Here is a 71,257-nt window from a genome sequence, read left to right as displayed (position 1 = left end):
ATTTATATGATCTATACTTTATTTAAATGCTACTTAGGAACAAAGAACTTTAATAATTATATGGAATCTTCGTTTCCTTTTCATTTGAAAAGTTTGAGAGGCTAAAGCATTGTGTCAGCGTACTAACTTCCCACTAGTTTAAATTTAGCTTTATTCCCTTCTTAGTTTTCCTATTATTATTTGTAATTTCTCAAAGTGGAAAATAAAGTTTTTTTTTTCATAAATCATTGTCCTAGTTATATATTTTTGTCTTTTTCTTTCTCAAAATAATTGCATAACTTATGTTAATGAAACAGTGGTAAGATATTTTATTACATTTCAGGCGGAGGAGATATTTTATTAACAAGTTATTCGATTAAATGGTAACTCAATTATTTGAAGTTTATAATTCAAAATTATAAATAAAAAATATAGTAATTTTTCATTAACTATAAGCAAGATGAAGTGAGCTAATTTCCCATAATCAGCAAAGAAAAATCTGTGAGAAACTTTTCATTTCAATTTTTCTCTGTTCTCTCTACGTTTCAACTTACAATGCACCGAGTCCTTCACCATTTTCATTAGGCAAAACAAAACCCAAAACCACACGCAATTTAAAAATACTAACAATAATGCGGTGTTGCATTCCTACGCTGTTGGCGGTGATCGCCGTGCTGGTGTCGGCGGTGCACGGCGCTTTCCTCCGTCTCGAGCGGAGCATTCCTCTGAGCCACCGCACGGAGGTGGCGGAGCTGAGGGCTCGTGACAGAGCCCGCCACGCCCGAATGTTGAGCGGCATAGTCGACTTAGCAGTCCAAGGAACATCCGATCCAAACACCGTTGGGTACGGGTAATCCATTGAAGTTTCTTTTTTTAAAATGTGGAAAACAAAGATATATTTATATACTTTAGTGCTAAGTTTTGTTTATTTATTTATTTAATTGACCTATTGAGAGTGATATTATAGAATATGGTGGTGATTTTTGTTTGTTTTTGTTCAGGTTGTATTATACCAAAGTGAAGATGGGAACACCTCCTAAAGAATTTAACGTTCAGATTGATACGGGGAGTGATATATTATGGGTGAATTGCAATACTTGCAGTAATTGTCCCCAGTCTAGTGAACTAGGGGTGAGGATTTTGAATTTAATTTTGATTTTGGTGCTTTATGTGTTGAGCTTCTTGTTATCTTGCATACTTACTTTATGGTGCTTTGATGGGAACTAAGATTTTTTATTTGGAGATTAATGTGTTGAAGATTTTGTTGGTTGTGTTTTGTGGTGAGCAGATTGAACTTAATTTCTTTGACACGGTTGGGTCGTCCACCGCTGCGTTGGTTTCCTGCACGGACCCGATATGCACTACTGGGGTTCAAGGTGCTTCTGCTGAGTGCTCCACGAGGGCTAATCAATGCAGCTACTCCTTTAAGTATGGAGATGGAAGTGGGACTGCAGGTTATTATGTTTCGGATGCATTGTATTTTAACTTGATCGTGGGACAGACTCCACTTCCACCGGTTAACTCTTCGGCTACCATTGTTTTTGGGTGAGTCATTATGCTTGTCTATTATTGTGAATAAAGGTGTGTGCACTTGATATGAGATTGGGAATGTATGAAGAGTAGAACTGTATATGGGATATGCTTTGTAAGAATGAAATACAGAGGAGATGGGAAGGTGGAAGTTAAATTGGCATTGTAATATTTGTCAATAGGTTGTTTTATTTAATAAACTGGGAGAAAAGGTTAATGAAAGGCCTTGCTTATGTTGATGTTGTTCATTCTTTTTCCCGTGGCTTCTCTTCTGGTTTATTTTGCATATAGCTCCCTGTTTATGCTAATATTTGATATGGATTTCCCATTTTTGTTTTAAAGGAGACTGTTTTGGTTGATTTTATTGGAAACAGGTGTAGCATCTATCAGTCTGGAGATCTTACTAAGACAGATAAAGCAGTTGATGGAATTTTTGGGTTTGGTCCTGGTGCTCTATCTGTTGTATCACAGTTGTCATCACGCGGAATAACACCCAAAGTCTTCTCTCATTGCTTGAAAGGAGATGGTGATGGAGGAGGCATTCTAGTTCTGGGCGAGATAAAGGAGTCAAGTATTGTTTATAGTCCACTTGTTCCATCACAGTATGTTCTCTTCATTTCTTTTCTCATTTTCTTTACCTGGTTAGTTGATAACTTACCCCAATATGAAAATTTTTGGTGGGTTGAGATTTTGTCATTTTTAACCTAAACTGTTAATTTCTGATGCGTTAATTTGATTTTAATGTATTTATCCTAATCTTGATTTAGGGTAGTATTCTTATTATATAATATTAGTGATCCTGGAAGATCGTAACACTTTTGGGTTCATGCCTTTCACGGGGAAGAAATATCCTTTCCGTTTCTGAAGATAATATTGTCTTGAAGAGACCTATGGATCTACACATGCTCTCGTATGAAAATCCCTTTAGTTTCTCATCCATTTTCACTTACACAAGCACAAAGTCGTCACATGCCACACTCTTGGGGAAAATGTTTGAATCAACCTGGTGATGCTAAACCATTTTAAAATATTTTTTCAGAACCCAAATATATATAAATGAATATAATTGAAAAGATAAGATTCATTGTTTTAATTTAATGAAGCTAGTTTTATTTGTAATTTAGCAGAAAAAAAAAATATTCAAACTGACAGGAAAAAACAGGGAAGAAAAAAATATTCAAATGGGTAGAAAATAATAGGCGAGAAAATGGTTGAGATGAATCTTCAATTGCAATATAAATAGATAATAATCAGATATTTTGTTATATTTTTCAAATCTTTTTATTTCATAAGATGTAAATAATATATTTATACTTTTATGTTATTGATACATGTAACTATACTAAAATATAAAACATATATATTTTTATGATGATAATAATATTGTATGATCTGAAAGTTAAGTAGTTTGGGCAGGGAAATTAAGGAGAGACTGTGGGTTGAGGAAAATCCTAAATTATAATAGATGTAAGTTATTTTTGAGTTTAGGTAATATTGCTCTCAAAAATGTCATTAAAAATACTTGTTATGCTGGTTTTATTTCTATCAAATAATTTCTTGTCTCTGTCAAATAATCTGTGGTTCTCTATGAGATATATTGCAGTGTATTTGACTGGTTGATCAAATCTCAGGCCTCATTACAACTTGAATCTTCAGAGTATTGCTGTCAATGGGCAACCCCTTCCAATTAATCCAGCTGTATTTGCAACGTCTAATGACCGAGGAACTATAGTTGACTGTGGTACGACGTTGGCATATCTTGTTCAAGAAGCTTATGATCCTCTAGTCACTGCTGTAAGTTTCTTGTACCTTAGGCAAAATCTTCAAGTATTTTACTGTGTTGGGCACAATATTGTCCTTTTTCTTGTCCATCATGAGAAATTGTAAATAGTGAGAATAGTTTCTTAAATTGTTGTTTGCATATCTTTTGTTTTATATCTTTTCTAAATATTCTGATTAACATATTTTCCCACTGAGTTCATTTGGATTCTTATACTTTTTATTTTTCTTTCTGGTATTAAGTTTTGATGTTTCAGTAATAGATTTAGGATACCCCCACCAATTAAACAGCTTATTAAGGTTCACACCCTTTTCTATATTTAATTAGTATTATTAAGAGGGGGTTTTCAGGGAGGCAAATAAATTTTTCCTTTTATTTACTTACCCTACATTATAAGGAATTTTTTTTACCTTATCTATAACATATATTGATCTTGACATTCTAAACGAATGTGTAGATAACTACGGCCGTATCACAATCTGCTCAGCAAACTAATTCCAAAGGAAGCCAGTGTTATCTGGTCACAACCAGGTCATTATGAATACTATAATTGTTGAGACTTTTAAATGACTTTTTTCTCAAAACTTTCCTATTAGGATTTCCCATAACTCATTAGAGTTTATGTTTTACAGTATAGGTGACATTTTCCCTTTAGTCAGTTTAAATTTTGAGGGTGGAGCTTCAATGATTTTAAAACCAGAGCAGTACCTTATGCATAATGGTTACCGTGTAAGTATGTCTGTTAAATAACTCATACATTTGAATAAGGAAGTTATTATTTGAAATTATATGTTGCTTATATGCTGAGGTGCCTTCTGCTTAAACAGGAGGGTGCTGAAATGTGGTGCATCGGTTTCCAGAATGTACAGGAGGGTGTTTCAATTTTAGGAGGTTAGATGCTGGACATTTTGTTGACAGATAAAGTCCGCAGAACGCAATGAAAATAAAAGAAATCACAAATCATGATTATGAAATGGGGCTCTAAAACAAAGAATAAGAAAAATGTCTTAATTATGTTTTCTGTACCAGTGGTAAACAACTAGTGTCATCATATACCACCGAGAACTTATGGCTTGTTGCTTCTGCACAATTTCGCATAACCCATTGTTGTTACAAAAATTCTTCAAAAGAAATAGTAGATAGATGATGAAATAAAATATGATCCAGAAAAGGTAGATTGTCTCATTTTCATCATTCAAGTACTACATAAATCAGTGTTGTGGTAAAAGAAATTATTCTACTTCTGTACTTGAAAGCGTCAAAAATTATGCTAATTGTAAATTGGCCAGGCCATGTTTTCTTTTCTGTAAATAATGCATCAATTGTATCAGATATACAAGTGATCTACCATGATGATTCAAAACTAATCAAAATTGTTTCAACTGATTTGACAGATCTTGTCCTAAAAGATAAGATAGTTGTGTACGACTTGGCACATCAACGAATTGGATGGGCTAACTATGACTGTAAGTTCACCAGAGAAATTCTACTCCTGCAAAGATTATATATATAATTCTTTACTGTGTCTTGAATTTTCATTTGATGCTAGGTTCTTTGTCTGTAAATGTTTCTGTGACTACGAGCAAGGATGAATACATCAATGGGGGACAGCTAAGTGTCAGCAGCTCCGCAATACGTGTTCTTTCTAATTTACTATCCGTAAGCATTGTGGCTCTGTCTTTGTACATAATGTTAGTATGAAAAAATTTATGTGAAATGTTGGGAATCAAGTCATCACTCGAGATAATGTAAAATTAAGTTTTCAACACTAATCATGGGAAGGTGATCAAGTGAGAAGTCAAAGATTTATGAATGAAGCAGCTCTGAAGAAATGGGAATTTGAATAGAAGCTTGAAAAGTGGAGATTTTAATGAGTTTCAGAAGGGAAAATTTTGGCAGGAGTTTGATTAGTGAAATTTGGATGGAAGTTCCAAGAATGATTGGTTAAAACATCGGTGACTATACTTACCCAATTTTGACAAGGTAAACATAATGGTGATTAAAAAGGTTTATTAAAAAAGACTAATTATTTTTAAACATTTCTCAAGTTTGAATATTATGAACCTTTATTTCTGTTTGATAACATAAATTGAAATTGAACCTCAAGTGTATTTCTTTAGACTTGGTTGAGTATTTCTATGGTTTTATCATAAATATGTTGACTAAAACATAAAAAAAATAAAAAAATAAAAATAAAAAATCTTAGGCTTTTCTTTTCTATTTACTTGTCTCTTTCCTTGTTCTTTGCCATGCAAGATGACTTCTTGTTGGCCTCACTAAAAGAAAAATAAATAAATAAATAAATAAATATATATATATATATATATATAGATAGATAGATAGAGAGAGAGAGAGAGAGAGAGAGGATTTTCTTCTTACCCATCTGCTGATAAAGGAAAAACAGGGTGATTAACCAGTCTATAATATTTAAAAGGAAGAGGATAGAGATCCTTAGAAAAGGCCATTGAGTAGAATAATAGTAGTGTGTTGGGATGTGAACCTTATAGAGCGTAATTTAGTTTTATAAAAGAATTTGAATTGTCTTATAATTAAATATTTGAAAGGAAATTAAAATTTAGAAATTTAGGAAAGAAAAGTAATTGTTCAAAGTTATAGGATTTTAAATTCTGTCTAAAAATAAAATGAGTTTTTCAGCAAAACTTATTAAGCAGTTAGTTAAAAAATAATACTGACCATCAATATTAAAAATTAACTTCTACTAATAACATTGAAAAAATAATAATCTTTATCCATTTTAGCTAAAATAATTATGGTTAGCTTTAGTCAATGTTAATTAAGGAAAGCTTTTGTTTATATCAACTAAAAAAATTCTTCAGAATTTTATTGTATATTTGATCAAAGTGAAAAGAAAAACAACTCTGATTGATATTTTGAGTATTAATTATTTTTAAATATTAAATAAAATTTATGATTTGGTAATAATTGAAATATTTTATTCAAACAAATTATTGTAAAAAAATGAAATAATTTGATATTAAAATATATCTTTATGAAAAGTGAAGCACCTATACATTTCTCCATGAAGAAAAATCCTTTGGAAGGAACAACAGTCAACCTTTTCTTCTTTGATATTTTTCAACAACTAGTTCCAGTTATTACACTTCTTTCTTCTTATTGTTAGTCTTTAACAACAATGTCTTGAGACTTAGGAATTTTAGTTTAATAATTAGACTAAATTGGTCTATCATCACAAAATATGTCAATATTTATAACTCGTTCTACCAATGGGCGGACAAATGGACTAACCGATATATTTTTTAATTTTTTAATATTTTACTATCAAATTATATATATATATATATATATATATATATATATATATATATATATATATATATTAAAAATGACTTAATGGTATAATTAAAGCTTTTAATTAATTAATTAATATTTTAATTTGATAAATTAAAAAAATTATTCTGATTAATAATTAAAACTTAATTTATAAATATTAATTATTTAAGATATATTATTATATATTTATATTCTTAAAAAATATAATATTAAAAATTTAATATTTCAAACTATATATTATTTTAATTTTTAATTTAAAAATAAAAATAGTGTCTATGGTCTAGTCTATTTTGGTGCGTCTTTGACTAATCAATTTGACTGGCTAAACAAACCAAAATGAACTAGTGGGTTGAAATTTTTAATTTCATTCATCCTATTTTGGTAACTCACTTGTTATAGCCCACTTTGTTATCCCTATTTAAAACATGCACAATAGTCTTTCTAACCTTTTTTTAAGAATTTTCGAAAACTTCTTTTGTTATTTGAACACTTAAGCATGTTTAAAGAAAGATCTCTTCTAACTTAGGCTTAGGTCATGAGAAGAAAGGTCCAAACCTTTTAAGGAATATAGTGATTAAACATTTTTCTTTTGTACTTTTTCACTTCACGTTTCTTGTTCATCAATGAATTTAAGGTTTATAATTTAGGGATTCAAAGATCTTTTAATTCTGAAGAGGAGGTGACAAGTTCTTTAGAAGAAGGACATCCTCTTCAAAAACCTTCATGTTGTTCCATGATTGTTATCTAGAAAAAACATAACATCATCATAATAATATTATACACATTGAAAGAGTGTAAAAAAGTTGTGATATCTCCGCTACTAATGAGGGTCAACCTAAGTTCTAGCTTGAGACGATAGAGGATTTTTTTTTTTCTCGTACCATCATCCTACGTTCAATCCTGAGAAACACCCTTGTTTCGGTTATGGGATCGAAGTTAACTTTTGAGAATCCAAATGTTTGTTATTGTCACCTTTTTTACCGTTCATCCTATAATCTCGTTTAGTCAAATTGAGAGATTATATGTGATGATACTTAATCAGTAGAAACTCAACAATTCTAACAATTAATGAGTATTTACTATCATCGCCTACTTTTACATCAAACATATATTTATAAACTTCATAATAATGGATTTCAGATTACTAACAGTCTAATCATGATCTAATTGGTACTAATCATGTTTTTTCATAAATTAATCAGTATTAGGTTACAAAGGGTGACCATTCAATCTGTAAGTTGCATTCTTTCTGTCAAGAGATGATTATTGTGGTCACGTTTAAGGCATGGCTGACCTTTTGTACTGTGCAATCTAAGATTAACCAAATGGTCATACAATATAATCTTAAAAGGTTTTACTGATAAAAAAACTTCATTACAAAAAAAGTAAAGAAACAATGGTTAATTATCCCTTAATATATTCTACTAAAATTGAGAACTCAAGTATTTTTTTTTAGTTGTCACACTTAACTTACAAGAACATATTAAAAAAAAGTAACAAGAATGACTCTCAAAGAACAAAATTAACAGTGATATAGATCATCAAAATTCTCCTTTAAGTATTAAATACAGTTGTGTACTCATGATTCAAATTTGAAATCACTAGTGACACTGAGACAACTCTAAATCTGCAGACTGCCTAATTTCTTTATCAACGTTTCAGACCAAAGGTTTCTAGCCATTAATATATATTTCTCGAGAACTACAGCAATAAATTTTGACTGTAGAATATGATTGACATGCTTTGTTCAATTTAAGGCCAATTAGTAATTAAACAGTCAAATAACCTAATAAAAAAAAAAATTATACTCCTCAAAATGCTTACATGTTCAAAACAATTTATATAGCTAAGGCAGTAGCTCAAAATGTGAATGACTTATACCACACCATCTGAACCGGCTGTATCTGTCACTTGTATCTATAAAACATTATCTTACAGTACATATATAGACATATATAGAAACTGCAGGAATATATAAGGGACCCTTTAAGTTCTTGTGTTTTAAGGGAACTCATTTCTGTATAATTCATAATAGAAGGCCAGAGAGCCAGAGTTTTTCCGTAAACCAACTGCATCTTTCTCCTTCATCCTTATAGCTTTGATAGTTGAGTTTAATCTTATAGTATTGAACAGTGCCAACATAGGGGTCACTTCATTTAGTTTCCTATGCAACATACAAATCAAAAACTGATCCCAACACTTTTCTATCAGTGTTACCAAATTAGTAGCATACCAGTAAAGAATTTGGTGCATATCAGGGGAGTTTAGGACTGAATTAGTATTAAATCTAGTGAAGGAGACTAGAACTGAGTCAGAATTAGGATGCATAGAGCTAAATTTGAGATTCCAAAATGCCTATAAAAAGTTGTATTACACAAAAGGTTGATTTAGTTAACATGATATTCAGTAACTTGTATATAGGGATATTGGACAGAATGAGAAATATATTTATGAGGATTTGGTGCATACCATAGTGACATGAGTATTAGATGAGATAATTCTCGCTTCTTCTGTTTAAAACAACTACACAAATATATACCAGTAAACTTAACTACTAGATGCCAAGAGATGTATTGAACTCAATGTTAGACATAGTCCGCCATCAGCAAATAATGTGCTCGGCCAGATAATGTAATCTTGGTAAAGCTGCCCTAACAAGATTAAGAAATATACAGATAAAAATAGGCATCATAACAACATAAATGTTTACCACAATACCATCAAAACAAATTCAACAGCAGGAATGAGCCCCTCTCAACCAATGTACTTAATTCTCAAATTGCTCATTGTGAAGAAATCAAACTGCAGAAAAGTGCCTGCAAAGGTATTTTCTAAACACAAAAAACTTCTACAATCTAAGTACAGCAGTTTAACTGAAAGGCTATCAACTACAGTGCTTAAACTTAAGCTATCTATCATCAAGAGCTATTGAAAAGTAAAAAAATAAAACATGAAATTTTTCACTATTTAATTATAATAAGGGGGAGTACACTATATAATCTAAAAGATGTCAGCAATAATGGCCTTGTAAGTGTCATCATTTAGCTTCCAGGAATTAAAATAATATTTTAATATCTTGATGTCATCCATAAAATCCTTTAACCATTTAGATTTCAAGGTATTTTTTTGGTGGTTGGTTCTGCCATCGGATAACTTCCCATCAGATTTAATGTTCCACATAGCCGATACTAGAACTGTATTTCCTGTGACAATATTGGAGGATCATAGCCTTCTTCCCTCATTTTTGCATTTAATTTTCTTAGCATTTCATAAATCTGATCAGATTCACCATGCAATCTGTCACCAGCAACGAAACTGTAAACTTTATTCTTTATCTCAACCATGCTTTGACCAACAGTCTTCTTCAGCCTATTTTCCTTTATCAATGTCCTGACTTTTGCAGCATCAAGCCAATTATTGTCCACACAATATATATTTGATAACAGTATATAATACCCTGCATGATTAGGGTCTAACACGAAAAGATTCTGAGCTGCAAACTCCCCCATCTTTATATTTTCATGTATACGACATGCACCAAGTAAGGCTCCCCATACATGCGGGCCAGCTTGCATGGGCATGCCATTAATCAAGTCCAAGGCCCCATCCAACTCTCCCATTCGACCAAGAAGATCAACCATAATACCGTAATGCTCTGAATTGGGCATCAATTGATACTCATTCACCATGACGTGAAACATCTTTATCCCATCTTCAATCAAACCTGCATGACTACAGGCAGATAGAATTGAGACAAAGGTTACTTTGTTAGGCTGAACATCTGAATGATTAGTCATCTCATAAAATAATTTCAAAGCCTCTTCTCCTTGCCCATGGAATCCATATGCAGAAATCATTGAGCTCCAGGTAACAACATCTTTATGAGCCAATCCTCTAAAAAACTTGTTAGCATTATCTATGCTACTACATTTTGCATACAACTCTATGAGTGATGCTCCAATAAATTCATTATTTTCAAATCCACTTTTAGTTATAAAAGTATGAAGGCACAAAGCTTGTTGAAGAATCCCTAATTCTGAACTTGCAGTAAGAATCTTCACCAGAGCAATAGCATCAGGTCGTGTTCCACTCGATAACATGTTGCAAAATAACCTCAAGGACATGTGTGCCATTCCAACTTCAGCATACCCACTAAACAAAACAGCCCAAGAAACTACATCTTTATTGGGCATTCTGTTGAAAAGCTCAATTGCTTTTGCGGGCGAAAAACACTTCATGTACATATCAATAAGAGCTGTAGAGACAATGATATCCAACTCGAATCCATAGTTGATTGCCAATTTATGGATATGTGTACCTTCTTCCAAATTTGAACTGGAAGCACAAGCCCTCAATGCACTAATCACTGTAACCCTATTGGGTTCAATTCTTTTATCTATCATTTCATTGAAAAGATCTAATGCGTTGGTTTCAGCTCCGTTATCAGCATAACACGCAATCATTGAGCTCCATGATACAATATCCTTATTTGGCATTTCCCTGAACAAATTAGCTGCACTCTTAATAGAACCAAGTTTTCCATACATATTTAGCATAGAATTGGTCAAACATAACTTGGTGTCAAAACCCATTCGTTTCACAAATCCATGTACACTTCTTCCTGTGTTAAAATCAGATAACTGGGCACAAGCAGAAGCAGCGCTAACAAGTGTTACTGGATCGGGACTTACTTGCTCCAACACAACCATTCGGGAGAAAAATGCAAGTGCAAGTTCAGGACAGCCATTCTGCTCATACCCAGTAACTATTGAAGTCCATAAAACCACATCTGGTTTTGAATACTCAGTAAACACTATCAAAGCATCATTCATTTGTCCACATTTTGAGTACAGCTCAATCAGTGCAGACCCTACATACATGTCATTATCTATCTTCCTCTTCTTGAGAAATCCATGAATCATTTTCCCCTGCTCAAGCTTCCTCAAACCTGCACACGATTTTAGAGCAATAGACAGTGTGTAATTGTCAGGTTTTTCCTCACTTGACACTGCATTGGCACTCATTTGATAGAATAGAGATAATGTCTCCACCCATCTTCCCTCCATAAAGTAGCTCCTAAGCAAAGCATTCCATAAATAGGCAGTTCTGCAAGTTGTTTCTTCAAACAGCCTATGTGCATGAAAAAGGGCTGCATATCTAGCATAAAGAACATTAAGCTTTGTAACAACGAAACTATCATGGGTGAGGCCTAGTTTCAAACACTGTGAGTGCAACTGTGTAACTGATATCTTACTACAGCAGGTCCCCAATAGCTTGACTAAAAGATCCCTCCTTTTCATGTATAATGACTGATGACTTCTATAACCTAAAGAGCATCTCAGCTAATTCATAGCTTCTCTCAATCATATTCTTTTTATGCAATCAACTCCTGTTGATAAACCATATAACTGAAACAATTAGTACATGGGCTTTAAAATTTGTCAAATAGGCCTCTATAATAGGCTCTGGCCCTAGTCTATGTGGGTTGGGACCAAAAAATTCCACAGGGCCAAAAAAGCCCTTTATTAAAAAAGCCTCCAGGGCTAAAAAGCTCCAAAGCCCTGTGGGTCAGGGCCAGCCCATGGGTTTTCTTTTTTACAAAAAAAACTAAATATCCAACAATAAATTCCATTTTTACAAAGAAAAGAAACACTTATATTAAGTGTTATAACTTGGAAAATTTAAGCGAAATATCAATCAGAGTATACACAGGTGGATGTATAGGATACAATGCAAATTCTATGATACTTATACAATCAAAGTTTGGTTCTAGGAACAAATTTCTATCTATTATAGCAACTTTCACTAAACATAAGTGGGTCCACAGTGGCTCATTTGTGAAGAATAATGTAACAGAGACATACCGGCAGCTGTTCAAAAGCCCATCCTAGAAATTTAAGGAAAGAACTGTCCCTTCTCTTCGATGTACTGACAGTCTTTGAAATATACAACCACTTGCGCGCTATTAAACAAGACATGTCAAGCAAAATTGAAAAACAAAAATGCTATTCTGATGAAATAGAAGAATATCAGTAAATAACAGCAACAAAACAACAGTCCACATCTTCAGTATACCTCTTTTAGGATTTTCTTCAACTAGATCTTTATTGTCTGTTGAATGATTAAGGACAAGAATGTTATCACCAAAACTTGTCTTCTCTACATCATCCCTGAAACATACCATCTGCAAAGAATTCAATCCACGATTAAGAACAGGAAAGTGCAACATACCGTAACCATTTCCTTGTTGCATACAAAGCATAACAAAACCAATGCATTGAACACCGAATAGTCACTTTAAGGAACAATCGCTATTCCTACAACGTCACCACAACATGAACAACGACGAACTACGAAATTCAATCAAAAAACTAAAAAGGAGAAACAAAATCAATCAATTTACACGAGGACAGAGAAGCGAAAGATTCTTGATGTCACCGAGGCCAAGTTTAACCCCAAACTTAGCAAGCTCACTAAGCGCCTCCTCCAGCAGACTCGAGGTCAAATCTCGAAGTTGCAAATAAATAAACGCGGAAAAAATGTTCACAAATGCAAACGCCTTCACCACTATCTTCAACCACGGTGGACACAAACATATAACACCGTCACTGACACGTTTTCTCAGGCCACCGCCGCCTCCACCACCTCCTTTCACGAGCTCGTTTCAGCAACTTGCAGTGTCCGAGAGGCAGTTCCGATAAACAATTCACGGATTCCAAAACCTTCGCGAAAACCTCGCAATTGTGCTCCCCAAGAGGACCACCCTCTCTACCATCTCGCAATGTGTTCAGTATAAGATGATAGGGAAGCTCCATCCGAAATCCAGCATGGCGAGGGAGGCGGCGGGAGGCGGCGGGAGGCGGCGAGAGTGAGGGGTGGCTGTCAAGTGCTCAGGGAAGTGGTTTTCCAGAAGAAAATGGAAATAGATCGCATGTTTTGGGGCCAGGGACTAACCCGGCCCTATTTCGTTCATAATCCATCTGAAAGGTTTTTGGGCCACCAAAAATGGGGCTAAATTTTTAATCAAACATACTTTGGTTGAATCAAAGAAGAACACACGTAGAGAAACACGACGAACAAAGCATTCATTACAGTAATTAACAACTTATGCCATGAAATGGCAGCAGGTAGCACATCACAATCTCAAATTTCCTTTAGCAATATGGCACCAGTTCCAACACATCATTAGTCATTAATTTCAACGAAAAGAAAAAAACTAATTCATATAGAAAGCTTGAAGGGAAAGATAACATTCGGAGGAGATTTGGAATCCATCCTTTCAGGTGTTGAAAAACAAATAAATTTGGGAACATTGTAAAATCACAATTTTATATTTAATTAATCAGTAGTTTTTGTCTGATCCTTAATTTTGCATATATTTTTCTTTTATCTTTTAGTTTTTAATTATTTAAATTACTTTTTATAGTACTTTCAATAAATGTTAAAATTTGAAAAAAAAAATTAATGCTAAACTGAAGATTAGGTCCAAATGAAACAATTTCTTTAATTTATAAACTAAAAGTATAAAAAAAAAGTCTAGAATTAAGAACCAAAATTAAAAAGTTGATCAAAATAATAATTTACGGCTGATTTTTATAATATATTATAAGTTTAATTATGCATTGCTCTTTATACTGAGTTGGTTTAATTTTTTCCTCTTATTTTTATTTTGTTCAATTTAGTTTTTTTATTTTTTTAAAAAAGTTGTAATTTGGTAATTTTATTAAGTTTAATACTTATTTTGATTTTTATTTTCGTAAAACTGAAATCAAAAAATCTTAATTGTTTTATTATAATGGAAAATTAGAAAATCCTAACTACTTTTCATGAAAATCAAAAAATTATAATGGTTTAATTCTTATGAATAAGCATTAAGACAAAATGACAATTACATAAAATTCATGTGAACATTGTGTCATTAAAGATTTAAATGTTGTTAAAAAATTAAATTAAAAAAAATACAAAAGGAAAAACACTTTGTAAATTAAAAGAAGAAGATGATCATTTTGAACAAAAATTACCAAAAATTTAAAATAGATATTAAACCTTTGTATTATATTGACATTAAGATAATGTTTATACATATCATTTGTCAATAATGAAGACAAAATAAAATATATTACAACATTAATTATATATATGGTTTTCCTATTAAGTTGGTTTAATTTTCTTTTCTTATTTTATTTTTGTTCAATTTAATTTTTTTATTCTTTTTAAAAGAGGTACAATTTAGTCATTTTTTTTAAATCACCACTGTCATGTGACAATAACATTGCCAGATAATATTGTCACTGTGATGTAGTTCAATTATAACTAATCAATAATAGTTTATGTTTTTTCTTAAATTAAAAAACTAAAAATAATACAAATTTCGCAAATTGACACAAACACGATATTAATGTCAAATGATTAAATTGAACTGTTTTAAAAAATAAAAAACCAAATTAAATATAAAAAAAATAAGAAAACGAAGTTGAACAAATCAAACAAAATAAGATGAAAATGTATAATTAAGCATATAGGTTACACTTCAATAATTGAATTTTATAATATAGTTACACGTTACAAAACTTGTTTTCTTAATATAACATTTTTTTCATCTTTTTGTTATATTGTTCTTTTTGCAAATTCAAGCTCATTTTATGTTTAATATATACTTGATTAAATATTTTTAACTTGTACTTGTTTAAACAAGGTGAAACATTTTTTTCTTTTTTACTTATCTTTATATAAAATAAAAAATAACATAAAGATGAAATCAAAATAAACAAATAAAAACATTTTCACTCTAAAAGAAATTTTTTTATTATTTGAGTAATAAAAATTTTAAATATAGAATTTATTTTAAACAAAACTTATCCATGAATATTCTTAAGAGGAAAAAATTGTAAATTTATCATATGAACTAAAATTATCTTATATTTTTTACTTTTTAAAAAAATTAAATATTTTTTATGAAAATTAAATTAGATTTATTATGATTTAGGTTAAAAAGTATACATTTTGACTCTCTTTTTTTTCTTCATACAAGTATCTTATTAACATGTGACTTATTTAATTAATTTGACACCAAGTCATATTTTATGAATTATTATACTTGTTACTTTCTCATTTTTTTTCTATATTTATTTTAAAATTGCAACTTATCCTTGCATATTGTCAACCATGTTTTTACATAATAAAAGGCACCATAGACGTAGAGTTTGGATCAAAAGTTTATAAGATGTTTAGCTTCTATTGGACTTATAATAATCTTTAATGGATCCAAGATTATTTCTGAAGATATTATTATAGAGAATAATAAAACATACAAAGTAATAATAAAGATTTAAGTCTTGTACTTTATACAAATAGTCTAGTTATTTGTATCTTGTATTAGGGCTAAGTAGTGTAATAATTTGATCTTCGCTTGGGATCATCTTTGTATAGGTTAGAGCAACCTGCCTAAAGTTTCAATTGGGCTAAGATTCGTCCAAAAGAAACCATGGGTAAGTCGTTCAAGACTAGGTGCGCATTCTCATTTAGCACATGGTGCAATGTGGAAAGCATGAGTGACACTTGACACTTGATCCACTAAATGGGACATGAATTTAGGAGGTCATAAGGAATTCAAATTTGAAATCTCCCTCCCTTTTTCTCAACCCTCAATTTCACTCAACCCTCAATTTCACTCATATAAATATAGGAGCTTACACCTTATAAAATACTCATGAATGTATAGAGAAACTTTGTCGAGATTTTTTCTTAACTTTGTGAATCAGCTTATATGATTCCCTATTTTGGCTATTCTAAACCTTTCTTTCTTGAAAGCTGACCCAACCTCTTTTAAGAAACACTCACTCCTTCCATTTCAATCCACTAACGCTCTTACTTTCCTTAAGCTTTTGCCAAGATTTATCCATTCCTTCCTTCTAATGCAAGCAAGCTCAACTATGGAGTCATCACATATTTTGGCAAATACATACTACAAAAATATCATTAAATAACATTCAACAAAAAATAATTAACCATTGTTTTGACTAAGTTAAACATTATTTTACAAATTAAAAATTATTGATGGCTAAAATAATCTTTATTATTAGTAAAAATTATATTTTTTTTATGAATTAGAGTCTAAATTGGTCTCTAACATTAGTTATCAATTTAGTCTTTATTTTTAAATTAGAGACTAATTTAGAACCAATAATAGTATGTAACTATAACATTGGTAACTAATGTTAGAGAATATTTAGATTCTAATTCACAAAAAAATTATAATTTTTATTAATAATAGAGACTATTTTAGATTAATAATTTTTTATTTACAAAATGTATCTTAGTCAATATAATGACTAAATATTTTTTTTTTTCAATTTGGTTATTATTTAATAATTTTCTTTTCATGACAAGTCAACTTTAATGAATTTTGTATTCTTTTAAGGTGATATTTTGAATCTGGTTACTTTATCTCTTGAGAAGTCAATTATTACAAATCAAAGTTGGTCATAATGACACTATTGTTCAACTCAAAATTTATTTGGTAATATAGATTACACTCAAATATTTAAGTTAAATAATGTTTACACATTCTCTTTAGTTCCAACATGGTCTTTATCAAATTATTATTAACTAGGGTTTTGTTTAGACATTAGTCCCTTTACTAGCTAAAAGAAAATTATATGGAATACCACTTAAGTTTGTTTCATAAGGAATCATTTGGCTTAGCATATTGTCTTCATAAAATTTTATATGGTCAAATCTTTGACAAACATGTTTTTGTAAATATAGCACAATAGTCCAAAAATATGGTAAGCCTTAAAGGAAGCTAACTATTATGTTTTATTATCATTCAACTATTGACTAATACTATATGTTGGTAGCCTTAAAAAAATTCTTTGGGTATTAAAGTAGCAAAATCTAACAATAGAATTATTATTTTTGAAAGAGAGTATGCATTCAATATTTTAGAAGAGATTGGGCTAATTCATTGGTACTCCATCAATATCAATACTAAACTTTTACTAAGTCAAGAGAAACCACTTTTATGTCTTGATAAATATAGAAAACTAGTTGAAATTGTCTTAAGATTTCCTTTGTAGTTAGTAAGTCAATCAATTTCTTAATTATTCATCTCCATGACATTAGAATGTAATTACTCACATTTTAAATTACATTAGAGGTTTAAATTACATTAGAGGGCCCATAAGAAAAGGTATTATATGCTTAGCCTCAATCATTTCGGAAGACAAAAGATGAAGGCACTCCCTACAACATAAAAATAAACTTTTATAATTTTTATTGTTGGGTTCTACATAATTTTCATGCTTGTGTGCTTGCATAGTGAACCTTTCACTTAAATTTATGTATGTTTCATTTATAGCAAACATTAAAATTTAACTAATAAAATTATGTTTCATTTATGACAAACATAAGTATAAATAAATCCAAAATAATCGTAATAGGTAAGTTTAAATAAAAATACATAATTCAATCAAATCATACTCTAGTTGTGTTGTTTTCCCCCATCAATCACTTTAACAACTTCATTCATGATATTATTAGTTAAATTTTAATGAATTGTTAAAAAAACATCTAACATCATCATGATCAATAGCTTCTCCTAATATATTTTAGTCTCGTCTTGTTCTTGTTCACGTTCACTTTCAATTTTAAAAGCTTAAGAAGAAATTAGTGTTCATTAACTTTATGTAACGATTAATATGTATAAATATAAATATTTAATTTAAAATATTAGTTTAGTTACATTTTATGTCCTTTCATAGTAAATTTTGGACATTAAAGAATTTGAATGTAATTTATGTTTCATGCTATATGGTAAGCCAAATTATAATCAAATAATAAAATTTAGACAACTACATTCTTAAAAAGAAATGTTACACCTTAACTATTATTTATTATTTTCTTTTTAATAGTAAATACGAGATTTAATAGTCGGTGTAAAGGTATTGTAATAAATTCAATTCCCACTAAATAATTTTTAATGAGAATATTATTATGTATATAATTATTAATATTCAAACATACAATCATTAATGAAAAAAAAATTATCTGTATTTCTTGCCTTTAAGTAACTATATGAAATGACTAACTAATTCCACCCACACATATTTATACCGGAGAATTTATTTTTTCATTCCTAAGTATAATTAATAAACAAATAATTAACGTGACCTTGAACTATGTAAAATACAAATGAGTAAAACAAAATAATTTCAAACCTTCATAAATAAATATATATATATATATATATATATATATAAAAGAATAATTTTAAAGTAATTCAAATTATAATAAATATAAACTTTTTAAAATAAACTTAATAAAATAGTCTCACTCTTTCCATAAATAATTAATTTGAGGACATATTAAAAGCAAATAAATGCTTCATTGAAAGTGAAAAGATAACTGAATTTGGAACTTTCTACATAGAATTTCAGTTATTCAAGAACAAAATAGAATAATATTTATGACGTATCTTTCAAAAACATTCTCTTATCTCTTTTACATTATTATCACATTTTATACACATTTTTTTGACATTTTTTTCCTGTATAAATAATTATAGAGAAATTAAACTTACGTAAAACCAACGATGTGCAGTGACGCGCTGGCAAAGCGCGTGATCATAATTCCATGTTCGTTCACCTATTAATACTGAACGGTCGATCCTCCTGCGTCTGCTTGCATGCAAGATCCTCACACTCACTGAGTCACACAGTCGCACCACCTCCTCTCTCTCTTTCTTTCTCTCTCTCTCTCTGCGTTTACGCACTCTCAGTCTCTCGTCAAGATTCTCAAAGAAAACGCCGTCGTTCGAGGAAGGGTTTTAGTGACCACCTTTTCGATCTTCAGTTCTTTACCGCTCCCTCGTTCTTCGATCCAACAATGGCCGTTCCCGCGACAGTCGCCGCCACGAAGGCTTCACTTTACGTTGGAGATCTTCACCCTGACGTCACCGAAACCCAATTATTCTTGGCCTTCCAGGAATTCGAAAGCCTCTCTTCCGTTCGCGTCTGCAGGGATTCCATGACGAAGACGTCGCTCCGTTACGGTTACGTCAACTTTATGTCTCAGCAAGACGGTATCTCTCTCTCTCTCTCTCTCTCTCTCTCTCTCTCTCTTTCTCTCTCTATCTCACTGAGATATTCATATATAGTAACATTCACGATTAACAATTGCTTAGATACATTGCTTTGCTGCGGTTTTCTTTATCGTTTCTTTGATTGTTCTTGTTCGTCTTTTCGTTTTGACACTACAAGAAAAGCGTTGATTTTTCTTTTTAATTTATCTTTACACTAACGCGTCTTGGTAGTTTGAATTGGTGTTTTGTTTTAGGTTTTCAAGAGAGATCTTGGAAATTGCTAGTTACATGTATTTTTATTTATCGATGGCGATAACGTGGTAAAGGGATGATGTACAAATATTGCTAGTTCGAATTAGTGTTTTGTTTTCTAGGGTATTTCATTTCTTGGTACGTAGTTTGATGTCTGAGATTTGGCCTTCAGAGGTACGTTGATACCATTGTTGTTTTTGTAAAGAAACGCTAATCTTGGAAGACTCTTGCGTGTTTATCTTGGGAACGGAGGTAAAAACTATTTTTTTAATAAAGTGGTCAGCGAATGCAATTTTGGTCGTAGCGTCTAGGCTCTTGGGCTATCTGTGGCTGCATAGCAACTGCAATTGTGGTTATTTATCTGCGATTTCCTGCAATGTCGATGATTGCAGTGAAACTAGCTTTTTTCGTTTTATTTTATGTGTCGAGAAAATTTGCCTAGAATTCAGACAATACACACTAAACTATGATTTGATAAATTCCGGGGAATGGTCTCTGGTTGCCTAGCATATTTTTAGTTTTAATGCTAATCTCTTGGGGTTTAAAGTATGTAGTTGTTAAAAGTTATATACACACGTGAGTTTAATTAAACTGTAGTGCTTATGATTTGTTCATTGTATTTTTAATCAGTTTTCTTTGTGAAAAAAAAAAAATTAGAGATATGTTTTAAAGGATTTTAAGTTTGTGGAAGTATTTTTTATTGCGCGCTGTGCTCTTGCTTAAACTTTTCTGACCGAATTGTGTTATACTGTGAGGCTTGAAATTTGTAATTGTAATTTTTTTCATTAACTGCAAGATGTTCTCTATGAAAAAGTTAGAGTGTATTGATTGCTATCTTTGACGATCTTTAAGACAAGGTGCTTACTAACTCAATTTCCTAAATTAGTTTGTTCACGTAGAAGCAACAGAGCTTGCTTCAATTTCACTTTTTTAGTTCTATTTTTGTACTTTCTGAAAAGAGTAAAGAATATGCTTTCTGGGGTTATTGTTGCTCTTAGCATGTTTATACCTGTTGACGTAGTCTGATTCCATTAACCTTGGTATGCTTATTGTGTAGCAATTCGAGCTATCAAGGTTAAAAATAATTCTTATCTCTTTGGAAAAGTGATGAGGGTCATGTGGTCACATCGCGATCCTAATGCAAGGAAAAGTGGAAGAGGGAATGTGTTTGTTAAGGTATATCTACAGCTTTGGTATGAATAGTTAAATCATTTCTGGTTCATTATTGCTTGAAGTGAATTCTAATGGAAAGTTTCTGGTGTTCAATACCATGGCAGAACTTGGCAGAATCAATAGATAATGCGGTGCTACATGATTTATTTCAAAAATATGGGAATGTTTTGTCCAGTAAAGTAGTCGTGTATGACGATGGGAAGAGCAAAGGGTATGGCTTTGTTCAATTTGAGTCAGAGGAATCTGCAAACAGTGCCATTGAGAACCTTAATGGCTCTACTGTGAGAGACAAGCAGATGTATGTAAAGCTCTTCATTATTTCAGGGCAAATGCTAGTTAAGGAATCAAAAGTGGGAGCTTTACTAGAACTTCTTATTCGTGCACCACGCTGTGATTTCCAACTTATTTTTCGATAACATTTTCATTATTGATTCCTTAACTAGTTTTTTATGCACCACGCTATGCTTTATCCGCTTTCTGTACAGATATTTCCCTAAGATAAGTATTAATCTGAGTCTAATTTTCTAATAGATATGTTGGGAAGTTTGTCAGAAAAGGTGACCGCATTGTGCCTGGTAATGATTCCAAGTATACAAATTTGTACATTAAAAACTTGGATTTGGATATTACGGAAGCACTTCTTCAGGAAAAGTTCTCCCCTTTTGGAAAAATTATTAGCTTGGCTATTGCAAAGGATGACAATGGGCTATCCAAGGGTTTTGCATTTGTTAACTATGATAGGCCAGATGATGCTAGAAAGGCGATGGAAGCAATGAATGGATCGCAATTTGGTAGTGTTTTTACCCTTTCAGTGTATATACGGGTGGTGTTTATTCACAAAATTTCTTTTTTTGATATTAATTCATATCTGCCTTTTGATTTGTCATATGTAGGTTCAAAGAATCTTTATGTTGCTAGGGCACAGAAGAAGGCTGAACGTGAGCAAATCTTGCATAATCAATTTGAGGAAAAACGCAAGGAGCAAATACTGAAATCAAAGGTAATTCCATGCCCTTTCTCTTACGTTTAACTTGTGAATTCCTTTTTCTTCTGACAATGTCTTCATTTAACTTCCAGGGCTCTAACCTGTATCTGAAGAACATTGATGACACTGTTAGTGAAAAAGAACTACGAGTTCTGTTTAGTTCATGTGGCAGAATAACTTCTGTAAAAGTTATGCGAAATGAAAAAGGGATAAGCAAGGGGTTTGGTTTTGTCTGCTTCTCCAACCCTGAGGAGGCTAATAAAGCTGTGAGCACTTTTTATGGTGAGTTTTGCCGATGTAATATTGTAAGATCATAGGATTGAATGCAACCATGTTCTGTTTTTAGCTAGATAGTATGAAACAGGGGACAAGTGCTTGCTATAACATTTCAATAATAGGACACAAGACTTGTATGTTACATTTCAATAATAGGACCATTATATTGAAAACACTGCTTTTATTAAGTTGTTTATGCTCTTATTTACAATGCTGCAGGATGCATGTTCCATGGTAAGCCACTGTATATTGCTTTCGCTCAGAGGAAAGAGGATAGGAAAACACAGTTGAAGCTCCACTATGCACCACAACAAGCACGATTGAACGGATCTTCTGCCGCAGTTGTCCCTGGTGGTTTTTCATCTTTCTTCTATCCAAATGTTACTTCACATATGCTTCAATCTGGGCTTTTGTATCAACCTCTGGGTTTGGGACCAGGATGGAGGGCTAATGACTTTACGCTCCCTACTAGATCATTTCAACAATCACAGGTTCCTATTGTGAGTGCGAATTTACAGAAGAACTTTAAAAAAATTAATGTTTTTTTACCTTTTTATATTATTTTGGGAAAAAATTTTACTTGGAGAAAATAAGTAGCTATATCATTACAGGGTATCTCTAACTTTTATTCCTTTATGCAAATCATTTGTCAAACTAATATTTAATTGTGCTAAGTCCTCCGTGAAAATTATATTTCATTTCTCTAATTTTCAGGTTCCTAGCACTAACAGGAATCATAGGCTAAATAGGGGAAGGATGAATGGGCATACGAATACAGTGGGAAAAGCTCACACTGGTGTATATATCCCGCAACTGCAACAATATTATCAGATGATGGACTACCTGACAGGTTTGCTTCTTTTTCTCCAGAAATTCAAGACACCATGCACTACTCTCTTTGTTTTTGGCATTTTCTTAACTGCAATGATTTATGTTATCTTTTACAGCTTAGCTGCGAAGATTCCAGGAATGCTTATGGAGAGACAGTTCCTGCGTAAGTGACGTGTTGTTGTGATCTGTTGACGATTTCAACCTTGAGATGATACCAGTTTGGAGTTTAGATCATGACGTGGTAGAAGCTTCCAATAACTGAGATATCTGATAAATGATTTTTGCATCTTGAAAAGCAAAAGAAATAAACGGAAAGGGAACACTGATGGTATCTTTCGGGGTAAACTTTGTTTGAATTTTGATTACATGGATAATCTTGGATTCTTGTATGAATTTTCATCTTACTTGTTTGTTAATAAATAATGTCTTTCAACAACACGCTTTTAGCAATACGTGTAATAATAAATCAGAATTTGGTTTGATTGGAAGATTTAGTTACCAAAATCTTTACACAGGAATTTCTGCTTTCCATAATTGTATGTTTGAGTAATATACATTCAATTGAGATTTGTTGGTACTTGTTAATGAATTATTTTTTAAATATTTTTTTTAATAAAGAATATATATGTTTTGATAACACAAATTATTTTTTAAATATTTTTTTAATAAAGAATATATATGTTTTAAATCACATAATAAATTAAAAGTAAAACATTATTCTAATAAAAAAAATAGATTTATAACTACTCTTCATAATCGTAAAAATAATCAAATAATTGTTTTCATTTTCAAAATTCAAATCAATTAATCTATTTTCTTCTAATAAAGCCAATTCTTCTATATATTTTTTTCTCGTAATCTAAAAAAGAAGATACTAAAAAATAAATAAACAATGTGTTGATTATAATTATTTGATCATTTAATAAAATTAAATTTAGAAAAAAAAGATATTTTATTTTTACTACTTAAAATAATTAATATATATATATATATATATATATATATATATATATATATATATATATATATATATATATATATATATATATATATATAATGCTAATACTAAAAATTGTTTATATCGTCACATAAAAAATTGTCTCTCTAATTAATTATTTTATTCTTATATCCAATTGATTTGTACTGTAAAAATAGAAATATATTTTAATACTATTATTTAATATCTAATAACTTATTATTTTAGTTTTTAAATAATACTATTAATTTCTCAAATTGAAATTCTTCTTATTAATCTCCAAAACATCAATTACATATAAATTATTATTTTTAAAATTACTTAATTTAAATTAAAAATTACGTATTTTCAGTATTTATTATTAAAACATAACTTACATTTAAAATATTAATTTCTTTTTCAATACTAATTTTTTTCATTTTTAATTTTATCTTTTTATAATTTTTAATTAATAGGTCATTTGAAAAATTACAAAAAAATAGGTTATAATTAAAGTATTAATTACTTTTCTTATACTATTTTTTTTTTATTTTTAATTTCATCTTTCTAATTATTTTGACATTTAATAAAATTAAATTTAAAAAATATATTTTATTTCTGTTTTTCAAAATAATATTATTTAAAAATAATACATATTTGTTAACAAAATAGTAAGCATTGGTTTCCAACTGTAGGTTTATTTTTTAGCATTAGTCTCCAACTGTAGCTTTATTTTTTATTTTTTAATGTAATTTTGTGACATAGAGTATATGTTTTGGTTATGATATATTTGTTTAACATAAGGGCATATGGACATGATAATCAAATTTTTAAGTTTGAAACATGTTTCTACATGGCAATCTACTTTTCTGTGCAAAATTACTAACCTAAGTCTTTAATTATTTGAGCATTGGTATCCAATCAATACTGTGATTTATTTTTTATTTTTTCATGTAATTTTAGGACATATGGTGTATGTTTTAGTTATGATATACCAACCTTATTCAACAACTTAAGGGTGTATAAACAAGATCATCAATATTTTAAATTTGAAACATTTATGTAGAAGTCAGTCTACCTTCTTCTACAAAACCACTAACCTAAGTTTCCAGTTATTTGAGCATTGGTTCCCAACCAATATTATAGATTTATTTTCTATTTTTTAATGTTTGTTTTGGTGATCATACCTTAAGTGTGCATTAGCATTATAATTAACATTTTTAGATTAAAACATTCATGTAGAAATGAGTCCATTAATATTGTAGATTAATTATAATTAGCATTTTTAGATTAACATTTTAATTAATATTTTTAGATTAATATTATAATTAACATTGTAGATTATAATGTGCTTTTAAAATTGTAACATTTTTCTGTTAAATACATAACAGAAAAAGACCACAAATCACATTAAAGACTCCTAACTCTACAATAACATCTAGAACATCCTTTATTGTTCTAGCATTTAGTCTCTACAGACATTATCATTATCCAAAATCCAATAACAAACAAACTTCTCCCTAAAGTGTTGAAGTTTCTCCTAAAGACAATCAAATACAAACAAAATTAAGAAAATGTCCAAAAGAAAATGCCCAAACAAATGCCCTTAATACACCATTTATCTCCACTATAACTTTGGTGTCAAATCAAAGTCCCAAAAGTGAAACTACCAAAATTTTTTAACCAAATTAAGCATTAAAAAACATTCAAAGAAAGTAATAAATTTTCAATATAACACAAAACTTTTTAACAAAATCAAGCATTAAAAAACATTATTCAAAGAAAGTAATAAATTTTCAATATCACACATTTACTCATATTGTTTTGAGCTTGTCGTGAAATGAAATCCATTATTGTAAAATAGAACACTGTACAAAAAATAAGTGCGTGTAAAAAAATTGAAACTTTAAACCTGACAACAAACCCTAAATAATAAAAAAAATGAAAAAATTGAAAAAAAATCAAATAACCTAACAATAACAAGAAAGCAAAACCGAAACCTCAACAATAACAATAGTGGTTCAATGCTTTAATAGTTCTTCAATGGAGTTTTGTAACAAATGCAAGCTGAAACGAGCGACGACAACCGCGAAAACTCACGTCAATGATGGTTGCAAGGCGAAACAAACGACAACAACTGCAAATGGTTGCCAACTCCAAAACGATCGGCGACAACTTCAAAAACACACAACAATGAAGGTTTGGTCTTGTAATGATGCTTCGAAACCAACAAAAAGCAAAAGGAACGACAACAAATTGGTGGTTGCAAACTCCAGTGGTTATAGCGACGGTGGTTGAACTCGCACAACCCTATCGCAACTTCCAAATGAAATTTCGAAACAAAAGAGGGAAAAATACAAACATGAAATCCTTAATTTTGGACTTTCTACATTTTTATTTTAATTTTGACCATGTGGACAAATCAACACTTAACACGTGATAAAATTAAAATAATGTTAAAACAAGAAATCAGAATATCATTATCCTATTAATAATGTATTTATATTATTATTAGGTAAGTCTAGAAATATATGTTATGTGTATATTAATTACACGAATCTAATATCAAATGCTATATGAGTTAGCAAAACTCATTAAATAAAAATAATTTATATTTAAAGTATTATTTTTTTTATACTATTTCTTATATTTTTAGTTTCATTTTTATGATTTCTAATTACATTATCAATTAATAAAATAAAATTTTAAAAAAAATATTTACTTTTATTTTTGAAATAATATTATTTAAAAATAATATATATTTATTGATAATACAAATTTTTTACTATATCATATACAAAATTATCATGTAATAATTTATTCTTAAAAAAATTTGTTAAAGAGGAAAATTGCATTCATCCTTTTCATATTAAATTATAATATAAGTTGTTGAATATTTTAATATTTTAAACTAAAATTATTTAATAAAAAGACTAGCATTAATCATATACACATAAAAATTAGTGTAAGATTTTAAATAATTATATTTGTAACTTAATTTATTAAAACATTGTACGTAATACTTCATTTCAAATGTTTAAATTATATACTTGTAATAAAAAAATAATATTTTTTAATATTATAAATTTTTTGCTTAATATTTTTTTACTTAACTTTTTATTATTTTTAACTTAAAAATGTAGAGTTTAATACTTTAATAAACAAAAGATAAAACCTGATAAACTAATTGTTTTAAAATATACTACTAATATATTTATATTATCATTAGTTGAATATAAAGATATATTTAGATGAGTCTAACAAAACACATTAGACAAACATAACAAAACACGCTAGATAAGTATAGTAATATACACATTAGACGGGTTTGTACAAAATATTAATTAGATTAGTATAACAATTCATCATAAGAGTCTAATAATACACAATAAATGAGCTTGTCCATACATTAATTAGACGACTTAACAAAAAAAATTAAACAAGTCATTTTATAAATCGATTAGTCTGTGTCTAAAAATACACTAATAAGACAAGTATAACAAAAAGTACTAAATGAGTTTATCGATGCACTGATTTAGACCTGTCAAATTAGTCCATCTTATATGACTTGATCCTAGCCCATGTGAGTTAAGGCATGTAACACCCCAATTCAGGATTACACAAGACATGATAAAAATCGAATACAGAAACAATATTATATATATATATATATATATATATATATATATATATATATATATATATATATATATATATAAACTTATTATTTAAAAGAGTTAAAATAAAACAAGGTCATAACTATTTAAAACATTATCCAACTTAAATGAAAAGTCCAAGTCTTCCATGTCCTTTCTCGTCCTTATTTCGCATTAGGAATATCTGCAACATCATTTGCTTCCATATAACAAGGGTCATACGTTCATAACACAAACACAAATAAATATGGGATAAGCTACCATTAAAACAACCAATAACAAGAAGAAAGTAAGAATAGCAATACATACAACATATTCAACCAAACATTCATCATCATCACCACCATCCTCAAAACGTAGGACATTAATTTATCCCCCGTATCCAACCTCACACACCCCTTTTTCCAAACAGGGTGCTTTAAGTTGTCTCGACCTCACGCTAAAGGACCTGTTTCCCTGCTCCTCAAGGACTTATGAGTAAAAACATCGGTGCATCGCACACTGGGCACTATACTCAACAAACAAGCCAAAGTCTAGGCAAAACACCATCCCCTCTTCATTGTCTCGCACAAGTGATAGAGTACAACACTCAGACCCTATCCTCTTTTCGCATCGCACGGATGAAGAAGACATTTTTTCCGCATTACACGACCAAGAACACCAAGCTCAAGATTTACTAAGTACAACAAGTAGACTTGTTCTCCACACCAACATGCACTTCTATTTACAACTATAACTTGGTACCAAAAAATTATTAAGACATGCATCATTGATACTCAAGAGTCACCCAAATCCAACCCACTGACTGACAAATAGCTTAGCCTGAAGTCCATAACTCAAAAACCACTAGAACGCAACTCTACATAGAACAACACAGCTCGACCCATTTTGGGTCAGATTTAGGAAAAACCCAATTGTGGGGTTGACTTAGGACTTAGGGTTGAGTCCTCATTAGCCACCCATTCCATTATGTTATTCTAATTTCGTTTGGGGGTGTTGGAGAACGTAGAACAAGGCTTTCCTCTCCTTAGGTTTTACTTTCATTTTAATTTCTAATTTTGTTTTCTGTTCTTGCTTCATTTTCGTTTTCTAATTGCATTTTTGTTTTCCTTTACCTCTATTCTGCTGCAATTTCCATTCCCAATTTCGTTTTCATTTTCTCATTTCGCTTTACAAGTTTAATGCTCATTTTTGTTCTAGTTTTAATATTGATTTCCAATTTGATGTTTTGCATTTTGTTTGCCTCTACTGTATAATGTTTCAAATTTGTTTTGGTGTGTTGATGTTTGATTTAATGGAAGCTTAATTCTGTTGGTTGGAGACTAGAGAGATTGCAATGATTTCCTTGAGATTATTGTGTTGTCATTTGATTCTGTTGTTCTTGGCTTGCATTATGTTTAATCTACTATGTGCTGCAATAAGATACACACTTAGTGGTTTAATTTGTGTTTAATCTCTGCTTAGTTGATTAATCTGTGTGGTGCAAAATTGATTAGATATATACACTAAGTTTGCTTAATTGGCAATTTTGAAAATCGGATTAACCTTCGCTTAGTTGGTTAAATTCGTGTTGGATTAGGGGTGAGAAGAGCGTGTAATTTGTTATTAATCAAGGATAGGAAGCATTACAATTGAACTAGTGACCAACTGTTTTTAATCACTGTTTAATTTAAGGTATTTATTGTGCTTAATTGAATTCGTGAAACTGCTAAAAAACCCCTCCATTACGTGTTTGATCCTATGATAAAACAGAAATTGGTCCTTGAGAGATGACCTAAGATTCATTCCTTAGTTACTACATTTAATCTGCAATATTTATTTGAGTCGAGCGCGACATCGAAGATCATTGAGAAATCAAGAGTATGTAGTTCTTTTGAAAAATCTATTTGAAAAATTGATTAAGAATGATTATGGATAATGTTGATAGGGGAAGCAATGTGAAAAATAAACCCAATCCCTTATGTGTTTTGTTTTTTATGATGACAACAACACAAACGTTTCTATATGTTTCTTGCACAACAACTTAAACGCTTTAATATGCATAACTGCATTTATATGTTTGTTAGTGCTTGAACATATGTTTGTTAGTGCTTGAACTGATTGGTTTGCATACTTAATGTGGACATACATGTGTTTATATATCTGTTGTATGCATATTTATATTGTCAAATGACAAAACTACTTGCACAATGCATATATGTGTAAAGTAATCAATTACAATGTTTATGTAATCAATTAGATATTTGAAAACAATTTTTATTATCTCTCCACTATTCAACTAGGTTGATATTTGAAAAGTTTTCTTAAATCTCTAAAGTATTTTTCATGTTATCATACCTTTAATTATACATTTATTTTCCTTTGTGCGATTTCGTAATTATATATTTATTTTCCTTTGTAGGATTTTATTTATTGATATTGTGAAATGGTTTCTAAAACACATTTGATAATTTTTTTAATATTTTTATTTGTTGTTTATTTTTATTATGTATAATGTTGTTTTTATAATTTTTACATAATTGTTTTTAATTTCCAACTCATTATTATAACTAGAATTTTATTACTATAATTTTATAAATAAATTTTAAACTTAATTACTCATTTTGATTCCCATTTTTCTTAGAAAGTTTCAAGTTCACCTTGCTTTCAATTGTGTCCTTACTTTTAAAAAAGTATTTTAATTAAGTTCTTTTAAGAAAGATTAGTAACCACGTTAATGACATGTAACTTGTCAATATGTGGTTTTCTTTTTAATTTTTTAATATTTTTAAAATTTTGTTAATCAATATTTGTTTATAAGATTACAAGTAACTAAATATAAATGTTTTTTTAAAAATAAGAAAGTTTTTAAAACCAATATATTATTAATCCATGTTCTTTTAATAAAAATAAATTAATTAATAACATTTATATAATAATAAATTTAGTCTCTTGAGACAAAATTTATTATTTATATAAATTTATTATTTATATAAATATTATACTAATGTTTATATTAAAATTTATTACAAAAACATAATTAACAATGAATTAATGATATATAATAATCAAATATGTTAAAAAGTCATTTTTAATAAAATAATATCATTATAACATTTATACAAATAATAAATTTGGTCTAGATTTGGAGAGACAATATTATTTTATGTTGGAAAAAGTTGGACTTAATTGAGTTAAAAATATATATATAAAAACTATATTGAAATCAAGATATTAATGACACTTATTAATGATAGTAATTTTTCCAAAAATACTTAAAAAAATTTTAAAAATAAAAAATTAACATGTGACATATTATTAATGTTGTAAATATTTTTTTATTTTTTGAAAAACAATTAATCGAGAGACATTTTTAAAAGTTGAAATGTAATTGCATCAAAAGATTTAGGAAGGACCAAAATTTAAACTTTATAGATACCAAGTAAGTAAGTCTAATTTTATTTACTACAATATAATAGTTTAATGTAATTATCATGAATAATATATGTTAAATTACAATTATTATTAGTTTAATTTTTGTGATTGTGTGATTTCGATTAAGTGATGTATTATAATTTTTATTAGTATATAAAAATTAAATTTTTACTTTTTTATATTTTTTAATAATATTTTTAAATTTTATCAACAAGATCTTATTAATGTTTACAAACTAATAAATATTTTGATTCTCCTAAAATTTTATTTGATATTGTAATTTAAAAAATATATATAAACTATAATTTTTTTCTAAATATTTGATATTAAAGAAAAAAATATCTTTATTTTTTTTATTGAATATTTAATAACTTTACCTTAATTTTATATTATTTTATAGAAATTAATTAATTGGTTTTAAAATTATAATAAAAGGGATACAGGTATAAATATGAATATTTAACCTAGAGATAAGGATGAAATAAACATCGAACAACAATATCCCGTTGCGATCGCGTGAGTGCAACAGAGAATAGGAAGACACAACACTACCGACATGGTGGAGTGAATGAGAATATTTTAGTCCTTTTGTTGTTAGTATGTGTTAGAAGATAAAAAACTTGATTTCGAAGATCAAGAACCTCCTGGAAACAAGAGAGAGAGGTGACTGAAAAATTCTTCTCCCCTTTTCATTCATTCTCTTTTCATTTTAATACCATTCCTGTAACCAACACGTGGTCTATAACAGAAAAGATTACATATAGAGAATCTAAATCAAACAGAAAGTATAGCTCAGCAAAATGTAAAATAAAATGAGATTATTTTAATTGGTGACATAGTCTTTGAGATAGCTTGGCAATTTACTTCCCCTTTTGGGCCTTTCCATGATATCTTCTCTGTTATCATCCCCTGACCCAACAATTGGCCCTGTATCAACAGGGTTGTTGCTATCAATACCCACCGCTATGGGAGGCACCTTGTCCTCAAGGTGAAAATCAGAAACCAACTCTGACCAAACTTCCCAGCTGGTGTCTTCAGGAGCAAGACCTTTCCACTGTACCAGTGCAAGTTTTGTTGGTGGATCTGTGGAAACATCCATCTTGGTGTCCAAAACGGCAAGTGGTTCAATAAAAGGCTTGTTGTCTTGTGCAATAGGGGGAAGTTCAGCTGGAACTGATGGAAGTGGGCCTTTATGCAGCTTCAAAAGAGAACAATGGAACACTAGATGGATGCGTGAAGTCGGTGGAAGATCCAGTTTATAGGCAACAGGGCCTATATGAGCTGTGATACGGAAAGGACCATAAAAACGTTTGGCTAGTTTTTGACAGAAAGAGGAATGAAGTGAACGTTGTCTATACGGACAGAGACGAACGTACACCCAATCACCCATCTGATACACTACATCCCTGCGATGACAATCAGCTGATGTTTTCATAGCTAACTGTGCCTTTTCCAATTTCTTACGTAACATGGTCATGAGGGTTTGTCGATTGGTAAGCCAAGTATCCACTGCCTCCACACTAGAAGATCCTGTCAAATAAAAAGGAATAGAAGGAGGAGGTTTGCCATAAGTGATTTGAAAGGGGGTGAAACCAGTGGCTGAGTGTATGGAGGTATTATAGGACCATTCAGCGAGGGAGATATAGCGACTCCAATGGCTAGGTTGAGTATGAACAAAAGAACGAAGGTATTGTTCTAAGGTTCGATTAAGCACCTCAGTTTGTCCGTCGGTTTCAGGATGGTATGAAGTACTCATCCGTAGCTTGGTCCCACATAAACGAAACAACTCGTGCCAGAACTTGCTGATAAGATAGGGTCACAGTCTGAAACAAGGCTGCGAGGAATACCGTGGTGCTTGCAAACCATATCCATAAAGAGTTGGGCAACCCGAAATGCAGTAAAGTGATTAGGAAGGGTACCAAAATGTGCCCCCTTTGAAAAACGATCAACAACAACCAATATCACAGTGTGACCCACGGAAGGAGGTAATCCAGTAATAAAATCGAGGGAAAGATCTTCCCAGGAATCATGGGGAGTGGGAAGCGGCTGCAGCAACCCTGCTGGTTTTTGTGTCTCATACTTGGTTTGTTGGCAGGTGGGACACTGAGAGACAAAAGTACGAATGGTGGAATGCATACCCTTCTAGTAGAAATTGCCGTGAATACGTGCCAAAGTCTTGGCAAAGCCCATATGACCACCTAACGGAGTAGTATGGAATTCGTCCAACAAGAGAGGAATAAAGGGGTTGTCCTTATTCAACCATAATTTCCCATCATATAACAAAAAGTCATTGTGAATGACGTAGAGAGGAAAGACACTCGGTGTGTTACGCACGTCAGCCAACAATGAAGAGAACTCAGGGCTGTCATGGAGAGATTTGCGCAATTGATAAAAAAAAATGAAACGAGGCATAGAAAGCACCATAAACTGACCGGGTGTGGATTCATTAGTACGGGAAAGGGCATCTGCAACCACATTGTGTTTCCAGCTTTGTATTGTATAGCGTAGTCGTAACCCAACAATTTGGAAAGGTAAACTTGCTGCTCAGGGGTCTGAATCACTTGTGACATTAGTTCTTTCAAGCTACGATGATCCGTAAGAATAATGAAACGGTGGCCTAGTAGGTACTGACGCCACTTCTTCACCGCAGATGTGATTGCATGGAGCTCACGGACATAAGTAGAGGAGCGTAGTAGCTTAGGACAAAAAGGCTTACTGAAAAATGCAATAGGGTGATCTTGTTGCATCAAAACAGCACCCATGGCAGATCCAGAGGCATCAGTTTCAAGCTGAAAAGGAAGAGTAAAATCAGGAAGGGCCAAAACAGGAGCTTCGGTCATGGCCTTCTTGAGATGTTCGAATGCAGATTGAGCAACAGGACACCACACAAAGTGTTCCTTCTTCAGTAATGCTATAAGAGGGGAAGCGATTAAAGCATACCCCTTGATGAAACGTCTGTAAAAACCTGTCAACCCCAAAAATCCCCGCAAAGATTTGATAGAACAAGGAGTTGGCCATTCTACCATGGCCTGTATCTTTGAAGGATCAGCTGCAACTCCAATAGCAGAAACAATATGACCCAAATATTCAAGTTGTTGTTGAGCGAATACGCACTTAGATTCCTTAAGGAAGAAATGGCCCTCAATCAATGCCTTAAAGGTACACTCCAAGTGATGCAAGTGAGCTTCGAAAGTCTTGCTATAAACAAGAATATCATCGAAGAAAACAATAACAAATTTGCGCAGAAAAGGTTTCAACAGATCGTTCATAGTAGCCTGGAAAGTGGAAGGGGCGTTACAAAGGCCGAATGGCATGACCTTATATTCGTAATGACCCATATGGGTGCGAAATGCTGTTTTATGGATATCGGCCTCATGCATACGTATTTGATGGAATCCTTGACGCAGATCCAACTTGGAAAACCACTTGGCTCCTCCTAGTTCATCCAAAAGTTCATCGATAGTGGGCAAGGGAAATCTGTCCTTCACAAAAATCAAATTGAGAGCACGAAAATCCACACAGAATCTCCAACTACCGTCTTTCTTTTTGACCAAGAGAACTGGTGAAGAGAAAGGACTGTGACTTGGCTGTATCAACCCCGTTTGGAGCATCTCATCAATTTGTCTTTCAATTTCACATTTCTGGAAGTGTGGGTAACGATACGGGCGAACATTGACTGGGGAAGAATTTTGCATAAGGTGAATATGGTGGTCTGTGTTGCGGGGAGGAGGCAAAGAAGTCGGGGGAAGAAATAAGGCTTTATAGTGATTGAGGAGGGAGGAGATAAGAGGATCGGGGTGTGAAGGGGAAGCTACTGTCGGTGTGTCGGCAAAAGGGGAATGAGGAAATATCTGGATGTGGAAATAGGCTGCACCCGAATGAGTTTGAACAATCCGTTTCAATTGATGGGCTGAAATGTCTTGGGGCCCAGAAGGAATATCTGCTGTAAGTTCAACCCTGCGGCCCTCTTGCATAAAACTTATTGTCATTTTGGAGTAATCTGTGATAATTGGGCCCAAAAGCTTTAACCATTGGATCCCCAAAATAACCTCTGCCCCACTAATCGGAAGCACATGGAAGTCAACAGTGAAATGTTGGCCTTGAATCGTCACTAGAATAGCTGGGCAAACATGGTGACATTCAAGGACACTCCCATTACCAACCATTACCTTCAATGTGGGGGTGGGTTGGGAAGGTAAGTTTAAAAATTTGGCTACACGATCCTGAATGAAATTATGTGTGCTACCACCATCCACCAGAATAGTAACTTGTTGCTTCGAAATAAGACCCATCAAACGAAGGGCCTCTGGAGCAGGTAATCCAGAGAGAGCATTAAAGCTAATTTGGGCTGAAGAGAGCTCTGTGCAATTGGATTCTAATTGAGATGAATCCAAATCGGTGTGGGAAAGGGGATCCGAGAAGGAAGAGATGTCATCATCAGGTGTCTCAGCCACCAAGAGGAAAAAACGTGCTTTACACTTGTGACCAGGGTGGAATTTCTCGTCGCAATTGTAACATAAACCCTTCTCGCGACGAGATAACATTTCTTCATGAGTAAGCTTCTTAAAATTGGTTTTGGGGGGTGGGGTGAGGAGTGGTGGTAGGGGTTGGTTTGAAGATGGCGCAGTTGATGAGGTACCGGGGAGGTGTGGAGTGGACAAGAAGGGACGATTACGGGATCCCTTTCGCAGATCCAAAAATTTATCCTCTTGTAATTTAGCCAGGGCAGCGGCTTGGGTGAATGTGAGTGGTTGCAGGGCTAAAACCTCTCGCTTAATCTCAGGGGAGAGGCCCGATATAAAGCAACTAAGAAGAAAAGAAGGTGGAAGACCCACAACACGACTTGCTAACCTTTCAAATTCCGTGAGGTAGTCATTGACGGTGCCACGCTGAGAAAGTTTGAAGAGGAGACCACGAGGATCCTCATAAAAGGAAGGAGCGAAGCGGGTTTCGAGAGCTTGGAGGAACGCGGGCCAAGACTGAATCAACCCATTCTGGTGCATCCATTGGAACCAGCTTAGGGCAGTACCCTCCATGTAGAAGGAAGCAACCTTGAGGCGATCCTCTTCTGGGGTGGAATGGTATTCAAAAAATTGATTGATCTTGAAGATCCAACCAGTCGCGTCACAACCATCGAATCTAGGAACATCTAGTTTCATATGGGGTTTGAAGGAAGGGAGAGTGTGATTTACGGGGGATGGTGGCGGCAAAGTTGCGGAAAAATCGAGCTGTGAGAGATGGGAGAGGATGGAATCAATCTTGGTGTTGAGCTCGGTTTGTTGTGCCGTGAGTTGGGCCTGGTTCTGTGTGAGGCGGAGGATAGCGTCGTCGATGGTTTTGGAGCGGGTGTTATGTTCAGCCATGAGGAGGAAAACAGCGAATGAAAGCACCAAATTGTTAGAAGATAAAAAACTTGATTTCGAGGATCAAGAACCTCCTGGAAACAAGAGAGAGAGGTGACTGAAAAATTCTTCTCCCCTTTTCATTCATTCTCTTTTCATTTTAATACCATTCCTATAACCAACACGTGGTCTATAATAGAAAAGATTACATATAGAGAATCTAAATCAAACAGAAAGTACAACTCAGCAAAATGTAAAATAAAATGGGATTATTTTAATTGGTGACATAGTTTTTGAGATAGCTTGGCAATTTACTTCCCCTTTTGGACCTTTCCATGATATCTCATCCCCTGACCCAATAATTGGCCGTAGCTATCAGTATGTGGGTGCAGACAGTAATAATAGAGCTGCAAGAAGAAAAGGTTTAGAGGATAAAGGAAGAACAACCCAAAGCTCTTTGGGATTAGGCCAATTCTTTTTCCTAAGCAAAATCCAAGTTGTAAATTTCAATGTGCGGTTTGGAGTTACCGGAAGTTCATCAGCACCGTCGTCTTCATTTCGCAACCGTCTTCTTCGCCACAGGTTTGTGGTTTTCCCATCGGTTACTTCTTCACATTCGTATTTTGAACTAATCATCTTTGTTTTTTTTTTTTTTTTTTTTTTTTTTTTTTTTTTTTTTTTTTTTTAATTATTGAACAATTAATTTGATTCTTTGTGTGCTGAAAATCCTTATTCGATAGCCTAACTTTACACAGAAGCACTTTCACTGTTTCACTGTTATGGAATACGATTGTTACTTTACGTTCTCTTTTTGCTTAGCATTATAACCTCAGCGGAGTAGAAGTCTTGAATTGATAATAATGGGTGGTAAGAGTAAGAAAAAGAGAAGAAGATCTGATGATTCTTCATCAGAGTCTCCATCTTCACAATCCAGTGATGATTCAGACAGCAGTGATTCGTGGTCTCCGGAGAGACGCCGGAGAGACAACCATCGCAGCCGCCGTCGTTCACGGTGGGGACGAAGCAGGCAGGACTCAGATAGTTCCTCTGACGAGAGTAGTGACAGGGGTTGCAAGAAGAAGAAGTCCTCCAGGCACATTACTGAGGAGGAAATAGCACAGTACTTGGCCAAAAAGGCTCAGAAAAAGGTTTGAAGATGCTTCTTTATCCTTGTTTTGGCGTTTTTATGTTTTATTATTGAGTTACGTGTTTTGATGTTTCATTCTTCTTGGTTTTGTGCTCAGGCATTGAAAGTTGCCAAGAAACTGAAGACTCGTACCGTGTCAGGTTATTCTAATGATGCAAATCCATTTGGTGACTCTAATCTTAATGAGAAGTAAGTTCCTACATTCTCCGGTTCTCCCTATTCTTTTTCCTGTGTTGTGTGGTTTTGGATTTGTTGATCTAATAACTGGGATTTTTTGTGCTGTTTACCATAAGAGACGAATTTTCCAGATACATACTTGTAACTTGTGTTCGTGTGTGTAAAATTGGCATTTTATTTAATGTAGAGGTGATTGCTAAGGAGCTCTGTAGTTTAAATTTTGGTATAGGTTATAATTTAAAAGTAAGAAACTTCTGCAGAACCAGTTAATTATTGATCGATTGTTGGTTGAGGTTCTTACATGGTTCTGTTTTCAATTTTAGTTAAAATCTCAATTTGTTTGGTAACATAATAATTATTTGGAAAACTTTGCGGCAATTGTATTGTCAGTCTTTCAGGAGAATGCTTGTCTGATTTACTTATACTAAATTCTGTAATTAGATGGTCGATGGTATTTGGTACTTTGTGGCAATTTTGTAATACTAAATTCATCTTAGTGTATCCCAAATAGGATTTCTTTATAAGAGTTTCTTATGAATGGAAACATTATTTTAATATGGGTCCCGTATATATTTTAATTTTCATAGCTGTTTTACCTCATACTAATGTATTAGTAGTTGAGTGGTACCTACCTACATTTTATGGTTCTCAAATTTACTGAGTTGTAGGTTTGTTTGGCGGAAGAAGATTGAGCGTGATATTGTTCAAGGTGTGCCTATTGATGCGTTTTCAGTTAAAGCTGAAAAAATGAGACTGAGAGAACGGATGGTATGCATTTTTCTGCAAAAGATAAAATAAATATTTACTACTTCGTAGGCAATACTAAATAAATACTTGCTGTAGCTTCTTGCTTCTTGCCTTTCGGCCTTACTAAGTTATAATGATGAAATTGTCAAACAATTAACCATTATCTCTGTCTTCCATTTATTCACTAAGTTCTTGGTAAAAATCATAATGCAGGCAGAAATTGAAAAGGTGAAAAAAAGAAGAGAAGAAAGGGCACTTGAGAAAGCACGGCATGAAGAAGAAATGGTAAGCTCATTTCATAGTCTGTTATTAGAAAAAATATCATTAATCTATTGGATGGACAATTCTTTCTTAACACTTGACACTCATGTTTCTGGCTCGTGCCTGGCTGTGGTGGGTATATGCTAGTATGACATGCTAATTATTTCCTATCCTGTAAGTGCAAAAACTATTACGTCTTATCCATATTCTCTCTCACAGGCATTGTTAGCTAGAGAGCGTGCACGAGCTGAGTTCCATGACTGGGAAAAAAGAGAAGAGGAGGTATGTTCCTTGAATTCCTTTCATTTATTGTTAATTTTTCAGACATGGTACTTGCAATCTGATAATCAAGACGATTTCATATGCAGTTTCATTTTGATCAAAGCAAGATTAGATCCGAAATTAGATTGCGTGAAGGGCGTGCCAGGCCAATTGATATCCTAACCAAGCATCTCAGTGGATCCACTGATTTGGATATAGAAATAAATGAACCATACATGGTGTTCAAGGTTAATATTTTTATATTTATAAAAGTTCATATCTTCCCTTTCTTTTAACTGATGAAGATTATAATGTAATGTGCTTTGAAAACTCATTGAACCTTTTCCTTAGTATGATTAAAGATTTCCAGCTTTAAATAAATACCAATGTTGTTGGACAATTTACATAAAAATTTGAATTATATGGTTCAGGGTTTGACAGTAAAGGAAATGGAAGAGCTTCGTGATGACATCAAAATGCATCTAGACCTTGACAGGGCCACACCCACCCATGTAGAATATTGGGAGGTATCATCTTTTATCCATTCTTTAGTTAATTACTTTATATTCCTTCACAGAGTAATACTAATTACTTAATAATTTTTAGCTTGTCTATTTTTCATACTACCGTCTTATTTTATTCACCGTAGGTTATATTGAATGTGACTGTGATGTGACTTTGAAGTATGAATCTTATCCAGTTCTGGTACAAAGGATCACATTTTTTATTAAAAAGAAACATAAAAAAGTAATGCAAAACAACAAAACAGCTGAAATTCAAAGTTATGAATATCTACTTGCAAAACATCATATGTATCTTGGAAGTCTCTCTAATTATAGAACAGCGTAAAACAAAAAATGATTGCTGGAGCCAATATGCTAGTGCTAGTAAAGAATGTGCTTAATATGTATTATCTTAATTTGTAAATATTTTTGTAGATTTTCCATGCATAATATGTTTCTTTGTTATTATTAGCTTAATGCATTTTGTTCTTGTGAGTGGTTATTTATCATTATGTGATTTAGCAAAATAAATTGCGTTACCGATGACAAAATAATGCAGATTGACACACGTTTAATGCCTGTTAATATACCAATCCATAGTTTAGATTGTCACTAATTTGTGTATGTATTTTATGGTAAGGGGATAATTTTTTTTCAGGTTGTTTATAAATATATGCACATAATATTTAGTTTTAACTTTTAAATATAATATATCTGGTTCAATTAGTAATCTAACTACTTGAACTGATTGACTGTAAAACTAACAACATTTTCGGACATTTTTCTGGTTTGGGTTTTAAAATGCTTTCAGAAGAATATAACTGAAATTAAGACGAAATTTTTGGTGTATGTTCTTTGGTTTGGGTTTAAAGAGGAAATATCATGTCTATGTTCTTGGATAGCTTGAATGCAGTTGTGAGAGAACTTGCTTTGAATTTAACTGTTATGCATAGGGATAATACCCTTTAATTATTGACTTTTTATTTCTAGAAGAGCACATGAAAACACTGCCTTCTATTATTTCTTAATGTTAATATAAAAGGTATGTTAGATATATTATCTTTATTTTTTATCTTTAGTTATTTTGTTATTATTCTTTATTTGTATTTTGGGTTTAGCCCTTATTTCTTCTATTATAGATAGAGTATCCTATTTGTATATTTAACACAAGAGAGATTAATCTTATATATAGTTTTCACTATATTCAACATGGTATCTAGAGTCTAAGATTCTTTTGAGATTTTTTTTTGTCACCTCTACCACTAAACCCGTTGTTGTCGGCAACAGCACTGTCTACCGCCATTGCCAGTGGCACCGCTGTTTATTGTTGGAGGCCATTGTCTATCGCTGCAATTACTGGAGTTCTAGTTTCAAATGGTGACCACATGGTTTTGATCATCTCAGCCGCCCTAAGAAATTTGTCTTTCAACACCTGTGTCTGAGTACCTCAGTTCTGCTCTTCTAATTTCAGTTCTTTACAATGTTTTTTTCATTATTGTCCACTGTTCGTTGCCTCTGTCCACCACTGTTCCTCGTGATGGAGAGTCTGTTTCTAGGTGCTTTGATGAACAAAGGAGACCATTCTTTTGAAGAGCTAGATCTTCCACCTTCATTGTCTGTCATCCACGTGTCGTCATTTCCACCGTTTGCCGTGAGGGGGAATATATTTCTATGTGGTCCAATCTAGTCCTTGCAGTCTATCGTTGTTAGCCACTACAGGCCACCATCCATTACTAATGACAATCTAGTCTTTGTAGTTTGTCGTTGTCCACCACTCCTAGCCGTCGTCTACTACTGATGGTAATCTCCTTTGTCAAAGTTATCAAATCCACAACTGTTGTTAGTTGTTTGTTGACTTCTGTTCGCACTCTTTATTAACTTGATGTCAATAATGCATTCTTCAACTGTGATTGCAAGAAGAGAGTTATATGGAACAACCTCCCATCTTTGTTGCCAAGGGAGAGTCTTCTGGGTTGGTATTTTGATTTCTATGTCGTCTTTGCAAATCATTAACAATTTGCTATCGAGTGCAGAAGCAAATATTTTCACTAGATCTTTATTGATTATATTAGTAACAAGCATGATACATCAAATTTGTATGCACCAGTTTGAGGGTGAGTATTAGATATATTATCTTTATCTTATCTTTATTTATCTTTTATCTTTAGTTAATTTGTTATTATTCTTTATTTGTATTTTGGGCTTAGCCTATGTTTCTTACATTATAAATAAAGTACCCTATATGTATATTCAACATAAGAGAGATTAATTCCATATATAGTTTTCACTATATTCAACAAGGGATAACCTGTTTAGCATTGAAGTTCTATTTGTCATAGCTGTATTGGATGTTATAGAATGAAGTTCTTCCACTCTCTGAACTCTGGTCGGGATGGAGAGGTATTAAAACTTACTTTTTTGTGTTACAAGTTTGTACTATTGGTTTTATTGAGTTGTAACATGTTGGTGAAGTCTAATACAATTTTCACTTCTAGTTGCTTGCATAAAGTAGAAGTGGTTTACTGAAATGTAAAGCATGTTTCAGCTTGTTTATGTGTTTTGTCTAATTCCCTGTTTATGGTAGATAGCATAATATCCTAATACACATATTTTGGGTAAAAGTGAGGCTACAGGATTTTCACTTTTCTTTATGTCTCATCTAATAAATTCTTAATGCACAAAAGTTGAGGTTGGTTTAATGTAATTTTAGAGGAACGGAATGGAAGATTGTTCCAAACTATGTTAGGCATAGCGTAGATGGGTATTTAAAATTTAGATTAAGGTTTCTTTTCTATAATAATATGCTATGGAATGGCTTGTAGCATGGAGAATATTCAATTACACAATGAGATTGCTTTTCCCAGTTCAAATTCATTTAGGTGTGCTTTCTTCCTCCTCCTCCGTAGTTTATATATTTTTGTCATATGCATGCTGGTGTTTATGCCTTTCGATGCAGTGTCTTTCATGTGACTATGTATGTCTTGTTATATTTGTGGTTTATATGTACATATAAAATTTATCCTCTTAATTGGATCCCAGATGAATTAGTTTCCTTAATCTTTTTCTCTTCTGTTTCAGTTCACTCATGTGGCCATTGTGTGACTTCCTTAACATGTAATGCCATTGATCTTGACACTAAATTAATCATGTCATAATTCATGTTCTAAGTTGAAGTCTTGCTCAATATCTTCATACAGGCACTCCTTCTAGTGTGTGATTGGGAGCTTGCCGAAGCTCGAAAAAAAGATGCAATTGATCGAGCTAGGGTACGTGGTGAAGAGCCTCCCCCTGAGCTGCTTGCAGAAGAAAGGGGTCTGCATTACAGTGTTGAGCCAGATGTGAAGAGGCTTTTGCAGGGAAAGACACATGCAGAATTAGAAGCTTTACAGGTGCATATAGCATCAGAGATGCGTACTGGTACGGCAAAGGTGGTTGAGTACTGGGAGGCAGTTTTAAAATACCTCCACATATATAAGGCCAAGGTAACTCTCTTACTTTTAAGAGCATGCTTTAAAATAATGGATAAATTCACTTCATTATTAATTGTGCTATATTCAGGCTTCTTTGAAAGAAATCCATGCTAAGATGTTACGCAAACATTTGCTACACCTTGAACAACCATCGGAGGATGAAGATAAACTGGAAGACGCTCCAGTTAGAAACTCTGACGAAGACAATGAACATCACAGGAAATGTATATTAGCCTTGGATTTTTGTCATTGTTAGTTTATATGCATTCTCCACCCAAATTTTGTGTTGATATTTGCTCGATGTTTATTGTGTAGCCCAATCCGCAGATGAATCATTTTCACCCGAACCCATTAAAGTAGATGAAGATCAAGAAGCTGAGGATCAGGCTGGCTCGTTTTCACCGGAACTGTTTCATGGTGATGAAAATGAGGAAGCTATTGACCCTGAAGAGGACAGAGCTCTATTGGTAATCTTTAAACATGGTTTTCAACAATGATATTTCTCGTTTGCGTGTCAATTGTGTAGTCTAACTCATCGTACGTTCACAGGAGTGGAAGCGTATGGCTGTAAAGGAAGAGCAGCATAAACGAATTCAAGAAGCAATGGTATTAAAGCCTGCTCCATCCGAAGATAATTTTGAGACGAAAGCCATGAAAGCTATGGGAGCTATGGAAGACGGGGATGCGTTGTTTGGATCTGGTGCTGAAGTGAATCTAGATTCACAGGTAACCTGTCTTTGTTATTATGTAATTTCATTCTGTCAGATGTCATTAAATGATTGTCGCTATCTATGATTCTTCGAAATCTACGTGTTTGATAGATTGTAAAATATTTATTTCATTTTGCAAAGTTCTGGATTTTTACACTATTATATTCAAGGACGTGGGATTATCAACATCTAAAGTTTGATGTAATTGGTAATGTTGGAGCAGGTTTATTGGTGGCATGACAAATACAGACCCAGGAAACCAAAGTATTTCAACCGGGTCCACACGGGATACGAATGGAACAAATACAATCAGACTCATTACGATCATGACAATCCACCGCCAAAGGTTGTACAAGGGTATAAATTTAACATCTTCTACCCGGATCTAGTAGACAAGACAAAAGCTCCAACTTACACTATTGAGAAGGATGGCAGCAATGGTGAAACTTGCATCATAAGATTTCATGCAGGGCCACCATATGAGGACATTGTAAGTCTACTTGATGCTCTGAAGGTTTATTATATACATTCTCAAACAAATCACCCATTTTATTTGTCTTCCATGACAGGCATTTCGCATTGTTAATAAAGAATGGGAATATTCTCATAAGAAAGGTTTTAAGTGCACGTTTGAGCGTGGAATTCTACATGTGTACTTCAATTTCAAACGCTACCGCTATCGTAGATAATTTCAGGCTCTGGCTTACGTTCTACATGAGTTGGTTACCATTTTGAAATTTAAGGTGCATATCCGTGAATGTTAAGGTGCTGGCCTATAGTTTCTTTTATGAAATTGGACAAAACCCGATTATTGTCTTTTGATGATACATTTGACTTGAAAGTTGAATGTTGAAAGAATTGGGAAACGATCAATCTTTGTTTGTAGTCGGAAACAATTGAAGGGGCAGAAGGACACAAGAGAAAAAGTGAAAACAGATGCGGTTATTTTCTCCACTGATTTATTTTCGTTTTGATAAACTTTACAACTCCGTGCGAACAGAAATCTGAATTGAAACAATAGTAACTCCAGAAAAGGTTGTTCATTGAGATGTTGGGAAAAAGTAAAGGCCGGTGAGTAGGTGGGGCATATTTTTCTTCTCTTAAAATGTCGACTAAGCACTCTGAATATCAAATCATTGTATTAACCTTCAACTATCTTTACAGGAGTCCTGCAGAACCAAAAGTAATTTAAATTAACTACAGGAGACTAAAATATAAAAAATAAAAATTCTGACATCGTTACTTACCCAAATGGACTTTGTTTGATAGAAAGCAGTTCAATGTCCAACTGCAGTCCCAAAGTATCAAACGGTAAAATTGTAAATTTAAAAAAGAAAAATCACTTTGACAGGAGAACAATCGGTCTAAATGATGATATGGAAAAATTGCAAATCATATCAAAATGACCAAATTATCCTACTTTGATTATAGAACCTGATATCTAGTGTAGGAAGAGCTAGGGTATTGTGGAGGGAAATTTTGATTACACTGTTTTGGTAACAGAAGGTTCCGGTCAAATCAAATAGAGCATAATAAGAACACTCTAGTCATGAATTACAATTGGTTGGAATCGGTCTTACAATATGTATGAGAGCTAAAATCAAGATTCAACGTAATGGAACAAAATCTTAACAAAGAGATCAGAATAACTCACCTCAATCGTTGAGTTAGGAGGGATTTCTTGCACTCCCTTGCTTCCATAGGCAAGTTCAGGAGGAACAATCAGTAGTCGCTGCAAAAAACCATCTAAATTACACCTTCTTGAGGCATATGATGCAAAAAACCATCTAAATTAGATACTTTTATCCATAAAATCTTTGAAATAAAACAAAATCTGTAGTAGCAGGAATTCAAATCCAATGTACTTGTTCAGTAATGCCCTTAGGGTTCAATGTACTATGAAGCTTCCCAACAATTTGTTCTCACCTGGCCTCCTACTCGCATGCCCTCTACACCTAAATCCAACCCTTTAAGGACTGTTCCTCTCTCTGATTGCCCTACATCAAATCCATAGGGCTGCAATAATTCAACCATGTTTTCGTCAGTAGAGGATAAATAGTTTTTGAAACTGTGAATCTAATAATATAAATGATTAGGTTCATTTTCTCATGCCATTGCATTTGATTTCATGCTTCTAACTGCTACACCAATCGCCCTTAACAACACAATATAGAAAGAAATTGAGAAATTTGGCATAGTTACTTGGATCATACCGTTCCTCCTCCAACACCCATTCCTTGTCTACTAGTCATAAAGGTGATACCCTTCCATTTCGCCACATAGTGAATCTACAATACCATAATCTCATTATTTCTCAATTCTTAGTAATACTTAATCAAATCAAAATCTTCTCACACAGAAAATATAATAGTCCTGTTCAACCCAAAATCAGATAACTGGTTGGTATATATTGCTTAACATTCTCATTTTTATTAGATGTGCAACATGCAGAAGCAATAATGAGTGAAACATTTTTAACTGGATCACAACCGTACTGCAACACGAGATCCCTTTTTAGCTTCGGCTCCATTCCCGACCTTCAAATCATAGTACCTGAAGATATAAAAGTTTCATAGCAACACATCTTTAAATTGCAATCAACAAAAAGAAAAAAACAGTTCAAAGAAAAGTGTCAGATTCTGCTTCTCTATGATAAACAAAACAGCAATAAATGTACTAGAAAACTCACTTCAAGCCATTGGGCAAGGTTGTATAATCACTTTCAGGAATTTTTGCTCCTCTTAGCTGCAGAAAACACAAGAGTGGAAAATTCCACTTAGTACTAGACACTTATCAGAACCACGATTCAAATAAATAGAATAACAGGGCCACATACAGCTCTTCTACTTGTGCTAACAGCTCCAGCCACATCACATGCATAGACTCCACAAACTAGCATAAGATAAAAAATTTAAGAAAATCACATGGAATGGAACATAGAAAACATAGAAAACATAGAAAGGGAACATTCCAAGATAGTTAACTAATAACTAACAAGTTGTGAGGAGACAACTGAGGAATGCTCTCCTTCCTTCAATACTCAAAGAAGAAACTGTAACTGGTTCTGCTGTAGTGTTTTTTGTGGAAGAACATGAACAGTGGCATGATAACCTGTATGAATTTTTCTTGTTAAGTCTTGTGTGTGTTCCTGTGGAGTTAAGGAAATTTCTCAGGCTAGTTTGAATTGAAAGAGGTGTATATGGAGAAGCAGAGAAGAGAAAAGTTACTTGTTAAGCTAATGGGGCAATTGAGGAACATCATAGGATGGTGCTGATGGTGGAACAGAGAGAGTTCCATGGTGTTTGATTCTTGCTTGATACATTTTATTTTCCTTTTTGTATAATTTGAGAAGAAAGAGAGAGAGAAAACTCAGAGAGGATAACGTGGTTAATTCCATCCACAATTTTGAAGCATTGAAAAATCATTGGTTTCAGAATATAGAATATTAGATTCTTGATATTATTCATAGATATCTTTGCAAAATGTAAACAAATTCTGTCTCTGAAAATTTCGTGTAAGAACAAGGAAAACAGAAAATGAATTCTGTATATTTTTAATTCTATATTTTTTATTTTTAGAAAATAACTCTTTTTGTTAGTCTGTCTAATCATTATTTTATTTTTTATTAAAAAATATTTATTTATCGTTCATTTAATTAACAAGTCATAAATTTATATTTTTCATGAGACATAAAACCTTATAAAGTGCGCAACAAATAAGAGAGAAATAACAAATTATTTATCTTATAATAGAATAATGACTTATTATATTTATTTTGTACTCTCAGCTATCATGAGAATTAAACTTACTCAGCTGCGAACAACCATAGAAGGAAAGTAAGATGATTGCAAAGATCAATGGAGGACAACTTCTATAACTATTATATGCTATAACCTAGAAATAATTTAATCTAAAATTATCAACCAAAATCAATTGATAATTTTATCATTAATTTTTTAAATACATTAGTTATAATAACTCAACTCTATATTAAAACTCATTCTTTTTACTTTATCTCCAATAAAATATGAACAATATTAAATCCAAAAACAAATATAATTTATCTTTTATCTTATTCAAATGTAAAAATGGAAGCTTGAGAAATGTTTAGATTCAAAATGTTTCACTTTTCTTTCTTAATACAATTCTTTACTTATAAAAAAAAAACTTTTCCCAAAATATATTTTATTTAAAGATGTTTTGAAAAAAATGTTCCAAAGATATTATATGTATTTTGAAAAATTTATTCTGAATATTCTATAATGAAAAGTCTGTTCCGAATTATATTTCATACCTTTCAGAAAATTTGTTCTAAAAATTTTATTCTTAAAATTTCGAAAAGTTTGCTCTGGAAAATTTTCAATATATGTAATCTGAAAATCAGTTTTACAAAAGATAAAATGGTCATTTTTGAAAAGTTGGAAAGATGAACGAAGAAATTGTGGGGGTGTAGAAAGTAAAAGCCTTCAAGCTATCACATTGGCTTAGACTTATTTTATATGCTCTACTTTATTGTAATCTTCATCCAATATTCTACAGCATTTAACATGTCTATATTTAAGACCACGGCCGTAATATCATTATTTTTTTCTAAATCTCGTTATTCTCATTATTTATCCCTTAGAGTTTCTAATATGAAGAGACATTTTTAATCTTAATTTATTCTATAAAATTAACCTCTAATAAAAGAATTAACTTCACATAACATAATTTTAAAATTAAGATTATTTACCCTTTCATTTATTCTGTCTTCAAAATATAACATTAATAATGTCAAATTTAAAAGAAATGAATCAGTTTATACGTGTTATATATTACTATGGTTATGGTATTATTATTTTATGCATAAGACGACTTTAGACAATATTTTAACTCAAAATATCGAAACATTAAGTTTATAGGTTCTTTTATTATATAGTATTTAAATTTGTCAATTTATATGAATATGGAACTTAATCTCATTATTCTGAACCCTTTAGCAGTCATTCTGTAACTTAGAACATATAGATACACATTAAAAGAAAATGTACAAATTATTATGAAATGGCATCACCATTTATTTTGCATATCATCCAAGTTTCTTTATTGTATAGTATCCATAGCTATATTGTGCTGATGAAAACTTAGATGCTGTTATGTAAGTGTTTTTAGTGTTAGTTTTTGTGTAAGAATTGGATTTTGGTAAGATGAAACTTCAATCCTTACATAAAAACAACGTAAAAAATACTTTGGAAAGTATCTAAGCTTTGCTCTATTATGAGTCATCAAGCACTGGAACAGAACCTTGAATTTGAAGAAACTTGAGATTTCTTTGATCCACAGGAAACAGAAGATTGTTTGATAATTTCAGGCTTCACTCTTACCTTTTCACTTCCTTCAACCCACCTTTTCAGAGTCTTAAGAAACTTTTTCCTTTTTGAAGAAGCATGATCACTCTCAGCAGAATCATTGTGATGCAAATCATGCTCTGAATCATACTGCACAAATCCTAAGCCTCCTTCAAACTCTCCCTCCTCATGATGTTCTTCGTACTGCTTCATCAACTCTTCAACTTCAGTTGATCTTTCCTTCTTCATCTCCTCCAATTCATTCAGAACCTTGTTGTACTCTTCCTTACTCACATCTCCTGATTCAACCTCCAAATAATATTTCAATGGTTTTCTATGTATCTTTTCCTTCTTCAGCTTAGATGCATCTGCTTCTGCTTCTGCTGTTTCAAGCTTCTTCACAACCTCCTTCTTCTCTTCCTCCAGTTGCTCCAAAATCCTTCGTAGCTCTCTGATTTCACCCTCTAACTTGTTAATCACGCATACCCTTGTTTGAAAATCCTCATGGTTTCTCAAAAGTTCTTCTTCTTTCTCTTTGATCATCAAAGCCTGCACCTTTATCAAACGAGACTTGGCCTTGGAGTCCCTGAGAAGCTTTTGAACTCTCCTTTGAAGCACCCTATTCTGTGATCTCCAATACTGAAGCTGTTCAACAACACTCATGTATTGGACTACAAAACTTTCCAACCTCACTGTCTCGGTCTCTATGGAAGAAATCTCTTTGCTTAAGAACTCAGCACGATCATTCTCCAACGACAACATGTTTCTGACTTCAACAAGTAGAGACTCTTGTGCCTTCATTTCACAGTACAGCTCAAACTGCAAACGCATGGCCAATTCCCTCATTTGAAGACCTTCAATCTGGTTTCTCAGGCCAGTGATCTCGTGTTCCGAAAATGACTTTTTGTCATGGATCACCAACCTATTCATAGGAGTAGATGATTCACCATCTTCTGCTGAAGAAAAAAGCTTGGAAGAATCATCACATCCATTTTCTGGCGAAGAAAAAACCTTGAAAGACAAGTTTTTCTTTGCCAGTATCCATGCATAGATAAAACCAGCTAAAGATGCAGCCAAGGGAACAGCAGCTTTGAGGATGACTGGCTTGAGTGGTGTGAGAGCCATGAAGAAGAAAGAAAAAGTGAAATTGATCTTGTTTTTGAGGAAAGTTGCATAACTTTGATTAGATTGTAACTTTTTGAGGAGTCGAAGAGAGGTTGTACGGCACCATCAATCGCTCTTGGTGCTCTAAGGAATCTGATTCCTTTCCGTGTCAACCAATTGCACTCACAAATAGATATTTGCCATGTCAGGGCTTCTTTTCTTCCACCAGTTTTCTGTGATGTTAATATATTCTCCATGTTTTCAAACACATCAAAAAAATTCTAAAAGAATTACAAACTACTTATGGCTATCAAATTCACAAGGGTTGCCTCATCGGCTTAAATAACTCACCCCAATTCGATTAACTTTTTAGGAAACATAGGTCGGTGTAAGAATATTTTCTTATTTTTACTTCATTAACTTTTTTATAATAATATAATTAATTTGTTTATTTGTTCTATAAAAAAAATTATTATAAAAATAGTAATTAAAAATTAAAATAGCTAAATAAATTGAATATTTAAACTATTCAAACATTAGTTGATGTATTAAAAATAAATAAATTATCAATTTATATAATTATAAGTAAATAATTATAACAATTTATAAATTATGGTGAAAAATTAATAAAATGTTGTTAGTGATAGATTATAGGTTTAAATCCTCACTTGGTCCTCATATTTGTTGGCGAATCTTAAGTGGGTCTTCATTTTTTTTTCTCAATTGGATCCATATATTTGTATAATTGAGCCAATTAAGCTCTTTCCGTTAAGTTTTCACTAATGACATACATGTTAGAGGTGTAATTTTTTTTAGATCACGTGGCATTGTGTATTAAATTGAATGAGTTTTCTATTGTACAATCAACTATTCCACGTGGAGAAGTAAATTTTTTATGTTGGTAGCCCTAACATTTAAAGGAACCCCTGACATCCAAAGTCTTATACATGTTCGTGTTAGGGAAGAAGAGTTCTGGAAGCACTGTTCAACTCATGAAATGTCTGGTTCATCTTCTTCTTGCAAATGCACGGGTTAGGGCTTTCAACAAAGTTCTGGCAGTGGGAGCAGGTTGGGTGTAAAACCCACTTGCTTTTGTGGTCACAATGCAGTCTTCCGCATTGTGAGAACCCCTAAAAACAAGGGTAAAAAATTATGGGGTTGCCCTAACTTCAAGGTAAGTTTAATGGAAGCAGAAATCTTAGTTTTATTATGGTTTTTGACGAGGGAGTGTGTTTTCTTCTTCAACAGGGTGGGAGTGAAGATTTGGTTGGCTGTAACTTCTTTCAGTGGTGTAGTGAAGAAGTAATTCATGAACGAAATGTGGTGAATGTAGAAGAAAGGAGTGCAAGTGCAAGAAATGAAGAAGTGGGTGGAAGTTTGAGGAAGATGGAACAAAGTTTGATGAAGATGGAAGAAACAAATGTTGAAAAGCTAGAAATAGCTTGTTTAGATAAAAGTGTTGTTATTTTGGAAAAGTGGTTGAAGGTTTTAATGGGGATGGTCTTTGTTATGTGTGTTTGTAATGTAATTGTAATATAAATGTTGATGAAACTAGGTTGATTTGTTAGTGCAGGTTTATGTAATGTAATTTGCTATTTGGAATGTTATTGTCTGTTTTATTTATAAAGGTGACTTATTAGTGTTGAACACTGTCTTATTTGATTTATTTAATTTGCTATTAATGAATAAAGTAAAGAAAGTGCAAAAAAAAAACCATCATAAAGCAATGGTCAATAAACATGATACAAGAATGATCACCACATTAATACGTAATGGTCAATAAACATTGTCTTACATTATTTAATAACAAAAGAAACATGATAGCAACATTGTCTTACATTATCTTATAACAAAAGAAACCTGATAGCAACATTGTCTTACATTATGAAATTACACAAAAAAATAAAAATGATCAAATGTTGTTCCTTCATGAGTAAACATTACATGATATTTAAAAGATTGTCTTCAAAATGGAAGTAAACTTGAGTTCATTGACCAAAAGTGTTGTAATTTGAGATAATATCTTTAGAACCTTCTTAATTAGAGGAAATAGATACATAATCTTTTATTTTATTTTATTTTCTCTAGATTTCCTAGTTTCCCTATTTTCCTTTTTGGGAGAATTAGATTATTACAACTAGAGGGTATCAACATGTGTTTTTTATGATTTGAATAATAAATCAGTTTTATTTTCCACATGATATTAGAGCTTATCTGATCTACTTCCGCTGTCTTTGCTGTCCGCCGGCGACCCCTAAAAATCTCTTTTTTAACCTGTACCTTTGTACCTTCAGTGGACAGTCGTACTCTAGTTTTCCTAGCCAAGTTTATGCTTATGATCCTTAGATCAATTGAATGTCTTTCACAAGAGCCACCTAGAATCTTCATGACCAACAACAAGTTGATTTCCTCTGATAACAGCTAAAGAAGCTATTCTTCCAGACTTTGGCCAAGTAAAATTAGAATGGGTCCTTCTCTAATGCCCAAAACTTGGCATTCTCATTGGCTTCCATTCATATGCGCCCAGAATCAAAGAGACCTAAAGTCTTTTGGGAACCCTAGAAAGGCAACTATAGCCATTGAACCAACTGTTGCCAGCCGCAACTCAATCGATCTCCGTTGTCGATCACCGCCGCAACCGTCCGCCGTCGACAACCACCGTCCGTCGCCGGCCACCGTCGCAGTTTTGACCGGTGACAAGTGGATCCGAATTGTCTCTTCAAGCGCGACCCAACCCTGGTGGTCAACATCTCAGACTCCTCCACACGCGCTGATGGAGGACCATCTAAGCTAAACATAAGGCCTCTAACAAGAGCCATGTTTAAAAGAATCCAAGAAGAAGAGGGAGCACTCACTACGTAACTCTTATGGAGTATTACTTATTAATCCTTCTTCTCTTTAATAAAGGTTGGAAAGCATGCCTATGCATCTTAGGAAGGCTTCCAAGCAAAGGAGAGTAAAGGAGGCAAATAAGAGTGCAAGTGGAGCAGCTGGCGCTTAGCGCACACCAGGTACCGCTCAATGTCAGCGAACCGGTCTTCTTCTTCATGCACAAGCTACTGAGCTGACATCTGAAACTTGCAACCCAAGCTTCCCAAGCTATGTAGCTTCTCTAGCACGCTTCCTTTGTACTTTCAGTAGCTTGCTATGCACGTGTTAGAGTCCTCTCTTCATCTATAAAAGGGAGTCTCAGTCCATCGTAAAGACAACTTTGAATTGATAAGGAAATGCCATTGAGATTTCTCCAGACCTTTCTTTAGAGTTCAAACTATCTTGTGCTTATTCTGCACTCCCTTCTCTAGCTCCCTTCCCTTTTGGAAGGCTTCCTAAGCTTGAGAAACCTCACACACTCACCACACCTTCACGAAACCAATCATCGAACACGTTGCGTGCATATTTTCCATCAATCGTATTCTCATTCCGCCGCCTATTCTGGTTCGAGTAGCTGCTCTCTCTTAAAGTGTGGAGCTGCTTCTATCATTTGGCATCAAGAGCCAGCACGTCCACGGTTGCCTTCAAGAGATAAGTCATGTTCTCATTCATTTTTCAATTCTGTTTGTGTTGTTCTATTCAAATTTCACCGTTTCATTGATTTTTCTGCTTTGAATCTATGTTTGAGTGAATGTTTGTTTGCGTTCACTGATCCTTAGTGTTTCTTTTACATTTTAATCGGTGTATATCAATTGTTTTGAGTTCAATTCAGCCTGCAATTCACTTTTCCTATTTTGTTTCGGTCATGTGCAAAGTTTTGGAGTTTTAATTCTGTCATCAGGTTTTGAATCTATTCTCGCTTGGAATTTTCGTTTTGATTGTGTCCAGTGCATTTGCTAGCTCTATGTTGATCATATAAAGCAACGACATCCTGTCCAACTTTGATCATTTGAGTTGATAGCATTGCAAATATTAATTCCAGTAGCAAACTCTGCATAAAACATGATTTTTGGATTAATTTGATATCATCTGATTTTCGTCCAGATTTTTTTTCTTTGTTTTAAGATTTGTGCAAGTTTTTCTAGTGATTTCAATTGTGTTTAAAGTAATTCCAACTCATATTCATCATAGAAAAGCAAAATGAGTGGTTGAGTTTGTCCAACTTTGATTTCAAATTCTGCAGCAAGAGTCATTTCTGATTTGATCATGTGCATATTCTTTTTATTTAGATTTACTGCTTCTAATGCTCCAGACAAGTTTATTTGATGCATTTATACATGTTTCAAGTGTTAGCAATCAAAATTCACCACTGAATCTCAAAAAGAGTAGATGAGTTGTTGAAATTTCGTTTACCAGAAACTGTCACAGTTTACCCAAAGTTTTTGCACCGTGCTTGACATCTTTGTGTGCTTTAGGTCATTTAATATTTCCTAGCTGATATTTTGCAGCAAGATCTAGTGGTTAGGACCTTTCATACGTGTTTCTTGATCCATCTAGCATTGCTTTCTTTCAATTTTAAAGTTCTGCTGTAATTTTATTACCTTTTTGCTGCATTATTAGCAACTATGGCAGTGATTTTGTGAATCTGTGTATATCTGTACTGTTTGATCATTTGTGCATATACAATTGGACATTTAAAACTTATGCACACTGTTAGATTGGTCATTTTTCATTCCATATGCATAATTCACATTTCAGCTCCAATTTTGTTTGAAAATTTCAACTGGACCAATCATTTGGAGATTCTGAGCGTTGTGATTAAGTTTGCATGTTTATGCAATTATATTTGGTGCATTGAAACCTGTTTTTACTGTTCCTTTGGTCAGTTTTTCACATTTTGCCCAAATCTCCACCCAAACAGTTACAATTGCCTAAAATTAGGATGTAGACCAATGTTATTCTGTTGTGGTTACTTTCTTGACTGTCCAACTATTTGCACACATCACAAATGTTACTATACAACTGTTTGAAGTGTCAATTACACATTTGAATCACTGCCATTGAGTTTGACCAGTGCAGTTTCCATTTCCAGCCATATTTTTCGTTGCAAACAACCTTTTTGCTTGCTATTTCCAAAATTTCAGAATTAGATTTGCATTTCTGGATTGGCAAAAGCTGGGATTTCATTTCCAATTCACTTCCAATGCTTAAACAAGTCTAAAGAAATCAGAAAAAAGCAACTACATCCCTGCAATCTAATTTTGAAAGTCAAAAATCAGAAAAACACCAAAACTGCAGTTCATTGTGGAATTTTATTAAACAGTTTGGCATTTCCATCAAACAGTTTCACTGCACTTGATTTTGATTTTCGTTTTTGCTTTTTTCTTGCTTGTTTAATCTGTTCTAGTGCCTCTCCTAGGTTCCTTTTGTGTCCCTCCTGTGGTTCAAAGCTTAAATTCACTTGCATTCAACTTGATTGACTTCTAAATTAAGCTTTGCAATCTGTTTTGGGTAGCTAAATTCTGATGCAGTAGCTGTTATTTTCTTCATTGGTTTTGTGTATGGAAGTGGTGCTGTGACGTATTAGTGAGGTAATGAAGGTGGAAATTTTTTTTAAGTGTTACCATTGACCTTTCAAGGTGCAACTCTATACTGGTGGACATCCGTGATCAGAGAACAAAGGATGCAAGGTGACTACACCATACAATATTGGAATGAGTTGAAGGCAACCTTGCATCGACGACATGTTCCAGCCTACTATGCAAGGGAGATCATGGACAGGCTCCATCGACTCCAACAAAGAAACATGAGTGTCGAGGAATATCGACAGAAGATGGAACTACACATGTTAAGAGCTGGCATCAAAAAAGAAGAAAGATTCACCATAGAAAGGTTTCAAAGCGGCCTTAATTGTGACATTAAAGATAAGGTAGAACTTTTACCTTACTTAGATCTCAATGGCTTCGTCCAACTATGTGTGAGGGTGGAAGAGCAAAATCGTAGAAAAGCTTCCACCAAGAGGACCTACCCTACTGCCTCAACATATAGGGAAGATCCTAAGAGGGAGGGTAGTTATTCAAGGTATGAAGATAATCGCGAAAGATAAAAAGAAAGAGCCAAAGGCAAAGAGCGTGAGTTAAAAAGAGAGTTTGGAAGAGACACACCAAGAGATTTAAGAAGAGAACAAGGGAAAGAGAAAGCCATGAATAACAAGGAGCCCTCACGAAATTCAAAGAGTAGGGAGACCAGGTGTTTTAAGTGTGGGGAAAGAGGACACTATTCTACTGAGTAGAGGTCAACCTATATGCTTGAGCATGGTAGTGACAATGAGGACTCTTCCTCTAGTGAATCTCAGTTATGTTTGTCTGATGAAGAACAAGAGACTCCACCTTGTGATGGAGATTTACTTATGGTCAGACGACTCCTTGAAACAAAGCATGTTGAGTGATGAGTCAATATTTTCTCGACTTCACTTAGTTTATTGTGCTAGAATTAATCAGGGAATTGTGCTTAAATGTTCGATATTTTCCCGTTTTTGCTAATTGTGCTTAATTTGACCGGAAATTCTAATTTTAATTAAGTTGAATTTTCTGAGACTAATTATTTGCATTATTAATTTTAGGGAAATTATTGGTTAATATTTTGGGACTTAAAGAGAAATGCCACATTAATTTTATTCTAAGCTAAAATGAGAAAGGAGGTGTGAATTTCATAATTAGAGGTGCAAGTGGTAATTTATTTATTGGGAGATAAGTGAGGGTGCTGATTGAGTAAAAAGGAGGTGCACGACACAAATGAAATAACAGCAAGCATTGAATGTGCTGATCCATTGTGGGGGGTGCGCGCAGTAGCAGCAGTTGCCACCCGAGAAGGAAACACTAACGACTTCAACAATTATATCCAGCATGGCCCGCGTCCAAGAGGAGGTGCAACTCCCATCCATTCTTCACACTCCGTGCTGAATTCATTTGGTCCAAGAGAATTGGGTACGACCAACCTTCAAGCAAAGGGCTGTAGCACATGTTGAGAAAAAGCCTGTACTCATTTATTCATCCAGGAAGTCCACCACACGTGAAGGAGGCATGCAACAACTGATTCCATTTAAATGCATATAGGCCCAGGTGGTGTCACGACCCGAAAGATAGCACACAGTAGCAGCGGGCTGCATTAAGAGTTGCGTCCAACAACTTCATTCCAGCAAGCAACTTCGGAGGCAATGAGAGGTGTGTGCTTGAAAAAAAAAGGAAGTGCAACCTAGCAGCTTAGGAGTCCAGACTGCATTCAGCAACCTCCACTTCCCTACAGCTCACGACCCATGAACGCACTTGACAGCAAGCAACGGGCAGCAACACGTAGCAATTGAAGAGGCCTTCACACGTCTAGCTTGAAGAACGGGTGCACACGGTCTGCACTTATTATTATATTAATCCAGCAGCTACGGGAGTGATGTCCAGCACGTGGTGGTAGCAGAAAGAAATCCAGCAGCTTCTTCTGGAATGTCACGGGCTTGGTCCAAAAATGGGAGAAGGAGCACCGGCCCACGTTCATACGACAGGTAAAGGAAAGCTGCAGGTGTTTGAAAGAGGTCCACGCTGCAACAGCTGATCCCATCACTTGGGCTGAAGAGCTTTCATGGTCCAGCCTTCATACGTCTATGGGGAGGTGCGCTGTCCAGCTTCAAGCACCACATAGGCTGCACTCCACATCATCACACGTCCTACATAGGAATAAATTTCTGGGAGAGCTGCAGAGCCGCCACTGGGAGATCCTTTTATCACGTTATATACCTTTAAATTTATGGAAGGGCAGAATTTACATTTTGCCTTATGATGGAAGAAGACGTAACTTGATTGAGTGATGCACACAACTGCTGTCACATACAGGATTTTATTCCTTTTCTTTGTTGGAGATTAAGCACACAACTGCACATTTAATTAGTTTGATTGTCGTTTAATGTTAGAGTGTTAGAAGCGCACAGGTTTCTTTTCTTTGAGAATGCTAAGATGATGATACATTTAAGTAGAAGTGTTTTATTTTAAATAGAGAGCTACACGGTTTGCGTTACGTAGCACATTTCTTTTGATTTTATTTAGAAAAGTAAAGCTTTCAATTGGAGATTTTGGATGAGCAAGCTGCTGCAACGTTCCATTTCTTTATTAGCTAGCTTACTCTTTTATTTCAAGTGTTGCATATTTTCTTTACTTTAGCTGCATTTCAATTCTTTTCAGATCAAGCATTGCATTTTAATAGCTTTACTTACATTTGGATATTTATCTATTGCATTGTTCGGTTTAATGTTTCTGTTTACTATGTTGTTTGTTTAGTTTGACTGTGTTAATTTAATTGTGATGTTAGCTTAGGATAGTTGAGTTGGTCATTAGCGATTTTGCATTGCTTCTTTGAGATTATTGGACTGCTCTTGTGTTTATTCTGCTCTGCCTAGCATTCTATGATATCTGACTGTGTTCTTGCAACGAGTATATGCTTAGTTGCCTAGTTGGTGATTGTATCTTCGCTTAGTTGATCAATCTGTATAGAACACATCAGATGGAATAGGTGTATTGCGTTCGCTTAGTTCGTGATTATGATAGCCTGATTAACCTTCGCTTAGTCGGTTTACTATGCTGGATTAGAGGCTAGAGCAGTTTAGTCATGAGACTCTTGCACTTTAATTGTCATACTGCTGCTCTGATTTAGCTCAATATTTAATCTGTTGTGTGCCTGCGATTAGGTATATGCTTAGTTGCCTACTCGATGTTTAATCTTCGCTTAGTTGATTAGACTGTATGGTGCCTGACTGATTAAATTTGTGCATTGCATTAGCTTAGTTTGCAATTCTGAAGACCGAATTATCCTTCGCTTAGTTGGGTAATTCGTGTCGGATTTGGATTAGAGTAGTGTGCACTTGTCGTTAATTTGTGATTGGAAGCATAGTAATTGAGTTAATGACCAACCGTTTTCACATTCTGTTTTTACATTTATGTTTGCATCTGTGTTTTCATTTTTGTTTGCATCTGTGTTTTAATTTAATTCATCCTTATTCACCACAACATTTTCATCAACCCCCCACTTTGTGTCTGACCTAATTCTCGAACCACATATGGTCCTTGAGAGACGACCTAAGAGTCACTTCCTAGTCTATACTGCATTCTTTATGCACATTAAATTTGCATGGGGTGCGACACCCATCAAAAATTTTGGTGCCATTGCCGGGGACCAACGGTCCGGTTTTAGGTCTTTGTTGTGTTAGTGTGTGTTGTGTTTTGTCTTGTGTTGTGAGTGTGATGTTCTGTTTTGTGTGTTCATCATTGTGTGTTGCATTTAGGTATATTTAGTTGCATATTTTTATTGCATTCTTCTTTTCCCCCTTCTTTCCCATGTCTACCTATTTTGGTTATATGGATACTGTTTCTTTTTTCTGTGCCTATGATTATGGTTCTCCTGTTGATTTCTATGTTGAGAACAGTAAGGTTCCTCCTCCATCTCATGAGAGTGCTCCTAGGGAGCCGTTTCCACTCGATGAGGAGGATATTCGTTGTGTTTTCAACACTGGACTTATACATTTGCAGGTGAATGCCCACGTAGACATTTGGAGGAGTTCTACACATTATGCTCTTTAATGAAACCTCCAGATGCCTCAGATGAAGAGATGTGCTTAAGGGCATTTGAGCACTCATTACATGGAGCAACAAGAGATTGGTGTTGTTGTCTTACTCTAGGATCCGTCACCAGTTGGGAAGATCTAAAGCATCAATTTGTAGACAAATTCTCCCCTGTGCGGTATGGTTATACCGACGATCCTGGGTGGCCTGATCCTAACTTAGGATGGTATGGTACTTCACAACATCAATATCAGGAACCATCATTCCAGACTCCTTGTATGCCTCCACCGGTCCAGGAACCACAATAGCTGCAGTTTCATGAGCCTGCCCAGTCTTCATCTGCTGCTGATAGAAATTTGGAAAGCAAGCTTGATTCTCTTTTGAGTTTGGCAACACAGCTAACATCCAACCAGAAACCAGCACCTCCATCTGCATCTGTTGCACGACTGTGTGCTATATGTCCTTCCAGTGACCACTATACGGATGCATGTCCTTCTTTGCACCACCCTGTTGCTCATGATGAACCTTAAGCTTATACTACAAACATCTACAATAACAGGCAGCCACAACAGCAAAATCAGAGGCAAAAACAATAGCAAGAGGCACCTGCCCACCCAGTTGCCCAACCTTCTACTTCTTCCGAGCCTACATTGAATGAGTTATGGGAGCAGATGGCCAAGCAGTTCATTGAGGAACAATCTCAAGTTTTAGAGGGACAACCAATTTAGACTGTTCAGATTCTTGATGATGTCAGTGTCATAGGAGATGGGGAGTAGAGTCATGAGCTTACTACTACACCATTTACTTTTCCACCCTCCTACGTCTTCCCTCTTGCACCTGAGGATGCAGTTGATCATTTTGATTCTACTGGTGAGATGAATCATGAATCAACACAGGTTTTCGCTAAACTTGGAATTCCACTTGCTTTGCCTGAGTTTTTATGCATTCAAATATTCTTGATTCTGCTGTAGATTCACGTGTTAGTGATGATTTTGATATAGAAACTGTGAAAACTGAAGACGCTTTAGACTTGGGATTAAATTTTGATCTTTCACATTTTTCTGAAAACTTTAAATGTAGTTATGAAGTTGGTTCTTGCTCTATTTGGGTTGAAATCAATTCTTTGATACAACTGTTGACTCTTTAGCAAGTGTACCAGATCGTTTCAAGTAGTATAATCGGTAAAACCCAATATCATTCTTCCCAAGAGACTCGAAAGGCCTTATTGTTCGTGCAAATTGAAATCGTAAGACTTGTAACGAAAAATTAAATTGTTGGAATGCAAGAACACAAAATAAACATGCAATGCGTTTGATTCAGTTGACGAGAAAAAGACTATGGTTCAATGGAGTTGTTGGGGGTTTACAATTTCATCTTATCCACTCTCTCTTATATAATCCTCTTGTTTAATTTGCTTTATTATCTAATTCTCATGCAGACTTTCTTGGTCTACCCTTAACCCGATCCCTCGATGAAAAGAGCCTATTACTAATTACTGGCTGCTATCCCTAGCCTCCCCTAGTAATTAATAACGCGTTAAGAACAGAAGCAAAAACAATTGATCGTCCTACCCCTCTATCCCTAGGTGGTATTGCTTAATCAAGGAATTTCTCACCAGTTTATGACACTACCGTACGTTCCCGTATCAATAAAGACAAACAACAGTTATCGAATGAGTTAAACGATAAAAGCTTTAAGCGCATATGAGAACTCAACAATTGATAATCAAAGCATACAACAAGCATATAAGTAAACAAGAGTTTCAATAAAAGAGAGTTTCAAAAGATTACATTGTTTCCCCCAACAATAAAAAGGGTTTAGTTCACCATTGTCATGGTGAACCTAGATGAAAAATGATGGAAGAATGGAAAAGCAAACCCTAGATTGGATTAAAAGGAGCCTAAGCATCCAAGAGATCTTCTCCAAGGAGTGAAAATTAGGTCTGGCCGCCCTCTTCTGTCAAAACAATGACTCTCAAGGCGCAATAGGGCTATTTATAACTGAGGAGCGTCACAGAAAACAGGCCCCAAGCCCAGCAAACAACCGCTCGACGCCACACTTATGCCGCCCGACGGTTTGCTCATAATCACGCTACCGCCCGGCGCTAGGGGTCCACCGCCCGGCGGTTTGCCTCTAATCGCAAATCCGCCCAGCATCCACGCCTGGTGCCACCTCCTCGCATTTGGCCGCCCGACGGTGAATTTTGCCGCTGGGCGGTTCCTAGACTCTTATTTTCTTCAGTTTTCTTCCTCTTTCTTGAGTCTAAGACCTTCATCTTCAACTCCATTCTTCACTTCCATTAAAAATGCTGCAAAACAATGCAAAACAAGCATAATATCGCTAAAAACAGCTTTTGACTCTTAACTGACTCATTTTTTGTGTTTTGCTTGATTCTAGGCTCATTCTAAGTCTTAAAGGGTGTAATTTGGTCTCAATTGACATATGAAAATAATTGTTTTTCAACCATTATCACAATCCCAAACTTAGAACTTTGTTTGTCCTCAAGCAAACAAAACAAAACAAGCAAACAAAACAAAACTTGGCTTTCTACTATTTCATCCAATGATTCAACACTCGTAAAATACATGACAAGAACTACTCAATTTCAGACCTTCAGTGAAATCAAATCAAGATGCATGCATGCTTTCAATTCAATTCAGTTCATATATTTCTCAATAGATGTTACACTTTATGAATGATCAATTCACTAAGCAACGATGTAAGTATGAAATTTAGCAATTCTCACCAAGCAAGTGTTTCACTCAATCACTCAAGTGTTTTAGGGTGACACTCCAACACTCTATTATTCATGGGTCACATGAAACAATATTGCCATTCATCTAAGATAATCAAAATCTTTACATGGAAGTGCCATCACAAGGACTTTTCCACGGCTTGTATTGAGGCTGGGCTAACAAGAAAAATTGGTTTTTCTGGAACGCAAAATCCTTGAGTTAAGATAGCAATCATATTGTTCAAACTTTAAGCACAACTCCCTTTCTCACCAATCTCACTTATTCCCAACTTCTTCCCTTTTATTTTATTTTTTTACATTGAGCTCATCTTCATGCTTCTCTTCTTTTCTTTTCTTTTTCTCATGCATTTTTCTTTCTTAACATTTGAGCTCAATGCTTTTCAATTGCCTTTCAATTTCCTCCATACAACCCAAACTTGAACCTTTTCAACACATACAGTTAAGCTCAACCCAACTCAAGGTAAAAAATTTCCAATCAAGGGTTCTCATCCTGTTTAAGGCTAAGGTTCAAAAAGGGTATAAAATTTCAAGCACTTTAGGTGAAACTTTGGCTAGAGAACGGTTTTCAAGAATGGCCTTGATCATATGACATTCAAATGCAATTCAATCAATCATCAAGATTAAGGCAATATCATTCATGCTTTCCTGTGGACAAAACATACAACAATGAAAACTTTGGAGCTCAATACCTCACAAAACATGCTGCCTCACACAACATTCATTCATACACCCTGCTTAGCATCATAACCACAATCATAAATCATCACACATCTATTCCATGAATATCAACATGCAATACAACTCAGTTATCATCCACATCAAACCATCATTAAATAGACTTATCATGCAAATTGTTCAGTCAAACATTTTCAGAAAAGTATTCAAGCCAAGCATACACACAGAAAGTAAAAATTCAACCTATTCTAAGAATTCAAAATGCAAACGTGAAAGAAAACTAAAACCCGTCTGCAGCCTGGACATCCATCAGTAGATGCCCTCAATCTTCCCATATTGTCATCTGAGTCCTCCTAGCTCCCATCATCAGCATCCCCATCTGTGTTTGGTGCTTCAACACCAGACTCACTACTCTCTGCCAGCTCCTGAGGCCAAGCCAGTACTGCATGAAACTCATCCATGGTCCTTGCACCAAAATCAAGCATCTAACAAACAATGCAGCGAACGACCCAACGTCCAAAATGACCGCCCGACGTTATGCCTCAGCAACAATGCCGCCTGGCGGTGAAGGAGACCGCCCGACGGTGCGATAAGGGTTTTTGAAAAAAAAAAAATTCTTCTAAACTGCCCTAATCTCCACTCAAACCCTAATTTCATCCATCCAGATAAGATTCAAACAATTCAATTGGTCTAAACAGTTCCTATTTCAACAATTCATGCATGAAATCCAAAATCCTATTTGTCATGTTCCTAAGCATGTTCTTCATCATATTCCAAAAACAGAAACTTAAGAATGAAGTTGTACAACTTACTTGAGTGGAGATGCTAAATGCTTACAAATATTCCTTCAATTGATGATGAAAGAAAAACTCTCAATGCACAACTCTCACCAAAAACCCCAAATTTTAGGCAAGAAACTAGGTTTTTGTGAGTGGGTAGTAAGAAGATGTGGGAAAAATCTCTTTGGAAACCCTTTGAAGGTGAAAATTGGGTGCTAAAACTCAGGGAGACCGCTTGGCGGAATGCAAAGGAGGAGATTCAAGTGCAGAACACCTAAAACCGCCCAACTTTAAAGAGCTCGGGCTGGGTGTACGCCGCCACAGCCCGACGGTAAAAATGCACCGCCCGGCGGTGAGCGGTTGTTTCTCATCCCTCTCTTTTGCTTTCTTTTGCATGATTTCTCCCTATAGCACTTGATTTTTTCTTTCTTCAATTTTTCAATTTCTTCCCCCGCTCAAATGTACATGCAAACCTATAATGTACTAAAGACAGAGTTTGAAAACAGACAGACAATCAACTGGGTTGCCTCTTAGGTAGCGCTTGTTTAACGTCACGAGCCTGACCCAAACCTATTAAGCACCCAATAAAAGCTGCAAATTCTTACCAACACCCATCAATAGGTGTACCTTCCTAGTATCCTTCAGTGGATACAAAAAGAATTAGCACCCCTCAGTAGATGCTACCCAAAAATTGTTCAAAAATCCACAAAATTACAAGTTCAACAAATAAATAACCTAAACTAAAAATAAAAAATTGGGATGACCCCAACAACCACCCATCAGTAGGTGTTGAAATTCTTCTCGCTTGATATTGTTTTCTTTTTCTTCTTTTTGCTGAATTTCTTCAGAAAATTAAGAACACCAAGCACTTGTTTCCATGTTTCAACCATAGAAACTTTGATCTCCAATTTCTTGAAGATCTCCATGGAGCACATAAATTTCTTTTCTTTCCTATGATACTCCTTTTGATGAGGAAAGGGTTTTGCATATGATCTTTTCTTCTTTCCTCTCTTCCTCTTTTTCTCAATCTTTTCCCTCAACTTTCTCTTTTTCTCTTTTGTTCTTTTCTTCTTTATTTTCGCATATTTTTTCTTTTTTTATTTTTTCTCAACCACTGCCTTTTCTCTCTCCTCATCTTTCTCTCCCTCACTCAACTTTTCTGTTTCTTCTTCCTCTGTCTTTTCCTCCTCTATCTTCATCTTTTTCTCCTCAACAACCTTTTCTGTTTCTATCTTCTCCTCATCAACAACCTCATCAATTTGTGTCTCCAAATTCCTGAAGGTAACTTCATAGCTCTTGGAATCGTACTTCTCCAAGAATTTGTCGAACTTTTCATTAAGGCTTTTAACTTGTTCCGTCACATCAGCTATCTGTTGACATAGTTGTTGATCGCCTTCCCACGTTTCTATTGGTGAAGAGAGTTGTTGCTGCCAATCATATTGTTGCCTCTCTTCCATGCTTTTAGGAGAATAAAAACTTGTATCCATGTCCCGCGGACAAAGTTCATCATTCTTTGTATTCTCCTCTATGCTTTTGACATGGTATACTTCCAAATTCATTATCCTCTGAAGGAGTTCATCAGAATCTATATTTTTCTTAAATGGAGTAGATTGTTGCTCAGCAGCTTGCCCAGATTGGCTTTGATCCATGTATGAGTGAGGTTCCCACCAGTGGTTGAAATTATTAGGTAGAATTGAGTGCCCATATAGTCTAATTCTTGTCCAAACTGCATTCTACAAATGTTACGAACAAAACCCTAGAAAACATTTATTAGAACAAAAATAAAAATAAACATGAAAATTCAAGTCAAATTCAACCAATTTACACTACTTGAAAAAGTAAAACCTCGAGTCTCGGTAACGGTGCCAAAAACTTGTTGACTCTCTAGCAAGTGTACCAGATCGTTTCAAGTAATATAATCAGTAAAACCCAATATCGTTCTTCCTAAGAGACTCGAAAGGCCTTATCGTTCATGCAAATTGAAATCGTAAGACTTGTAACGAAGAATTAAATTGTTGGAATGCAAGAACACAAAATAAACATCCAATGCGTTTGATTCAGTTGACGAGAAAAAACTATGGTTCAATGGAGTTGTTGGGGGTTTACAATTTCATCTTATCCGCTCTCTCTTATCTTATCCTCTTGTTTAATTTGCTTTGTTACCTAATCATGCAAACTTTCTTGGTCTACCCTTAACCCGATCCCTCGGCGAAAAGAGCTTATTTCTAATTACTGGCTTGCTATCCCTAGCCTCCCCTAGTAATTAATAACGCATTAAGAACAGAAGCAAAAACAATTGATCGTCCTACCCCCTATCCCTAGGTGGTATTGCTTAATCAAGGAATTTCTCACCAGTTTATGACAGTACCGTACGTTCCCGTATCAATAAAGACAAACAACAGTTATCGAAAGAGTTAAACAATAAAAGCTTTAAGCGCAGATGAGAACCCAACAATTGATAATCAAAGCATACAACTAGCATATAAATAAACAAGACTTTCAATAAAAGAGAGTTTCAAAAGATTACATTGTTTCTCCCAACAACAAAAAGGGTTTAGTTCACCATTGTCATGGTGAACCTAGATGAAAAATGATGGAAGAATGGAAAAGCAAACCCTAGATTGGATAAAAAGGAGCCTAAGCATCCAAGAGATCTTCTCCAAGGAGTGAAAATTAGGTATGGCCGCCCTCTTCTGTCAAAAGAATGACTCTCAAGTCGTAATAGGGCTATTTATAACTGAGGAGCGTCACAGAAAGCAGGCCCAAGCCTAGCAGACAACCGCCCGACGCCACACCTATGCCGTTCGGCGGTTTGCTCATAATCACGCTACCGCCCGGTGCTAGGGGTCCACCGTCCGACTGTTTGCCTCTAATCGCAAATCCGCCCAACGTCCACACTTGGTGCCACCTCCTCGCATTTGGCCGCCCAACGGTGAATTTTGTCGCAAGGCGGTTCCTATACTCTTCTTTTCTTCAGCTTTCTTCCTCTGTCTTGAGTGTAAGACCTTCATCTTTAACTCCATTCTTCACTTCCATTAAAAATGCTACAAAACAATGCAAAACAAGCATAATATCGCTAAAAACTACTTTTGACTCTCAAATGACTCATTTATTGTGTTTTGCTTGATTCTAGGCTCATTCTAAGTCTTAAAGGGTGTAACTTGGTCTCAATTGACATATGAAAATAACTATTTTTCAACCGTTATCAAGAACCAACTTCCAACTTTATGATTGGTGATACTAACTATGAGTCTGATAAAAATGTTGAGGAACAGACATATATAAGCACCACATTTGAGATAGGTAGACCAGCTTCACCTTCCACCACTCTACAAATCTTCAGGGAGGTGGAAGTAAGCATACCTAAGATTGATTCTATTGTTGATTATTATGCTATTGATAGGTATGTTGATGATTGTATTGTTTATGAGCATGCTTCTAATTCTCTCTCTTTGCATGATGAGAACTACTTTTTGCCATCACATATGAATGTTTGTTCTCCATGCACTGAACATGAATCTGGGACTGTTGTTGATATTGTTTCTACATTTTAAATTGATTCATGTTCTGAGGGTTTATCTGAGGTTCAGCCTGTTACACTGGGATTGGGTGTTAAACCCCTGCATGTTATTATTGTGGAACCATATTGCACTAACCATGTTGTAGGAGGTACATATGAATTTGACCAACACACACCCATGGTGGAAGACAAAGGTGCCGACAGTTTGAAGATTAATAGGCACCAGCTGAACCTACTCATCAATAATCACTTCTTCTTAGATCCAGTTGTGGAGGACATCTTCCTGCTTGATCAAATATGGAGGATGAAGTAGTTCTTCCTCAAGACTTCTTGGCTGAATCCTATGGTGGAAGACCTCTCCCTGAAAGTCCAAAACAGGCAACTGCCACCATGATCAGGGGAGTTTTCTTTTCCCTTCTCCTCCCTTTCCCGCTTTTATTGTACTTGTCCATGATCTGTTGACTGTTTTGAATTCTGATCTGATGCTTGTGACACATTGAGGACATTGTGTAGTTTAAGTGTGGTCTATTGGGGGAGATTTTGATTTTTTGTTGTTAGTTTATGTTTTCTACGTTATTTTTTTTTTGTTTTCTAGGTAGTTTTTGCTTTGTCTTGTGTACAGTTTTACCTGTTTCTCTTGATTTCTGGACTTTGTTTAGGTTGTCAGTTTTTCCTTCACTTCATTGATACTCTGATCTTTTTGAAATCCTTGCTTTTCTCTGCTTGGAAGACGATTATGATGTTGACAGTTGATTTGATTGTGACAGAAATACCCTGTGTGAGATTTGAGCCACTCGATGTTCTTTCTTGTATGTGATATGTCTCTTGATTGCTTGCACATATGCCTTGGCTTGACTCTTTTTGATGATTCTTGATTGATATGCATGTTTGGAAGTGATAAAGGCAGTTTTGTTGTTGAGCCTCTCTATCCAGATGAGCCTACCTTGTTGTGATCCCTTGATAACCCCTTTTGAGCGTATACTTTCCCCATTTATTTGTTTTGAAGCTGATACACTAGCCCTAAGTGAAAAACCATGGTTACCTTAACCTTAGGGAATTTTGGAGCTTTGGAAGTGTTTTGGGAATAAGTGTGGTCTCTTGGGAGATTCAGAGAATTGGCTAGTTGGTTCCTCTTCTTGCTTTTGTTTTGTAAATATGTGTGTATCTTGTCTCTTAGAGTTGTGTCCTAAATAGAGAGAAAAGAAAAGAGAAAAGATGAAAAACAAAAGAGAAAAAAATACAGAAAAATAAAAAAATTGTGTGAATAATGGAGCAAGAAGAGGATTGAATTAGAGGTTTTGGGTGTGTTTGAATGTGTTTACACTTGTTCCCCATTGCTCCTCTATTCCTTTTGGTTTGTAGCTTCTCATCCATATTATATCTTCCTTTTTCCTTGACCCCATTGCATCCATAAAAGACCTTTTGATTTGAACATGCATATGTTTTGAGTCTTGATATTAGAGGCTTGCCAAGTCTGTTTGTGCCTGCTTTCTTGAGTGCATTGAGTTGACACTGTTTACCCTAGACACTTGAGAGCAACACTGATAGTGCATCTGTGAGATTCTGTTGCTTTTGATTCACTTCTTGAGCTGATTGATCATTTTTCCATGTTTGGAATTGCTTGGATGACTTCATGAGTATCTGCTTTCTTTGATTATATGTTGGATACTATCTACTACATTTCTTTGTCCAGATTTCTTGAGGACTGTAATTCTGTTTGTCTTCTTGTCGGTCTCTGTTTTCTATGTGCTGAGTCTGTGTCACTTCCCTGATGTCCTCTAAAATATTCCCTGATTTCCGTCCTGATTTTGCCCAGGAGTGCAAAAGACTAAGTGTGGTCTATTTTGATGAGTCAATATTTTCTCGACTTCACTTAGTTTATTGTGCTAGAATTAATCAGGGAATTGTGCTTAAATGTCCGATATTTTCCCGTTTTTGCTAATTGTGCTTAATTTAACCGGAAATTCTAATTTTAATTAATTTGAATTATCTGAGACTAATTATTTGCATTATTAATTGTAGGGAAATTATTGGTTAATATTTTGGGACTTAAAGAGAAATGCCACATCAATTTTATTCTAAGCTAAAATGAGAAAGGAGGTGTGAATTTCATAATTGGAGGTGCAAGCGGTAATTTATTTATTGGAAGATAAGCGGGGGTGCTGATTGAGTAAAAAGGAGGTGCACGACACAAATGAAATAACATCAAGCATTGAATGTGCTGATCCATTGCTAGGGGGTACGCACAGTAGCAGCAGCTGCCACCCGAGAAGGAAGCACTCACGGCTTGAACAATTATATCCAGCATGGCCCGTGTCCAAGAGGAGGTGCAGCTCCCATCCAATCTTCACACTCCATGCTGAATTCATTTGGTCCAAGTGAATTGGGTACGACTAACCTTCAAGCAAAGGGTTGCAACACATGTTGAGAAAAAGCCTGCACTCATTTATTCATCGAGGAAGTCCACCACACGTGAAGGAGGCATGCAACAGCTGATTCCATTTAAATGCATATACGCCCAGGTGGTGTCACGGCTCGAAAGATAACACACAGCAGCAGCGGGCTGCATTAAGAGGTTCGTCCAGCAGCCTCATTCCAGCAAGCAACTTCGGAGGAAGAAGACGTTACTTGATTGAGTGATGCACACAAGTGCTGTCAGATACGAGATTTTATTCCTTTTCTTTGTTGGAGATTAAGCACACAGCTGAACATTTAATTAGTTTGATTGTCGTGTAATGTTAGAATGTTAGAAGCACACCTGTTTCTTTTCTTTGAGAATGCTAAGACGGTGATACATTCAAGTTGAAGTTATTTATTTTAAATAAAGAGATGCACAATTTGCGTTACAAAGCACATTTCTTTTGATTTTATTTAGAAAAGTAAAGCTTTCAATTGGAGATTTTGGATGAGCAAGCTGCTGCAACGTTCCATTTCTTTATTAGCTAGCTTACTCTTTTATTTCAAGTGTTGCATATTTTTCTTACTCTAGCTGCATTTCAATTCTTTTTAGCTCAAGCATTGCATTTTAATAGCTTTACTTACATTTGGATATTTATCTATTGCATTGTTCGGTTTAATGTTTCCGTTTACTATGTTGTTTGTTTTGTTTGACTGTGTTAATTTAATTGTGTTGTTAGCTTAGGATAGTTGGGTTGGTCATTAGCGATTTTGCATTGCTTCTTTGAGATTATTGAACTGTTCTTGTGTTTATTCTGCTCTGCCTAGCATTCTATGATATCTGACTGTGTTCTTGCAAAGGGTATACGCTTAGTTGCCTAGTTGGTGATTGTATCTTCGCTTAGTTGATCAATCTGTATAGAACACATCAGATGGAATAGGTGTATTGTGTTCGCTTAGTTCGTGATTATGATAGTCTGATTAACCTTCGCTTAGTCGGTTAGCTATGCTGGATTAGAGGCTAGAGCAGTTTATTCACGAGACTCTTGCACTTTAATTGTCATACTGCTGCTCTGATTTAGCTCAATATTTAATGTGTTGTGTGCCTGCGATTAGGTATACGCTTAGTTGATTAGACTGTATGGTGCATGACTGATTAAATTTGTGCATTGCATTCGCTTAGTTTGCAATTCTGAAGACCGAATTAGCCTTTGCTTAGTTGGGTGATTCGTGTCGGATTTAGATTAGAGTAGTGTGCACTTGTCGTTAATCTGTGATTGGAAGCATAGTAATTGAGTTAATGACCAACCATTTTCACATTCCGTTTTTACATTTCTGTTTGCATCTGTGTTTTCATTTTTGTTTGAATCTGTGTTTTAATTTAA

General features: G+C 34.0%; 7 protein-coding genes across 9 annotated transcripts; 3 read left to right on the top strand and 4 right to left on the bottom strand.

Annotated features, from left to right (window-relative positions):
- Window positions 1-451: 451 nt before the first annotated feature.
- LOC106770855 (aspartic proteinase-like protein 2) lies at window positions 452-5,408 on the top strand. Of its 2 annotated transcripts, none has more exons than XM_014656683.2 (10): window positions 452-829; window positions 981-1,110; window positions 1,268-1,524; window positions 1,884-2,111; window positions 3,141-3,303; window positions 3,747-3,820; window positions 3,922-4,018; window positions 4,117-4,180; window positions 4,684-4,755; window positions 4,839-5,408. In XM_014656683.2, the coding sequence occupies exons 1-10, from the start codon at window positions 612-614 to the stop codon at window positions 4,988-4,990; spliced, it is 1,455 nt and encodes a 484-aa protein (XP_014512169.1). In that variant the 5' UTR covers window positions 452-611; the 3' UTR covers window positions 4,991-5,408. The 2 variants fall into 2 exon arrangements, with proteins under 2 accessions (XP_014512169.1, XP_014512170.1); XM_014656684.2 differs by having other exon boundaries at window positions 453-823.
- A 3,947-nt stretch (window positions 5,409-9,355) lies between these two features.
- LOC106772588 (putative pentatricopeptide repeat-containing protein At3g01580) lies at window positions 9,356-13,853 on the bottom strand. The gene is made up of 4 exons (XM_014659090.2): window positions 13,005-13,853; window positions 12,677-12,785; window positions 12,466-12,563; window positions 9,356-11,990 (listed from the first exon to the last, which is right to left on the bottom strand). Exon 4 carries the CDS (start codon window positions 11,899-11,901, stop codon window positions 9,790-9,792), a length of 2,112 nt encoding a protein of 703 aa, XP_014514576.1. The 5' UTR covers window positions 11,902-11,990; window positions 12,466-12,563; window positions 12,677-12,785; window positions 13,005-13,853; the 3' UTR covers window positions 9,356-9,789.
- Window positions 13,854-19,235: 5,382 nt separating this feature from the next.
- On the top strand, window positions 19,236-23,601 carry LOC106771771 (polyadenylate-binding protein 7). Its single transcript, XM_014657765.2, has 9 exons — window positions 19,236-19,682; window positions 20,992-21,110; window positions 21,212-21,405; window positions 21,639-21,898; window positions 22,001-22,107; window positions 22,185-22,374; window positions 22,588-22,868; window positions 23,083-23,218; window positions 23,316-23,601. The coding sequence occupies exons 1-9, from the start codon at window positions 19,487-19,489 to the stop codon at window positions 23,318-23,320; spliced, it is 1,488 nt and encodes a 495-aa protein (XP_014513251.1). The 5' UTR covers window positions 19,236-19,486; the 3' UTR covers window positions 23,321-23,601.
- Window positions 23,602-32,976: 9,375 nt separating this feature from the next.
- On the bottom strand, window positions 32,977-36,587 carry LOC106770264. Its single transcript, XM_014656080.1, has 2 exons — window positions 33,657-36,587; window positions 32,977-33,327 (listed from the first exon to the last, which is right to left on the bottom strand). The coding sequence occupies exons 1-2, from the start codon at window positions 36,585-36,587 to the stop codon at window positions 32,977-32,979; spliced, it is 3,282 nt and encodes a 1,093-aa protein (XP_014511566.1).
- Window positions 36,588-36,948: 361 nt separating this feature from the next.
- On the top strand, window positions 36,949-44,792 carry LOC106772096 (cactin). The gene is made up of 14 exons (XM_014658263.2): window positions 36,949-37,148; window positions 37,386-37,714; window positions 37,811-37,902; window positions 38,559-38,658; window positions 38,851-38,922; window positions 39,118-39,180; window positions 39,267-39,407; window positions 39,591-39,686; window positions 42,860-43,144; window positions 43,221-43,356; window positions 43,448-43,599; window positions 43,682-43,858; window positions 44,066-44,332; window positions 44,412-44,792. The coding sequence occupies exons 2-14, from the start codon at window positions 37,427-37,429 to the stop codon at window positions 44,529-44,531; spliced, it is 1,989 nt and encodes a 662-aa protein (XP_014513749.1). The 5' UTR covers window positions 36,949-37,148; window positions 37,386-37,426; the 3' UTR covers window positions 44,532-44,792.
- LOC106772097 (peptidyl-prolyl cis-trans isomerase FKBP16-4, chloroplastic) lies at window positions 44,770-47,261 on the bottom strand. Of its 2 annotated transcripts, XM_014658264.2 has the most exons (10): window positions 47,070-47,259; window positions 46,838-46,990; window positions 46,679-46,734; window positions 46,532-46,587; window positions 46,338-46,395; window positions 46,056-46,130; window positions 45,769-45,858; window positions 45,497-45,574; window positions 45,090-45,130; window positions 44,770-45,011 (listed from the first exon to the last, which is right to left on the bottom strand). In XM_014658264.2, the coding sequence occupies exons 1-10, from the start codon at window positions 47,137-47,139 to the stop codon at window positions 44,984-44,986; spliced, it is 705 nt and encodes a 234-aa protein (XP_014513750.1). In that variant the 5' UTR covers window positions 47,140-47,259; the 3' UTR covers window positions 44,770-44,983. The 2 variants fall into 2 exon arrangements, 1 of the variants encoding a protein (XP_014513750.1); XR_002668999.1 differs by lacking the exon at window positions 44,770-45,011 and having other exon boundaries at window positions 45,089-45,130; window positions 45,708-45,858; window positions 47,070-47,261.
- A 1,551-nt stretch (window positions 47,262-48,812) lies between these two features.
- Window positions 48,813-50,609, bottom strand: LOC106771433 (probable DNA double-strand break repair Rad50 ATPase). The gene has a single exon (XM_014657408.2). The coding sequence runs from the start codon at window positions 50,292-50,294 to the stop codon at window positions 49,107-49,109; it is 1,188 nt and encodes a 395-aa protein (XP_014512894.1). The 5' UTR covers window positions 50,295-50,609; the 3' UTR covers window positions 48,813-49,106.
- Between the last annotated feature and the right edge of the window lie 20,648 nt (window positions 50,610-71,257).

The sequence above is a fragment of the Vigna radiata genome, chromosome 8 (assembly GCF_000741045.1).
Source record: "Vigna radiata var. radiata cultivar VC1973A chromosome 8, Vradiata_ver6, whole genome shotgun sequence".
Taxonomy (NCBI): Eukaryota; Viridiplantae; Streptophyta; class Magnoliopsida; order Fabales; family Fabaceae; genus Vigna; species Vigna radiata.
Note: the sequence above shows the minus strand (reverse complement) of the source record. Positions and strands in the feature narration are given on the sequence as shown.

Coding starts and splice junctions, on each gene's coding strand:
- LOC106770855 (XM_014656683.2), top strand. CDS start 612: ATGCGGTGTTGCATTCCTACGCTGTTGGCGGTGATCGCCGTGCTGGTG. Junction 1,525..1,883: donor TCGGCTACCATTGTTTTTGG/GTGAGTCATTAT, acceptor TATTGGAAACAG/GTGTAGCATCTATCAGTCTG. Junction 4,181..4,683: donor GGGTGTTTCAATTTTAGGAG/GTTAGATGCTGG, acceptor CTGATTTGACAG/ATCTTGTCCTAAAAGATAAG.
- LOC106772588 (XM_014659090.2), bottom strand. CDS start 11,901: ATGAAAAGGAGGGATCTTTTAGTCAAGCTATTGGGGACCTGCTGTAGT.
- LOC106771771 (XM_014657765.2), top strand. CDS start 19,487: ATGGCCGTTCCCGCGACAGTCGCCGCCACGAAGGCTTCACTTTACGTT. Junction 19,683..20,991: donor CTTTATGTCTCAGCAAGACG/GTATCTCTCTCT, acceptor CTTATTGTGTAG/CAATTCGAGCTATCAAGGTT. Junction 21,111..21,211: donor GAGGGAATGTGTTTGTTAAG/GTATATCTACAG, acceptor ATACCATGGCAG/AACTTGGCAGAATCAATAGA.
- LOC106770264 (XM_014656080.1), bottom strand. CDS start 36,587: ATGGCTGAACATAACACCCGCTCCAAAACCATCGACGACGCTATCCTC. Junction 33,328..33,656: donor TACTAATGAATCCACACCCG/GTCAGTTTATGG, acceptor TTTGTCTCTCAG/TGTCCCACCTGCCAACAAAC.
- LOC106772096 (XM_014658263.2), top strand. CDS start 37,427: ATGGGTGGTAAGAGTAAGAAAAAGAGAAGAAGATCTGATGATTCTTCA. Junction 37,715..37,810: donor CCAAAAAGGCTCAGAAAAAG/GTTTGAAGATGC, acceptor TTTTGTGCTCAG/GCATTGAAAGTTGCCAAGAA. Junction 43,600..43,681: donor AAGAGGACAGAGCTCTATTG/GTAATCTTTAAA, acceptor GTACGTTCACAG/GAGTGGAAGCGTATGGCTGT.
- LOC106772097 (XM_014658264.2), bottom strand. CDS start 47,139: ATGGAACTCTCTCTGTTCCACCATCAGCACCATCCTATGATGTTCCTC. Junction 46,991..47,069: donor TTGCCCCATTAGCTTAACAA/GTAACTTTTCTC, acceptor TTAACTCCACAG/GAACACACACAAGACTTAAC. Junction 46,131..46,337: donor AAAAGGGATCTCGTGTTGCA/GTACGGTTGTGA, acceptor ATGGTATTGTAG/ATTCACTATGTGGCGAAATG.
- LOC106771433 (XM_014657408.2), bottom strand. CDS start 50,294: ATGGCTCTCACACCACTCAAGCCAGTCATCCTCAAAGCTGCTGTTCCC.